We start from the raw sequence: 71,923 nt of genomic DNA on the forward strand, positions 1-71,923 counted from the left end.
CCCACCGGTCTCTCTTCCCCCCTGCTCCTCACAGAGTCACAACGTATAGGTCTGTTGTCTCTGTAAGCAATTTTCACATATCATCCAGGCTCCAGCTGAGCTAAGAATAGCTTTATAAATAGCCTCGCCCATGCATGCACATCTTGTGTATAACGCAGTGTGTGTGTGTGTGTGTGTGTGTGTGTGTGTGTGTGTGTGTGTGTGTGTGTGTGTGTGTGTGTGTGTGTGTGTGTGTGTGTGTGTGTGTGTGTGTGTGTGTGTGTGTGTGTGTGTGTGTGTGTGTGTGTGTGTGTGTGTGTGCGTGCGCGTGCGTGCATGTCAAAAAAAGCTATTTCTATTTGTTTCAGAAAGCTTTACACTTGCCTGCATATATATATATATAGTTATGGCACCGATATAAAACGATTTCTAACAGCACATGAATATTTGTGGTGTTTTTCCACTGCAATGTTATGTGACACAATGCTGTATTCCATTATTCAAATTACATATTGTCCATATTTATTTATTTATTTATGTATGTTTCCTCAATAAAGTGTGTGTGTGTGTGTGTGTGTGTGTGTGTGTGTGTGTGTGTGTGTGTGTGTGTGTGTGTGTGTGTGTGTGTGTGTGTGTGTGTGTGCCAACCAACAAAAATTGGGAAATATAGTATAGATCTACAAATTCACAAGACATGCATGCTATATGTGTCTCTTAAGAACATCTGGTTTGAAGGACCCCCAAAAAAGTACTTATTTTCTACACACCCCATGAAAAAAAAAGAATCTCTCTCATGAATTCAAGGCTTCATGATGTGTGTTGATAGAAAATAAGTATACATTTCCGGGTGAACTACTACTAAACTATACTGAACTACTAAGTGCACATGGTTAAAATGCATTCAGAGTGTGTCAACAAATAACACATTCATGCAGGGCTGTGTGGGTTTGTAGATCGGCTATAAGACAAAGTTATGGGATTTCAGATGCATTCAGAGCAGGTCAACATAGCTGACAGAAATACACATTCTTCTTGCTCTCCGGGTTGGGGACCATGTGACCTGTGACCTTTAAGCCCTTCAAGAAGCAGATGCATCTTCGCAGCTCATAAATAACATGACGTAGTGTTAGATTCTTACCTCATAAATGATGTTGAAAAGAAAAATGTAATGTTTTGAAATCATTTTTTTCAGTGTTGTTGCTATATCCATGGGCTGGTCCTATTTATTGGGCTATATACCCAATCAAAAGTGTGGCATCGGCCTGGGCCATGGCTCAGTGCGGTCCAGGCACCTTCAGGGGCTGTATTTTGCATGTCTAAAGTACCAGGTCTTATTACTTGGAGGCGTGGTCAATGCTCTTTGGCCACTCAGAATAGCCAAATGGCATTGATCACGCCTCCAGGTCTTAAGTTAAGTAATAAGACCTGGTACTTAAGACACGCAAAATACAGCCCCTTGGCTGGTAATCCAGTCTGGCAGTACATGTGTGGTTCGACTCCCGATCCCGACAGCCATTACTGCATGTCACCCCCCCATCTCTCTCCCCATTTCCTGTCAGCCTACCATCTATCTCTCTATAAAAAAATATAAAATAAAGGCGAAATAAAAAAAAAGAAGAAAAAGAAAAGTGTAAACTATAATAATTAAAGTCTATATTAAATCAGGTTACTACATGGTGCATGACATGCAGGAAAATAAGATTCGATCCACTCTGAATTAAATTTGGGAAAACCAATTAGAAAATATTATATATATTAGATAGCACTTTTTAGACTTAGATAGCATTTGAAACAGACTTATAGCATGTCAAATTGCATTGTATATAGTCATAGCACTTCACAGTACATATGTATAGCATAGTATATTAAATATGTATAGTTTATATGTATAGTGTCATTATGTAGATATGTTCTAGTTCTAGTTCTTAGCTCACGCATGTTTCATGATAAATGCATTTTATATTATGTGATGTATTCCCATGCTTTTGTTCTTGCCTAAATGCTAAATGCCTAAATTGTAAATTGACCCCTGACCCCCCCCCCCCCCCCCCCATCCACCCCCCCTCCCCAATCATGTGGGGACCCCATGAAGGTCCCGACCCACAGGTTGAGACTCACTGCCCTAAAGCATATAGAGAGAGTCAGCTTTGATGTCACCAGAGATGGCCTTTGTGTCTGACCCATGCACGGACATTGTATGAGATACCCAAGCGATGCTTTTCTGGGTATATATGTTTCCTGCTTTGGAAGTTGGAACCATTAGTTCAGTGGAGTGTAAAAAGACTCACACACAAACATTTAGACAAACCCACCCCTCCATCAATGTTCTCCATTGATGACCAACGGAGCAACTCCACCGCATGCACCGTGCGTGTCATCAAAGACTGTTTATCTGCGTATAGTAATATGAAACGTACTAATACTCAAAGTTTTTACTCAATACTACAAGAACTACTCCATTACAAGTAAAAGTCCAGAATTCAAAATTTACTGAAAGTAAAGGTATACGGCTATACTCATTATGCAGAATGTGCCATTTCAAGTTTTCAAATGTATAAGCATATTTTGAAAATAGCAGACACATTGTGAGCTTGCATGTAGATCGGCTATTTTCAAATGCCCAATATGTATATATTGCTGAAATCTACAAAGTAGCCTAACTATAGCCGGCTAACTAAAGTTTTCAAATATATATAAAAAAAGTACAATATTTGGACCTTAAAGGACCACTTCAACACTTTTCAACTTATCTTTATATAATTATAGTCCTCATGTTCATGATAAAATACCACAATTTTTTTCTACTCAGTCTGTGTCTCATAGGAGGGCTGTGGGCAGTTCAGAAACCCGTCCACCAGTGACATCATCGTTAGCGAGATATTTTTTTAAACAAAATTAAAAAATTATATATATATATATATATATGCATTATCATAAGAACGATGGCTTCCATTATCGTATGTTGCAACTTTTCAGGAACAGAAAGCCTGCAGTTTCTATTAGCTTGGATTCCCCATCAATGATGTCACTGGTGGATGGGTGTCTGAACTGCCCACAGCCCTCCTATGAGACACAGACCGAACCGAGTAGAAAATAATTGTGGCATTTTATCATGAACATTAGTGAGGACCAATTATATGAAGGCAGGTTGAAAGTGGTGAAGTGGTCCTTTAAGAAGTAAAAGTATTTTTTTTAAATTAAGTAGGCATACACATGCATGAGTACTTAAGTAAATCTACTTATTACTTTACAACACTGCGTATAGGCTATACACATTAATTTGAAAAACGTGTATTTGATTAATTAACTTACATCGTGTGTTTCTATTCATTCAAACACATCATAAAGAGGTAGCATTTGTCAGATTGTGACACCAGCAGCCAACATGAACTGGACAGCTCCGAAGTCTCCAAACACAACAATGACCTTGAGTGGTGTTGAGCTGTGACCTCTACTGGGCACCGCAGATTCTGCAGTGTTCCGTTTCTCTTGTTATTATTAACTTTATTACAGTGTATAGTAGGCATAGGCCTATTCAATGCTTAATCATATTTAGGTGATATATGTTATGTTTTTGAAAAGTGTTATAGAACTTTGAAGAACTTTGCCAATTCACCAGTCCTTTCATCTCGTTTTTTATTTTATTTTAAATTATGTTTCCTTCCCATTTCTCCTATTTCTTCTCTTTTCGAAAACTGTGATGGAATGAATGTGGGTATGTGGCTATGTATATTATTTTATCAATGAATGAATTAGCTATATGTATAGCTATCAAATAGCCTATACATACAACATAGGCTATACGCTGTATAATGCATTTAACATATCATTAGCCTGCCGCCTAATGATGTTTATCACTTTTTAAAACGTAGCCTTAATTTACTCGCCTTTAAAGTTGGGAATGGGCTAATTCTCTCCCGGAGGTTTGTTGACGCAAATAAGCACGAGGAGGGGGCCAAAATAAATCAATAAAAATAAAAACTGTCCAAGAACATAGCCTAAGCATTTTGGCCTGCAGTGCGGATATATTAAAGTGAAAAGTTGCGTTTTATAGTTTATGATTATTCTGTCTCACTCTCATTTGATCTCTTGTAGCCTATATATACTGCCAATCTGCCATACAAACTATATGCAAAAAATTATTTAAAACGTTTCAATTCATCAGCCAAATAGTGTATATCAGTGATATGCATAATTGCGCATGCTTGTTGTATATTCTTGACATGTTTCCCCCCCAAATCATGACCTTTGAGACAATTAAGTTCAGTGTGAAACGTACGGTTACTGAACTTTGGCTTATAGCTAGCGCCTATTGGGCTGCGGGCAGGCTAAACATGCAGACAACTGAAAATGGTATAAGGAGTTATTTTTGCTTTAACCAATTGTTGGTTTATTAAATATGCTATGTTGACACTTCGCAATTGCGCATGCGTTGGATATAGTTCTTTGCGGCCATAAGAATATGATTAAGGGCAGGTCGCTAACCCGGGGGCCCATCTCCTAAAAACAGCTGAACAAAATATGTAAGCTTATAAGCTATGACTCATTATAGCCTATAGCCATATGCATATGATTGCAGCCTAGCTAGCCTAAAAGTTAAATATATGACAGCCTTATACAGGATAAGGAAAGCAACCATCAAACAGAATATACTGATATGGCATGCAGGGAATTACTATTTTGCAAAGACGGTGTTGTCTGTCTGTCTTTCTTTCTTCTACATGGTTTGTTGATGTTATGTTTAAGACTCTCCAGTTCCTCTGTTTTTGTTCAAGGATTCAAGATTTCAAGCTGTCGTGAAACACATTTGTATAAGCAAAGCTTTATGGAAAGAAAACGAATAAAAAGACAATAGTTCACCAGCGGAGGAACTAGCAGAGATTTAGCCCACAAGTTGAAAACTATAGGCTTAACAAAGAGACGAAAAACATTTGGGCTATAAATGAGATCGCCATATAGTGTGTGTGTGTCTCTATCTCTCTCTCCTCTCTCTCTCTCTCTCTCTCTCTCTCTCTCTCTCTCTCTCTCTCTCTCTCTCTCTCTCTCTCTCCTCTCTCTCTCTCTCTCTCTCTCTCTCTCTCTCTCTCTCTCTCTCTCTCTCTCTCTCTCCGTATCGCCGTCTCAAACAGTATAGCTATAATTTGATGTGATTGGATATTATTTCTAATGTAGCCATACCTACTTTTTGAGCATATGCACTCAATTGTCAAAGGTCACATGCAGCAGCTTCTTAAAGGGAATGTCACAGCTTGTTCTATGGCGTACAGGCTATCGTCTGCAATGCTCTGCATAATATCAAATATTATATATATATTTGATGATACATTTTTGACAAAATAATGTCAATAATAATAGCGTTTTGAGTCGACTGCGATAATTGATTAATTACTGAGTGTAGCCTACAAACCACGCCGAATCACGATACAAAATTACCTTTGATGTTGCTTGAAGTTGCAAGTTTAAAGGTTTCTGAACTTTTTTGCGTATTTTAAACAATTCATTGAAAAGAAAAAAGAAAAGATCAGCAGTTAATTATATGGACCATCGTAGGTTAGATGAGATAGTGGTTCTCAACTAGTGGTCCGGTGACATCCAGTGGTCCTTGAGGAGGTTCCAGGTGGTCCCCAGCTAAATGATGGAGAGTTGGTATTACCAAATGGACCTTTAGATCTTGAACTCTCAAGAGTTAAATTATTGTTAAACGTTGAGCATTACTTAATTTCCAAGAAGTCTAGAGAATAGAAGAATTGTCAACGTTTGCCTGTTATCTCTCCTATATGCATGGGTACCACATCACCATACTACAGCCTAGGATGGAAGACAAATATTCTTTCGTTTTGGGTCTGAGAGGCTGAATCCCATCACTTGGTGCATGTGCCGCATGGTCCGTGGCTCAAATGCAAAATAAATGATAGTCTAATAGGCTAATTACTTAGCTTATGAAAAGGTTTGAAAACCACTGAGTTAGTCCCATAAACGTGCATTATAGCCTATAAGCCTATACACTATACAAGGTTTCTTTATTGTTACATTTTGTTTGCCATACATGCTAGTAGCCTATTTATTTTGTCCTTGACTGCCCGGGATGCCAATATAAACACTGTCAGGAAGCTATACTTTATATTTTTTCCATTGGTGATATGATGTGGTCTAAACCCTTTCAAAGAACCTCCCCACAGCAAATATGGAGATTGATACAATTGTAGGCTATACTGTGTATATATAGGCATCAACAGGCTATTAACAAATCCGTTTTATTTTCCTATTATTTTTTATGTTTTTTTTAGCAAACGTGCAGCAAACATGATCAGAATATCATTAAAGGTGTCAGCCACTCACTCATTTATTATTATTATTTATTTGTTTTATTTTTCACTCAACCTTATAGAAGGCTATATATACGATCGACCTTTGCATATTTTGCAACCAATATAATAATTGAGATTAAGATTTGACTTTATGCAGGTCATATCACAAAGGTGTACTGTTTCAGAAGTAGGTGAAATTATTTTGTCGTATAGAGTTTATTATGTAGGCTCTTTTGATCTTTTGTCGTGAATCAATGCATGTCACTTCCTTGCATGAGCCTTAATTGTTGTCAAGAATATATTACTTTTTTGGGGGTCACAATTAACGCCAATGTAAAATGACTGTGACGTCAGACCATCGTAACCTGTGTGACTAATCATTAAGAAAATCGTTGAGGTCTATTCTGTCAAAACTGATGCCGCTATAGCCTAATTGATTTATAGTGGTTTCGTGGAGGTTCCTTGGATCAAAGTTCATTCAAATCAGCTGTATAGTCAACACGTTTCTATACTATAGGACAGACAGCCTCTTTTACCGTGCTGTAACTGAAGTTCACGTTTTCGGATGAATGACTATACCAATAACTAATGATTCAATATTTTCTCACCCTAGACTTTAAATGTGGACTCAATTTCTGAACACACTTGTAATAATGTAGTGTTAGTGTTATTTTTCGTTCATGATCTTAATTGCCACGTGTTTCACTCTCATTATTAATAATTTAATATCTCACTCAACATATAGGCTACCTCGATCTTGTGCTCTAGTCTGCAGCCTTTGGTATACATGGCTGGCAACACATCAGCGCTTTCAAAATGACAACATGCTGCCTGCCCATCCTTTGTCCAATGTCCTCTCTCTCTCTCTCTCTCTCTCTCTCTCTCTCTCTCTCTCTCTCTCTCTCTCTCTCTCTCTCTCCATCCCTCCCATCACTCTGATCCCGCGTTGACCATTCATCAATCTGAACTCACACATTTATCTCAATTTCCACCCCTCCCCAACGTACCAGACTCAATTATCGAATCTGCATAAATCTGCATCATAAGCAGAAAATCCTGACGCCCGAATCGATTCACAGCGACCATAGCCTTTATGCACATGCAGACGATATCCCATTCACAGATGTTGTGTATATAGAAAGATTTTCATGTCAAGGACAGTCATCCAATATATATTGTATTTGGTCGCGGACTGCGGACCCCTGTAGTGTAGAGTTTGTGCCTGCAGGGTTTGTGCCGCGGGACCACGTATACTATTCAAGATTGCATGTGTTTAATGTATCAAAAATATTCCAAATTAAAGCAGATCTATACAAGCTTCACAAGGAATCACATCATGACAAGTCGTGAAGCTTAATTGTAGATCAGCAATTTTCAAATAAGCTATAGGGTTACCGCGGTAACTATAATTTTGCGGGGACCACCGTCACCACCTCAAAGGGCGTCCCCGACCCCACTTTGAGAAACACAGGTCTAGCAGCCTACTACGTCACTCCCGTCACACCCAGACCTATTTTTGGAGGGGCTAGACCCTCCTATACACAGGTAGGTTTGATGTTTGTCTTTAGTTCAATGTTTGTTTTGTAAACGCCATTGACAATGAAGGGCCATTTTTGTCATAATGTGCCTCATTACGTCATATTGTCTCTTTATTGTTAATGGCGTTTAATGTTTGTGTTGGCACGGTTTGTTTTACATCACCATTAGGCTACAATGTAGCCTAATGGTGATGTAAAACAAACGGTGTAGCCGATGTAGCCGCTACATCACCTAATCAACATGCATTAGACTTTGATATATCAGCGCCCCTCACTTCACACGGGTGTGATTTTCTCCTTCAAGATCCCTTCAATTAAGTGACATAGCCTATATATTTCGTGCCACTCATGGTCATGCATGGCGCAATTCATTCATGAAACGCACCGTAGGCTATAGCCTATATTATGCAAAGGAGCTCAAATCAAAGCATGACTTGATCTTGTCATCTTGATCAAGATATTGCACTATATATCATTCGTAATTTAATGACCAAATGACTATTGCATAATATTTTCCCCTATCCCTACTGTCTGCAGCAATGTAATTATAAACTTTAGTTCAATTTGAAACGCCACATTCTCAGTCAGATGAGTTGAATTATAGGTCGGATGTTGTGCTTGTGCTGCAGTTTTCATGGAAGAAGTATAGCATAGGCTACACAAGTAACTTAAGTAAAAGTCTACCACACAATTTAGAAATACTCAGTTGCAAGTAAAAGTCCGGCACAAAATAATAAGTATGCCTACTTAAAGTAGGCATATAAATAATGTCCCATTTCACAAGTTCAATACAAATATTTAGAAAATAGCTGAATAGCATTATAGGCTATAATGCATGTTTTTAATCAAAATCTTCAAAGTAAGTTTTCAAATAATTGTAGTGGGAGTAAAAGTGTAGGCTATCCTACAGTATTTTCCTCTGAGATATATAGGCTAGTCAACCTGGGTGAGATCGGGCTGGGCTTATATATAAGTGTAAATATTGAAAACTGGAAATACTTCAAAAAACACCACCAAATTGTACTTAAGTACACTTTACTTTACATTCCCTCCACTGGTTGGCTGTTATTTGGTCTGAATGCAGTGAGGTGGAGTGCGCAGAACATGCATGTGTTATGGCATGCTATATGCTATTGCTTTGGAAACATCAGTTTGAATCCTCATAATATGTGGATTTTCTTCATATCGACCAATCCCGCTGAGAGCCTTCTATGAGCAGCTGGTTTTCAAAGTGGGGTCCGGGGACCCCCGGAGGTCCTTGATGGGCAAGGGTTCCAGGGAATGGGGTCCCCCGTTTTTGTTTAAATTGTCGACATACAAGCTCTCATGACGCGTTGAGAGCGTGTAGTATAAGTAGCCTACATCTATAGGTTAAGCCATGGTAGTCGAATGTAGCCTACCTAGTCCTACACTAGGCTACAATAATTCAGATCAGGTTTGGTTTCTCTCTTCAAATTCTATAGCCTTGATGCAAGGCTAATTCCCAATGCAGGCTATATAATTATATACTATTACTAAATCTAATCTAATAACCAGGTCCCTGGCACCAAATTGTTTTAAATCGAGGGTCAGCGGACGCGGATTAATACGTGTGGTTTTAACGTGGGAATATTTGAGAAACACAGTTCCAGACTCCAGAGAGAGTAGCTTTATTTTATTTTATTTTTTGCCTTCTTCTTTCAAACAGCTCCATGCGCGTCAGCTGATCCATCACGTGATCCTGTGTGTCGTGTGGGTCACTTTTCTCTCTTCCCTCTTGTGCAAAATGGAGTTGTGCGCGTCGGTGCAGAGAGGACTGTGCATGTCGTCGGACCCGGCCGTGTTCGACCTGCCAACCTTCGCCGCGCTGCTAGACGCCGCGTACCGTAGCCTGCTCTCCGCCCACTCCGATCGCTCTGTTCTAGGTAAAAGATAAATAAAAAATAAAGCTTCAATCCGCGATGTCTTGTCTCCCGACCGTGTCTTTTGTCTAAAAGGCTGCTTGCTTGCTTCCCACAGCTTCCGGTGTTCTTCTTTCTCTCGGTTTCTCTCGCTCATCTCTCTCTCAAAGGAGAGCAGCTATGTCTAGTCTAGCTGTTTGCGGTTTGGACAGAAAGGCGGATGACGACCGCTGTTTGCAGAAAGCCTCTCGCAGGAATCTCTCAACCCTAAACGCATCCTGTTCTTTTCACTAGCCTAGGCTAGCTCTAGATGCGTTTTACAGACAGCAGCGTATGCTAACCTTCTAAAGGTATATCTTCGTTATAAGCTGCTAAATGTAATTGGTTGGCTATGCGAGCGTCGGTTAACTACGAGATCGCAAATCATCGTAGTTAACAGTATTCAGTATTGAACAGTATTCAGTATTGTACTGTATTTTGGTGCATAGTTAATGACCATTAGTTAAAAAAAAGTACAATGGGGTGCCTGGCTGATCAATGTGTAAATTGGGCAGTTGATGTGTTGTTTAGAAGTCACTAATGACCAGTTGATTACTGATGCTCGTGATAGTCCAAATGAGTCAGCATTTGCATAATAGCCTTATTTATGCTAATTTCAAATGGCTGCTTTAACAGACCTGAGGCTTTTTGTCCAAAGCAAGCATGCAAGACATGTCTTCACTGTGGCTGCATTTAACAAAACATTTTACTGAAATATTGGTGATCATGAATAGACCCACATTCTGTATACTTAAATACAAAAAGGGGGTTGGGAGGAGCTATTGCTTTTAAAAGGTGCCATTCACATGCTAATTATTGATTTTCATTGTGTGTGTAGGCCTATGCCTATCTGGAAGACACACTTTATAATGCTGACATTATAAACTGAATGTATAATTAGAATGTTGTCAAATAAAACCACCGCCAACTAACATTATGAACATATGCATATCTTGTGTGTGGGGGTGCATTATAAGTGCTTGCTTAGAATAAAACAAGGAGTTGTTACTGTTTCAAGCATCAACACACGCACACCCACACCCCAATATACATACACAATTGGAGCATCACTTAAGTTTAGTTTAATGGGAAGGTTGACTGCACTTGGAACAAAGCACCTTTTGTTACAAGTCATGCATGGTTTGTTCGCACATCATTCTCACATATTTCCCTCTTATTATTATAGCTCAGCCTGAGTTGAAGCATGTGGACCAGATTCTCCTGAAACAGTGTCACACAGCAGTCACCACTTTCATACTGGAGGGGGTCAAACAAAATGCAGACAGATCAACAATAAGGTAACCTAAACTATACTATGCAAAACAAGCCCGCAAAAAAGATTGATTGATCAGTGATATTGTATTGTTCTGTAGAGGTTCTGAAATCTGTGTCTTGCAACAAGGAGTACCTAGACCAGGGGTGTGCCCAAAAGGTAGATTGTGATCTATCAGTAGATCACAAGGGCTGTGCATGTAGATCACATGTGACATGCCCCTTAAAAAAATATATAAAAAACATTTTTGGCATCTGCCACTTGAATTAATGTGACTTGACATCAAAAAGGGCCTGTCAGCTCAAACCCACAATGCAATATTGTTTTCAAGAGTGTTGCTGTGCACAAACATCAGTAGCATTACAGATTAAATACAAAAAACGACCTACCGATTCCATTTCTGCATTTGTCTTGTATGTAACACCAGCTATTCCATATTTAAACTATTTTCAGCAATGGTATACCGTAATATATTTTTTCGGTAGGTAGATCTTGTTGAGCCAGTCATTTTGAAAGTAGCTCTCAAGTCAAAAAAGTGTCGGCACCCCTGATAGACCTTTACTGATCTCACAGGAAGAAGAAGCAAAAGTCGTTATGGCAGTGCCACAGTTATTTGCAAAGAGAATAATTGCACATGGACTTCATTTGGGTGCACGATGGACAGTGACAGATGCAGGTGCACGATGGACAGGGACAAATGCAGCAATTCATGAACAAAAATCCCTGCTCCTGCTCAGCAGATATCCGCTTTTATTCAAACTGACATGATGTTTCTGTCCCTCTGGACCAGGGGTGCCCAAAAGGTAGATCACATAGGCTGTGCAGGTAGAACACATGCGGACATGCCCATAAAAATTATGTAATATATATATATTATAAATATAAAAGATAATATCTTTGGCATCTGCCACATTCATTAAAGTGACTTGATTGATATCCTGTCAGCTCAAATCCACAATGCGATATGCCTATATACTTTATTTTCAAGAATGTTACACACAAACGTCAAGCATTCCAAAGTTATATGCAAAACAAACCCTACCATTTCCATTTTCCCCACTAATCTTTTTCTCATTCCAAGTGCATTTGTCTCATAACGCCAGCGCCGCTATTCTAAAGACCCCTAGATTTTTTAAACTATTTCCAGCATTGGGATAATATATTTTTTTGGTGGGTAGATCTTGTTGAGCTGGGCATTTTGAAAGTATAGCTCTCATGTCAAAAACGTGTGGGTACCCCTGCTCTGGACCCCCAAGAGTGTATTGCACCACAGTTACTGTATGAAACACAGCAGAGATACAGACAAAGAGATGCAACTATTATTGGTTGTCAGAGGGAGTGTAGTGCCAATGGATTACACTATACTATAGACAATTGAAAAAAAAAAAAAAAACTTTCCAGACAAGATACATTTAACTTAACACTCAAATTTGATCTGGATGTAAGCTCCATATTTGATTTTAGGATCCGCCTATTTTGGTTATAATGATTAAACAGTTAAAAATGCCCTCCAAAGCAAGCCAGAGTTATCTCCTATATATTTATAGTATTAAGACTGTGAGAATGCACATGGCGCTGTGCAACAGTTCTGTTTTTAGATCATGACCTTTAAGGTCTTTCTTAATCAGAATGGGTTTTTACATTATCTATGCACTAATAAAAGGTTTGCACGGCACGCAAGGAGCTTATAGACAGTCTTGTTCAATTTGTACTTCATGTGTTCTTTCTTTGTCATGTTCATATTGCCATATATGCCTGCACAGCAAGATCCTGAGCGTTGTTTTGACTTTGAGAGAGCATCAAAATGGACTTCAAGGTGTATAGATTATGGACTATAATATGTGACATATATACCTCTTTTAAAATGGACTCTGCAGGCTTATGTAAAACCGCAATATGTCGGTTCCAAATCCATGCGACAAAGAGTTTAAGAACATTGGTTTGACTATATACACGGAAGCTTCCATAATGCTGTGGTATTCTCATGGACAAAGTCATCTGTAATTTATATGAGGTTAAATACTGGTTATATGACATTCCACATATGCACTAATAGCAAGCTAAGCTCCCTTTTAGAGTCAACCCCTGTCTCTATCTTAAATGACTTATACAATGTTTGGTATAACAAACTATAACTAACTTATGACAGATGTTTAAAAACATGAAAGATTATATTGGATTGTAGAGACCATAAACAAACAAAACAAATTGTTTCAATTTTCATATAGCCTTGATGTGTCATCACCCTATTTTTATAGGGTCAACAGTCTGTTGACGGGATTAAACTATTTGTTCTTAATCCGATCTATGGGGCTAATATGATGATGAACAGAGTTTATTAATATAACTTATACACAAAAAAGAGTTGATGATCTTGTTGTGACAAGAGAATGTTTCAGCGTTCCATGCTGTCTTAATCATGACTTCCTCAAAGTCATCTGAGGCTAAGGGCTCCATTTTTGTCACCGCTAAACCCCTTATCCCTAAACTTCTTTGCCTGTTTTTACTATTTTGCTAAACATTTTTGAATAGTTAAAATAGCCAGTCTACAAGCTCACAACGTGTCAATGTAGATTGGCTAGTTGAACTATTCAAAAATGTTTTTCAAAATAGTAAAAAAGGCAAAGAAGTTTAGGGATAAGGGGTTTAGCGGTGACGAAAATGTGTGTCGCAGAAATCATATAGAATCATGCTGGACAGTAACTAAGTACATTTACTCAAGGGCAGTATATAAGTAAAATTCTGAGGTATATGATTTTACTTGAGTATTTCCATTTTTGTATACATTATTCTTCTACTCCACAGTACATCTCAGAAGCAATTGCACTTTTTACTCCACTATTTATTACAAAACATTATAGCTTTGGCTATTTGAAAATATCCAATGTGATGCTTTGTGAGCTCAGATCTTATTCTTATGAACATTTTAGAAAAGTTTGAGCACTTTTGGTACATTTGGTACTTCTTTGTGGTTTACTTATATGTAAAAACACCTCATGAGTATACTTTTTCCACCACTGAATTTAAAGTAAAATATATTGTGTCCAATATTGGATAAACTCTATACTAAAGGATTGTGTGTACCGCTATGTGTATATGTACAGTACATATGTGTGTGTATATATGTATATTATATATACAAATTTTATTTATTTTTCTGCAAAACGAGAGATTGTTTACCTTTGCATATAGGCTATACATTTTGCATATTCTGGCATTAAATGCTTCCCCATTTTTATGGTCCTTGCAGCTCATGTCTTGAAGATCTCTCATTTGATCCGGAGAGAACTGAAATATTGTATGACTCGTTACAGGTGATGGTTCATATGATCATGTATTCCAATTCTATATATAGCTTATATCCAATCTGTCCATTTCTTGTCTCAATCATTTTTTCTTTTATAGAAACATAAAGATCAACTAGAGGTTCTTTTGACAAGGTAAGTAAAATACACATGCTGGTTGAGTCGCACCTCAGTCCTTAATGACCACAACAGTGGAATTTACTTTTAGTAAACCCAGACCAACATTTGCACAAAGCACAACCTTTGTATTTGTTCACTGAATGTTTTACCTCCTTTAAGGGGCATTCCACTCATTTTCAACATTTTACTATGTCATTAATATATACATTAGAGCTGTTGTGTGTGGAGAAAAAAAAGAAAAAAATCATTAACATGGTGAAACACATGATCTTTTTATACTTTTTATACTAGGAAACTAGACTTTTTTATTTATTATTTCCACAGCTCTAAGGTATATTAATGACAGTAAAATATTGAAAATGAGTGGAATGCCCCTTTAACTCTTCTTTAATTAGCATATTGTTTTGGTTATAGTCTATTTGTTGCGTTGCGATTTCTATATATAAATCTGTTCTGTGATTTAGATTTAATATAGGTCGTTTAACTGTTTGATTATAGCCTACTAAACGTCATTTTGGGAGAGAGTCAAGACCGCGTAATATACGACGAGCGTGCATGTGTTTTTGACGCGCTATAAAGGGCAGCTTCAACTACATGTGATACTGAATCATTGCTGATCCTTCCCTTAAATCCTTTGTCATCGTGTTGGCTCGCATGGTTGAGAAAAACAATCTCTGTTTTCACACCGACCGGACTGAAGCGGCCGGCGTGACACGAGTTATGCGTAAGGTCATGACATTTCACTGCTTGTGTGTGCGCCCCCAAAACAAAAAACTAAAACATTTTTTTTAATAGGATATACTTCAGGCTGTTTTAGGATTTAGTCGTGTGCAGTTGTGTTCACGAGTTGTTAATGTTGCTGATTGCATAATCGCCGCTGTCGGGTGCTATTGTATATTATTATTAGGCCGATATTAAAATATTCAAAAAAGTTTGTGAGCTATTTTCACTACCCGTGTGCGACATATATGACCTATATGTAGGTCCATGAAAGAAGAGAAAAAGTTGATCTGGAGATAGGCTAAGGTTTCTGCATGCTTGAGCATTTTCTCTGATTAATTGAAAATGGAGGACCCTTATGACTATGTAAACAAGTCTGTGCTTTTTCTGGTTCTATCCTCAAGTAACCGTTTTTGTATTGATAGGCTACTTTCGTTTGAAATGTACCCATTCGGCATATACTGTGAAATTAAAATTTCTCTCAATCAATCAGCTTTTTCTGACTTGTACCCTTCTTTACGTTATAGCATAGGGAGATGTCCACCGCACATTAACGATGTTTCATGGCGTCTGCAATACCACATGAAGGTAAATAATAGGCTCTATACTCTCAGGTTATTTAACACGAATACAAAATCCCTTAAGATTCCATTTTTGTTACACTTGATTTAGCAGTTTTCGTGTGCCTCCCGCATGTATATGCAACCAACAAGTAATTTTATTTATTCCCATCACAGAATGGACACATGCAGAAGGTCAACGAACCTTTCTACCTCCTTTCATTGAACGTCGAGGTAAGATATAGGCTGTGCAATGTCTCCCGTTTGATTAAACAATCATGTTTCTGTCTACACATAAACGTAACTTACTTTTGACAGAATGCTGGCATGATGGGAGCCACTGAGGATATCAACTTCAGCTGCTCAGTGGAACAGCTACAGGTGGAGCATTATAACTTCTGGGAAGTGCTAATTAGCACATGCACGTGGCCATTTTAGTGATAGATTTATCATTTTACTTTTATTCTAATCCCTTTCCTTCACGAGGAAGTTATATTCACTACTGTTTATTAGCTCTCTAAACATAATTATTTAATTTATGAATATAGTCTTCATGCAGCCAAACAAATAGGCTAAATAAAACAGGAAACTATAGTTAACTTTTTGCTGCATAGCTTAGAGTAGACGGATACCAAATCCAATGATGTAGGCCTATACAGGTTAGTCTATATAGTTTGTATGTGTTGGCTATTTTCTTCATTTGCAGTTGTGTTTTAAGGGGTGATTGAATGCCAATAATATAGACTCCGCTATAGGTCATATATGTCAGACACAAACCAGCAATTTAATTTGAGAGTGTGGTTCTTCAGACTAGAACTTTGATGTCTTCAATATTGCATTGTTTTCAGGATCTGGTGGGGAAATTGAAGGACGCGGCCAAGAGTTTGGAGAAAGCCACTCAAATGTGATGAGATGTTTGCCGGAATGGAATCACCTGGTCGATGTCTTGTGACCTGGAGTCCAGTTTCACACGGCTCTGCACCGCAAGCACTGAAGTTCAACCGTTTCAAGCTGCACTGTTTATTTTGTAATATATTTTTAAATGAATGTAACCGTCGAACTGCATCCCCTGTTTTTATCTGAGAGTATAATAGGTATAGCCAAATAGACATGTATGGGTCCATTTGGTTATTTGTATTACTCCCAGAGTAAAAACAAAAGTGATAAATTGCACTTCACCTGCTTAGAAAAATCTGACATTCCAACTTTGTTGCCATTAAAATGTATTATTAAAAAATGTATCTTGCGTTCTCCCGATAAGCTAAGTTTTGTTATTTCTTGCACATTTTAGCCTAGCCTATAAACACCAGGCTATTTCAGGTACGTATAGTTTACCATAGCCTATATATATATATATGAGTCATAACGTCAAGAGAGGAGACAGGTTTTGCTAAAGGTTTGGGCGTCAGATAGCTGCATGACAGGCCAAACATTTAATCAAAATCAATAGACGTTAAATGTTTTTGCCATGTAGCCTATATAGTTGCATAAGGGCATAGCTCGTGTTTCCGCAAACGTGCTGTTATGGGGCAGTGAAAGTGAGGGAGAGGAGAGACTATCTACTTCGGTTCAGAGCTGCTGAACCAACGCACTTCGATGGCTCCAATTCCATAAACATCCGAGACCTCTTATTTCAGTCCCGGCTAAAGCCAATGAATGCAACACGCCGGGCAACGTTTCAAAGCCCCGCTATTAGTCTACAGACCGCAGCCACTATAGAAGTCACATTTGTCACAAAGGTTTATTATTTGGCAAGTGCGTGGTTTTTAAAATAGTGCAAGACTCAAAGAGCACAGCCTCAACTCCGGAGCAGAGAGCAGTAAACCCTAGGAAATAGGACCTAACAGACGGATGCTTTGGCTATAATAAGTTAATGTCTGCGACGATATAAACGGATCACATCTTTCTGAGTCGATGTATGGTTAACACGACACCACCAGACATATATATATATATATTTATATATACTTTGTCATTTCATCGCCGTGCACGTTTCAACAGAGACCAGGAATACACCGACATTAATTTCTAGGCACCCTTAAGGAATGAGACCACGTGACCATCGCGGGGCGGTCGAACTACAAGCCATTTTGGGGACGGCGGTGTCGGTTACCACAGAACAGCAACACACACACACACACACACACACACACACACACACACACTGCTGCAGTCTCTGCTCCCTCTGTGGGGACACAAACTTATCATCTGGTACCCGAACTGTGAGCCTTTTTTGCACCGCTGTGGTGTGGGTCGGAACACCGATCATCCGGACCGACCGGCGACAGAAGAACCGTGCCTCGGAGACGGGAAGGAATATAAAGGGATTTTTTTTAACGCGCATGTTTCACGCGCTCCCACCGGTTTCGCCGTGCGCGCCCCGCGTCTCCTCTGCGCTACTGACAGCGTCTGCAGCTCGTTACAAGATGGCGGCTCGGATCGTATGCGTTTGCTGCTGATCGCCGTAACCACAACTTTCATTGTCTAATTCCGGCTCCAGCCCCGCAGTCCGGCGGTCCAGCTTCGTGGGTACGTAATGTTCGATAGCGGCTCTCGGCGAGCCGCCGAGGCGCCGTGTTTCTGGGGCCGCCGATCGCTCCCTTCCGACGGAGTAAATGTAGACGATCCAGCGGTGGATGTGTTGGGGTTTGCTTGCTTTGGATGGTATATGGCTGCAGCCTCTCATACCGACGTGGAGAGAGCTGCCTGTGTGTCTGTCTCACGGCGGAAAAAAAGCTCCGGTCTCTCGCACGCACGTCGATGAAACCGCACAAACACGCACATAGCAAGCTTTATTCTTCATAGATTGTGGCGTTTTGAGTTCGCCCCGGTGCGGGGGTCGTTTTGTGCGGTTTGGATTTGTTCGAAGCGGGCGATCTCGAGCCAAGCAGGCGGGGATGGTGAGATGTTTACGGCGTCGGAGTCTTCCAAGTCCCGCTGTTCTGGATATATGTTTATGTTATGTCTCCATTTTATAGAGTTGTGATCTTTGGGCTATAGCGGACTGGGCTGCGTGTTGACTTTGGCCACACATGGCCAAATGCTGGTTTTATTAACTTAAGTTCCCGCGGTGTGGGTGACGGGTCCCATGGAACGTGACAAGTCTTGTAAATTATTCACAAAAATATGTGATCACGGTCACTTGTTCAATGCTGGATCGAAGCTGAACATGCGCTGACAATGGGACAATTCTGGTGCACATATAGCCCCATGGTCCACAGAGGTTTTGGCAATTTTAATAGAACATTTTAAACCGAGCGATAACTTGTCCATGCACCATGGGCAAAAGCCATGGTGATAGAGTCGTTATAGCCTGCTATACCAAGCAGAAAACATAATGCCTGTTGGAATAACTTATACGGTTTACCGCAAAAGGGATATATCATTTGCGTTTTGTTTAGGCATTTTAAAGATTTGTTGTCTGGGGTGCCCTTATAAAACGCAGGTTGTTGGAACGGCCGGATCAAAGCTTTTTTGTTCGTGCAGTTCGTCTTTGGTTGACAGTCTGTCATTGTAAATTGCAAGGCTTTCTTTAAATAAGTGTGTGTGTGTGTGTGTGTGTGTGTGTGTGTGTGTGTGTGTGTGTGTGTGTTCGGTCACCGGTCAGTTGGGAAAATTGTTGATTCACTCATGACTCATCTTATTCGTCAAATATTTGAACACTTCACGATGACGGTGCCACATCTCGCCAAAAAAGACTGCAATTTATGATTCTCATTGCGAGACCTTAGAAGGCTGCAGCATGCATGCTTTGTAGGCTAACAAAAGCCTAAATCCACGGTTTTGACACTGACTGTTCATTCTAAACAGGTTGCGTGTAGACATGCTGTTCAGTTTTGCACTGCATGCATGCCATTTGAGTTTATTTTTTTAATAAATAAACGAGTGACAGTGGCTCGTTTGAGGTCAATGGGGTCTTTCTTTCCTGATCATTGTCAGTGCGGTTTATTGGGGGTTTTCCATGTTGCTATATGATAAAAATCTGCTTGTAACGGAAACCAGAGACAGGTGAAACGGTAGACCATAGAACCTGAAATCTGAATCATGTTAGTTATAGAACATAATATCATTCATGCCTATACGGGAACGTGTAACCCTGAATGTTATGTCAGCGTCCTGCGTGCAAGCGTATATATATTATGTGTGCTTAATGAGGTGTTCAGCTCGTACGTTTCCACTTTGGGTCATTGGAAAAACTGAATACAATGGTATGTTTTTAATGTGTGTGTGTGTGTGTGTACAGGGGGGTGGCTCTATTGGGGTGTCAGCATAATCTATAACATTGATTAGGCTATATATAATCTGGGCTACTAAAGACATCCATGCAGGCAGCGATGTCTGGTAATTTAGAGAATTAAAAGCTAAATGGACCTTTACGTGTAGAGTAGGTGTGTGTGTGTGTGTGTGTGTGTGTGTGTGTGTGTGTGTGTGTGTGTGTGTGTGTGTGTGTGTGTGTGTGTGTGTGTGTGTGTGTGTGTGTGTGTGTGTGTGTGTGTGTGTGTGTGTGTGTGTGTGTGTGTGTGTGTGTGTGTGGTTGGTTGGTGAGAGAGACATTCCGTGCGTTGCTTCAATGAAGTCGCCTGTATAATCAAGCTCTCATATACGGACAGAGAGGGAACAGTTGCGCAAACAGCAACTAATCGATTAATGACACGCTGTTTATAACCGCTCAACCCTTCTCCCCTCATGTCCATGCACTATACCAAATGTGCTTGCTTATAGGCTATATCAGTATATTATCAAAGCCCACCGTGTCCAAAACGGTACATATGGGTATGGTTATATGCCATATGGGTCTTATGGTGTTGGTATTAATTTATAAACGTCAGTTTCAATCAAGAAGAATGCGTGATCTCAGATATAGTTCAACCCCCTTGAGAAGAACTCTGGCTGCATGGCTCCGATCCAACGTGTTGACAATATTATGCTTTATTATTTAGGCTATATGGTGTGTGTTCATATAGGCTATTATTCACAGGTTTAAAGGCTCTGTAGCACTATAGTATAGGCTCAAAGCAGCCAATTATACAGCATATATGTGTAATAACTATTTTGATGACGCGTTATCCTACGCGTTATTCTCAGACACACAGACATGTAGGCCTACCTATAGACCCTGAACGGATCAGAACGGGATACTTTTTTGGGGGTTGGGGGGTCAGGAGGGGGGGCACTTAATACATATAGTTGGATGTCGATACGGCGGTTTCCCCCACTTTACCACTGGTTTATCTGGGTTTTTTTAAAGTGCATGCAACATGGGGATTGGGGAAACGGCAAAAACAAACCACAGATAGGCTAACCTATACACGTCTCCCTCTCCGTGCAGGCAGGGGGGGGGGGGGGCGACGACGCCGAATAAAGAAGCACTCGTGATCATCCGACGTGTTTCAAGTTCAGTTCAGGCACACACAGGCTGCATGCAGGGTCCGTGGTGCATGTGTCCATGTTGTTATTGCACCGTGTGTGCGTGCGTGCATGTGCCCGTGTATATATGTATAGCAAGCCTGCACAGAGATAACTTGGTGCTTGCTTGCTGCCTGCCTGCTGCACAAGCGTGCGTGCATGTGTGAAAATATTAAATAGAAAACATGCACCCCGAACTGTTTATTATTATTATTATTCCTCCTAATAAACCTGCTTTTCAAACCGTTCCGGTGAGAATTGCAGAGAGAGGAACCCAAACAGAGCGCGTTATAATATTGCATCTATAGGCTGGATCCTCCTGGATGTGGATCGTAGTAGATCGGGATCTTGAAGAGGGAGAGAGGGGAGGAAAAAAAGCCCCAGTCCGCTGCCTTTACAGTTCGCTCCAACCAGCAGCAGCAGCGGCGGACGGGGGTTTCTTTCACAAAATGGCAGCCGTGTGTGTGCTTTGCCTATATCGGCAACACGGCGAAAATCTATGTGCGGCGCTGCCTTGTGCCTGCTGCTATCCTTTATAACAGTGACGGACAGACAGGGCTGAGCCAAAATCATGTAGGCTATAATATAGGTTCGGCGGCTACACTTCGTCACTCAGCGTCGCTCGCCGACACGAGCTTGCAGATCGGAAAGCGACGCCTTCGTATACTAGGCTATACTGACTGTGTAGCCTTTAGCAATGATCAGGCTTTTGTATATAGAATTCTTAATTTGCCACATTTTATTCCCGAAGCGCCCACACGTGATTGCCACATGGGATTGCCTATCAAGCCCGTTTGGCAAAAAAAACACCGTCTTGTAGTTATTTGTCTCTGCTGGCAAGATGCCAGGTGGTCGAACGGAACGCCAAGGAAGTTGCCATAGAAACGCTTAAGATATTCCATATGTGGCACACCTGATACGGAGTGAATATGGACGGACGACGTGTTCATATCTTTAAAAAAAGAAAACCCTCGGTCTTTTTGGGTCCAACAATCCGAACTACAACAGAACGGAACACATGTTGGCCCCGTTGTCGGGAAAACGAGAGACCCGCTCGGTCAATGCTCCGGTTCTGCACAGTCATATATGCACACATAAGAAACTTTTAACCTTCGGGCTATGTTTGTGCTCATCGCCTGTTGTGCGTGCGTGCGTGCGTGTGTGTGTGTGTGTGTGTGTGTGTGTGTGTGTGTGACAGTGATAATGTAAGCTGTAAGCACAGCGAGGATGATGCTATATGAGCGTGTGTTTTTCCACACGTTGTGGAGCAGGCGATTGACGATTGATCACCCTGTGATTGATTTATGATCGCTCATTGACCCCTCCTCGCCCAGGTCATTCGGTAGGCAGGCATGACAGCACGGAACATGTTGCCTCCCTGCACCCAGCCCTAGGTTATTATAGACTATTAGCATAAAGTATATGCCTGCTTCATTGACACAGTTAAATAAACAATATATGCAGGCTATAAACTATATCCTCCAAATGGCCTAAATCATGGCCCAATGCAGGTCAAACTGCAGTATAAACCCGGTTGTGTTCTGTATTTTATTTATTTAGTTGTTTTTGTTCAACATGAAGACTTTTTCATGGATTAAATTTCGACTGATTTCAGTCTTTGCATCCACATGCAGCAAAGTCTTCTGTAGAAGCATCTCCTCTTGTACTGAAAATAGACGATCTACAAGCTCACAGCTTGTAGATCGTCTATTTTCAGTTATGTTGTTTCAAGATTAAAGGGTATTTGAAGTGGCTAAACTAGAAAAGTTGTTCAGAAGTATATATATCTTCCATAAACTTGATCTAGAAAAATAAAATGATATCATCACAGTCATAATATTAGTTCATTGTTTAGTTATCATGCAGATTCGGACTGACAAAAATCCTAATCATGGTTTCAGTCGTGAGATTCTATTTAGCTTTGTGTTCCATGCTTTTTCTTCTTTTTAAATATAGTAAACATGTTTATTTTTTCCCATCTGTCTCTCCAGGGCAGTCCATTTTTCGATTGAACCATGCATCGAACGACCAGGATAAAGATCACTGAGTTGAACCCTCATCTCATGTGTGTCCTCTGTGGGGGATATTTTATAGACGCAACCACCATCATTGAATGTCTACATTCATGTAAGTTAAGCTATATGTATGTATGCTTCACACAAAGTTGAAAAAGTGTTGAGTTGATGCTTCTAATGTATAACGCTATGGCCTTTTGACAGGCTTCAAGCGATTGATTTGTTTTGTTAAAATACATCTTAAATGACTATATTCCCTATAGATTGCTTAAGACTGTTAAAATAGAAATAAATACATAAATTGCTATAGACTGCTCAGTAAGCGTGTTTGTTCAGTATAGGTTATTATAGGGGGCTCTGCAGGTCTTTGGTGAACAGAAAAATAAGGTTACCGGTACATTTTATTGTGGGTTACCAATTTCATCCAATCAGCAGAGAGAACGCCACAAAGGTCATTTATTAGCATAGAAACCCCCACAAAGTCCACAACTTCAAGTGTTCCAATTTTGTCTTAAAACATTGTTCCAAATTCACTTGTTTTATCATGCAGCCTGATGTATGTTCTCTGACCCGATTGGATAAAATTGGCATCCCGACCTGAACATTTATTTTCTGTTTATAAGAGCCAGTGAGATGGTATAGACCCCTGTTACAGAGCAAACACTCTATATAAGCAATGAATATATCAGAATTTAAAGTTATTAACGACTTTTAGTTTTAACCAATAAAACTAAAAAAAGAATATTTAAATACATTAGAAAAAAACAAACAAACATGCAACTTCACTAGCAGGCAAATCTTATTTATCATGGTTTACTACTGCTCAATTGTGGGATTCTCTTATCCATGGCAACAAATTAGACACATTTGATAGTTCAAGCTTCCTTTTGTGTCGAGTGCAATTGACTGAGTAACTAATGATGTTGTTCGTACTATTGTTGTGTGTTTCTGTGTGTGTGTTCCAGTCTGCAAGATGTGCATTGTGCGCTACCTGGAGACCAGCAAATACTGTCCCATCTGTGACGTGCAAGTCCACAAAACTAAACCTCTTCTCAACATTAGGTGAGCTTTGTGATTGTCTGTCTGTCTGTCTGTCTGTCTGTCTGTCTGTATACGTACTCTTATTTAATATGCCTTTATGTCTATTTTGTGGTTTGAAGTAGTTGTCTGTGCATACCCTATTTATGGCTTAAGCTGGTGGTTTTCAGTGGGGCCCGTGGACCCCCAGGGGATCCCCAGCAAAATGTAGTTAATATAGCGTCACAATCATTTTAACCACTAACTATATGTTATGCTTTGGTTATGCGCTATGCTCGTATAATTGCTATTTTTGAAAAATCTTAAAACATTGTGCAAACAGTGTTGCCTCCTTGGTTTACGAATGCCCCCTCTGGGCATGGAATGATTTACTGTAGTATTTTCATTTCAATTTGTGGTGTATAACTTTCCTGAGGGTGAAAGTATAACGTGTATGTCTTGTATGACTTGGTGAGAACTTTCCTCACTTCAAGAGTCACAAACAGGTCCTTCAGTGTTTGGATTCTAAACTTGATGTCTGTCAGTTTATTCTAACCTGTTTTTCTTGTTTTAGTCACAAAGTCCATATCCAGACATTAAAGTGATTAAACCCATCATGTTATGTGTGCATTTGGACTTATGTAAATGTTTTGAGTATCTGTATACTTCACTTATTATTATATTTGCATTTTGCGATATTTATGACTTTCACGCCACTACATTTAAAAAAAACAAATACGGTTTCAAGGAAGGGAAAAAGTAGGCTACTTAAAAAGCTTTTCTTAAACAGCAACTAGGCTACTTTAACTCGGGTACCCATTTTGAATGTGCAACTTTCACTTGTAGTTGAGTAACATTTGACTGATGTTGAGCACTTTGTCCACCACTGTAAATGAGATGTTGGGTTTGATAATCTAAAACAGTGGTTCTCAAATTGGGGTCCGTTGACATCCAGCGGCCCTTGAGGGCGTCCCCAGCAAAATTAGTAAATATTGTTGCTGTCGGTCAGAAACCTTGTTATTTGAATCCTGAAAAGTTTACAGTTTAGCACATTATGAGGTGCACCCGACAGAGACAATGTGTTTGTAACAGTACAGTATCCATGACTCTCCAGCTTTTTATTAAAAAAGAAAATGCATTTTCAGGTCTGATACCAATTTTATCCAATCAGGAATCAGGATAGAGAACACAGTCAGGATACAGATGAAACATGTGGAATTGTAAATGATGACATAAATAAATGAGCATGACATAATTGGAACTGGAGCACAAAATAAGCTGATAAATGGCTATACTTTCTACTGATTGGCTGAAATGTTGTCACTATACCTGAAAATGTATTTTCTGTTTATTAAAGAGCTGCAGAGCTAAGGAAACGCCTGTTACTGAACAAACACTCTATAGCAATGATTACCGTCAGAATATAGTGATTTAACTTTTTAACAAAAAATATCACTTACCCTATGTAGCTATTTTGATCCCTATATAGCCTGCAGTAGCCTAAAAAAAAAAATCGTAATTTTTTTTTAAACGACAGTACGCAAATCACCCTGTAGACGGTGAGTTGTTCAAACACATTATTTTTTCTTCAGATGCAGCGGTTACTGGTTAGCGGCCAAATAAATATCAATCAAAAGTTTGATAACCACTGGTCTAAAATCATACAATGTCCTTTTATCTTTCTCTTTGAAGGTCTGACAAAACTCTACAGGACATTGTGTACAAGCTGGTCCCTGGGCTCTTCAAAAGTAAGCACAGAGAGAGAATGCAGTAAAACTGTGCAGTATGAATTAAAATTATTAATTAATTGTAAATTATACAGCAGCACAACAGACTTGAAAATGTGCTATGCCTAAAAGATGCTTTCAACAGTCTAAAATTAAGTTGCAAATGTATGCGTACATTAATAATTAATTAGTGTGTGTGTGTGTGTGTGTGTGTGTGTGTGTGTGTGTGTGTGTGTGTGTGACAGTGACAAAGGATGGATTCATTTGGTTCCATTTGTACTCTCTTCAGAGTCAAATTAAGACTTGAGGATTTTGCTGTGACGTCACAATAGAACAGCGCAGATGCCTTTGCTAATTACCATATTGTGTATGGATTCATTCACGTGGCAAGAGCTCACCGATCAGAATATCACCATTTACTTAAATATCAATATACAAAACATAAATGTGCATATTGTATAGTAACCCCACTCCCTAAATAATTATAATACATAAATACAAGTCCTGCTCAGTGTTTGTTCTCATTTAAAACATATTGGCGTGCCTGGGCCATGGCTCAGCGGTCCAGGCACCTTGGCTGGTAATCCACTCTGGCAGTGTGCCGCGGGTTCGACTCCCGATCCCGACGGCCTTTGCTGCGTGTCTTCCCCCCATTTCCTGTCAGCCTACTGTCTGTCCCTCCATAAAATAATATAAAATAAAAAGGTGAAAGACAAAAAAGAAAAAAACATATTGGCGTTAAAAACGCAAAGGTAAAGTCACTAAAGCTGACACTACAACACGTACAACAGGAGGAGTGCGGAGACTTAAGCGACTTTAATTAGCAGCATGGCTCAGAATGACAACATAAACATGACTGACGTTGAGGGTGAACTGGCTTATGATAAATTCCTGTGCTTTGCAGATGAAATGAAGAGGAGGAGAGATTTCTATGCGGAACACCCTGTAGACGGTGAGTTGTTCAATCCATGCACAAATGCATTGATTGCAATGGGATTGTGTTTTATTGTGATTTGTATGGTTCCAATTAATAAATGATGGCTGTGTGAACTGATTTTAGTTTTTACGCTTTGATATTGGTGTAAAAGTGTTGTTTTTGGTTGATTATCTTCTCCCTTGTTAATAATGAAACTGTCAGGATGTAATAGACATTTTTAGAATCTGATCTCAGGTCAGAATGGGTTAATGACTTGTTTTCAATGTATTTGGTGACAGCGTCCAACGGATCGAACGAGGACCGGGGGGAGGTTGCAGACGAGGACAAGAGAATCATAACAGACGATGAGATCATTAGCCTGTCCATCGAGTTCTTTGACCACAACAGGTAGACGTTTAAACACACTTATAGAATCCTTACATCTCCATATTTCAACATTAGTAATCAGGATAGAGAACACAGTCAGGATACAGATGAAACAAGTGGAATTGTAAATGATGACACAAATAAATGAGCAGACAGTTTTTTCTTTTTTATTTGTGATCAAGTTTTTATTTTTTATTTGTTGTTAAAAAAAGGGGTTTCCTTCACCCCACCCTCAGGTTGAACAGCGAAACAGATAAAAAATTACAATGCATCAAAAAAAATATTAAAGCAAGACAGGTACTTTACCATTGGAAAAAAAAAAAAAAAAGAAGAAAAGAAAATAACAGTCAGATGTTGGCATGATTTAAGTTTTTCTAATGCTGTGGATAAGATGCCAAGTGTGTTTTCTTGTGCCCCATTGGATGGAGCTATAGAGAGTTCCAGAGAGATCATGTCCATTAATGAGAGGATCCATTGTGAGACCTCAAGTTTGTGGGGAGGTTTCCATCTTAGGACGAGCAGTTTTTTTTGCAGCTGTCAGCCCTGACAGCAGGAGTCTTCTACGGCAATCGTTGAATCATCCTTCAACAAAAAAATATTAGGCAAGAGGGGAATTCTAGTTCCCATTACCTCAGATAGTACTTCTGAAACTCTATACACCAAAAACGATTGACATGGACACTCCCACATCATGTGCATGTATGTCCCAGTTTGTTATTGTTGCATAGGGTGCAACTGGGTGTCGTACAGAGCAGGAGTTGAAGACGTTTCCTTGGAGTCAAATAGAATTTCTGGATACATTTGAAATTCAACATTTGATAGTTATAATTTCGTGATGAGAGAGAAATATCTTCCCAAATTATTTTCCAATTGGTCGGCCGCTGCCAACTCTTTAAATGGACATTCCAGACTGAGACAACCATCGGCGGACATGTAGATTCTCTCAACTTCTTATACAAATAAGATACAAAGCCTTCAGATTTGGGAATCTTAGTTATGTAATCAAAAAGTGGGTGAACAGGTAGAGCATTTCTCCACGGCATGTGCTCGAAGAACACAAAGCAATCCTTTACTTTAGTCTTACAGTAAATTATTGTGTTCATTTATCCATTTAACTCAAAATGACATCGGATTAAGCCAAGGACAACTGGCTTGCATAATGAACGTGTCTGACCTAAATTGAAAATAGTTTTTTTCCAGTCAGTCACTCTAGTAGTCTGCATGAATCAACTACTAATACGTCTTATGACTTTATATTGTCTTATCATAAACACTCACTCACAAAGGGTTGACATTTTCATATATCTACAGACACACATACTTTCTTGTCATATTGCAAGAGTATTGTTTCCTTGAAACCAGGCCACTGAGACGAGACATTATTGTATTTCCTATAGCATTGCCACTGAATTGCATTTAGTTAGAAACTGGAAACTAAATTATGTTAATGTATGTAAAGTGGTGCTCATATATTTTGATTATCAATGATCACTTTTCTATTATTTATGTGATCTATAGAATTAAACTGGGCAGTGGGCCAGAAGAAAGCAGGCATTCTAAAGAACAGGTAAGAAAATGTCTACTTGTTCACTTGACTAATCATTGTGAAAACAAATATGTGATACTGCTTTTCCTTTTTTCTACAAAAATAAGTTGTTCATCTTCCTTTTTTAAGGTGGACCGACCTTCTGTAACATTTAAACATGCTGACATTTATATACATATTTCTTATTATTATGCATTTTTTAAGTAGGGGTGCCCACAATTTCTGACTTGAGAACTAATTTTAAAATGACCAGCTCAACAAAATCTACCCACCAAAAAGATTATATACCATTGCTGAAAATAATAAAAAGTTTACCTTTGGGAAACAGAGGGGGGAGGGGAATGGAATTGGCAGGGATTTTTATATATAAAAGTTTGAGCTGACAGGCCCTTTTATGTCAATGTCAATCAATTAAATCATCTTAATATACAAGTGACAGATGCCAAAAGGATTTATTTTTAAATAATATATATATTATTTAAATTATATATATTTGATGTCATCTGGTCTACCTGCACAGCCTTTATGATCTTCTGGTAGATCGCGTATACTTTTGGGCACCCCTATTGTATATTGTGCAATATGCATTATAGCCTTTAATATTGTTGTATTTTGTAAATGTTGTATTTTGTTGGATTATATGGTGCATTTCATTAGTAAATCTTATATTTTGTTATATCATGATGCATTTTAAATGTTGTATTTTATAGGAGTGTGATGCATTGTAATTGTTATATTTTGTTGTATTATGATGCATTTTAAATGTCGTATTTTATAGGAGTATGATGCATTGTAATTGTTATATTTTGCTGTATTATAATGATGCATTGTAAAATACATGTTGTATTTTCAGGTGGCTAACAAGAGATATCTCCAGTGTCCGGCCGCCATGACAGTCATGCACCTGAGGAAGTTCCTCCGCAGTAAAATGGACATCCCCGGTACCTACCAGGTACGCATGATTTAAAAACATTCACTTTGAAATAATATATATTCAAAGATTTGCGCCACATTTTTACGATTTTTCAAAAATAGCAGACCTACAAGCTCGTAGCGCGCCACTCGGTGGCACGTTATGAGCTTGTAGGTCTGCTTTTTTTGAAAAGATTGGCAAAAATTTGGCAAAAGTTGGCAAACAATATGAAGTTGGCAAACAAAATGGCACAGAGTCATTCTTTTTAACACTGGATAGTGTTTTATCATTTTTGTTTCTCTCCAATTGAAAAATAATGTTTTTTTTAAACCCATATTTTAACCACATTTTAGGTTGAAGTTATGTATGAAGAAGAGCCACTGAAAGATTACTACACGTTAATGGACATAGCATATATTTACACTTGGAGGAGGGTAAGAGAACACTTTGAAAATGTTTATTTGTGTTTTTAATATAATATATGTATTTATAAGTAAGGTCAGTGTATACTTGACTATTCATATAATATTCTTTTAATCCCAAATATTGTTGATCTTTTAAGCATGAAATTAGACCAACTCACTGGTGAATTGGTGACTATATATATAGTGTTTTTCACCACAGTGTAGGAATATGTTTAACCATATCATTGTTGATATTATACTTTTCCTAAATGGAGTGCTGATGAAAATCAGCTGATCAACTTGGCAAGTTGGCAGCATTTACAGTTGTTTAATGTACTCTTTTCAAATAAATAAATTACAAATACATAAAATAAATAATACATCTTTAAGTAGGAAAAAAGAGATTGCGCATGTGTTTTCTCAGTGAAGTACTAGACGCAAGATCCAGTATACATGTCATCAAAAGTATAGCAATTGAAAAGAAAATCCTTAAAAGTTATAGCACATCCGGTGGCGCCCGCTGGCCAAGTGGTCCAGGGGTGCATGCCACATGCACACGCTTTGGCCTGACAGCACGTCACGTGTTCGAGTCTAACTGTTGATGACGACCTTTGTGTGTGTGTGTGTGTGTGTGGCAATACATATGTGGAAATGTGAGGACTTTGTCCTCCATAATAAATACGAGTTGAACAAAGTTTACCGGTAGGCTATATACTCGAGACATTTGGCTTTGGGGAAATTAAACCGTTTTAAATTCCATCCGTCCTCCCAGAACGGCCCGTTGCCGCTGAAGTACCGGGTGCGACCCAACTGTAAGAAGCTGAAGACGGCCCACAAGCAGCAGCAGCAGGAGGGCCAGAACAGCACCGGGGCGAGGTCCGGTCCGGAGAGCGACTCGGCCAGCGACAAAGCCAGCAGTCCGGCCAGGGGGGGGGGCGTGCCATCCACGTCGTCGTCGCTGCCCAGCCCCGGCACCCCGCACGTCCCCCAGTCCCCCCACCGTCTGCACCCCCCTCCGCACCCCCCGCCACCGCAGTGCCAGCCCACCGCCCACAACGTCGCCACACCCGCCGCCAACGGCGCTTCCACCTCCACCCCTGCACCGCCGCCCCGCCCCTTCCCCTTCAGCGGCAGCAAAACCCCCCGGAAGGCGTCGGCGCTCAACGGCTCGACCGGATGATGACTCGAGTGGACGGACGGACGGACGGACGGACGCGAGCGACTCGGACGTCGGGCGGCCAATTAACGCCAGAACCCCGTCGGCTATAAAACTAACCACTTTAAAGCCCTATTTTCGAATCAAATCGTCCGAAACGTTCAAAATGTTTGGATTGTTTTTCGAAAATGTTTTGTCACGGCACGCCCCAAAAATAGGGACAAAGTGGTAAAAGGAGTATAGTTCAGCCAAAAAACTACTTATTTTCTATCAATTTAATGAATTTACGTAAACACCCCTTGAAGCTTTGAATTCCTACGTCGATGATGACCGGCGGAATCTCTGGTATACGAGACCCGGTCGAAATTTCGAATTATCGGCTTTGACAAAAAGAAAAAAATCTCCCATCAATTCAAGGCGTCATGGAGTGTGTGTAATTGATAGAAAATAAGTCATTTTTGGGGTTGAACTATATTCTTTTAAGCTCAATTTAAACTCCATTGTGCGACGGTATATATCGCTTGCCTTGCTGACACAAACTGCTCTACATATAGATGCTATACGAGTTCTTGTTTTTGTTTATAGATCACTTCCTGTTGGCAAGCGCCACTGTCGTATATGGGGAATAAATTAGGCTGTTTCCATGCCAATTGTAGTTCCATTGTCGTAGAGGTTCTCTCGCTCTCGCTCTCGCTCTCTCTCTCGCTCTCGCTCTCTCTCTCTCTCTCTCTCTCTCTCTCTCTCTCTGTTTTTTATTACCATTGTTATAAATATTATGGAATATGTAAGTTTAACTGTTAGTGGGAAGTGAAACATTTCAACAACAAAAAGAAAATGAAAAAAAAGAGAAGGAACTGGGTGGGGATTTTTATAACTTTTTTTTTTTGAGGAAAAGGTGGCATTCATTCACAGTTTTGCATTGTATACAGAGTTTACAGGAGAAACAACGCTGGTAAACATTTATTCCCCATAAAGCTACACTTTCAGTTTTTTATTTTACAGATGACTGAAGATGGTCTTTTATATTCCTGGTTTCACTGATTCTATATATTTTGTTTTCTTTCCTTCCAAATCGAATGTGTTCATATGTGTTTTAAATTGTTAGAAAAATGTCAGCTAGGCCTAAAGCATGCTCATAAGACACACTTTTTTTTTTCTTTTAAGAAAAAAAAGAGTTCATGGACGGTCTGCCTAAAACTTTAGTTATTATTGTATATTTTTATTATTTGTATTTGAGAGAGGTGTTGTTAAAGTCAACAGTGCACCTGCAGAAGGAACTTGTAAAGGTGGCTCTGGAGAAATTGGAAATTAAGGAATTAGGTTAATATTGAAAATAAATATGAATCTTAATTGAGAAGGAGATATTCAAATATCTCCATAAATTAATTCCAACAGTGCTCTACTTTTTTTACCCCCATCCCCTGTAATGGAAATGTCCTTTTATTCGTTGTTATAGCTGCAGTGGCATCCAAATATTCTTCACATCATGCATCTTTTAAAACTCGAAAAACATTTTTTTAGAAAACCCACATGTAAATAGACACCAAGAAAAAGCATATTTAATCAGCGATGACATTAATCTGTTCCCATTTTACCCCGAGAAGAAGGCCGGGCATATTACAACACACAAGCATCTCATTCTCAGCGCCATTTCATGCTCAAAGACAAATGTTTTGATGTCTCCTGTGTTTCCGTATTTGTATCGCTCGATTGTATGAACAACTATTGTATTGTTACTGTTGCACAGTATAAAGACGTCTAAATAAAACATTTTACACTTATAAAAACACGTGATTTTCCGTCGTTTATCTTTCTTGTTTTAGACCGCAGACAGAGACTGTTCAAGCTGGAGGACATTATAGCATGAAATGAAATGACAGCGTCAGACAATGCAGGGCAGTGACCACAGTGAATGAATGCAACACCACGGACAGATGTCTCCTGTTGAACCAGCACTTATTTAAGTTAATTTAATTTAAGAAAGGACGGCAACTTGAGAAAAAAGACGTGTCAAATCATTTGGATTAACTAGCCTATAAACTTGAATGTTTTCAAGAACAAGAAGCCGAAAACTGCAATGCGTGCGAGAAACATCTATAGTAGGCTAATTAAGATATTGTGTTCTATTTTTTTCTGTTTTCCTACATTGATTGAACGTGTTATAGGCTGAACTTGTGTTGTGGGGACAGGAGTGCTCTGACTTTGGACAGCAGGCTGCATCAAGGCGGCATCTATATGGGATGTATACATTTGATTGCGAGAGCGATCATAATGTATACATTTCAAGTTAATAATTAAGTGGTTAATTAATTGAGCTTGCATTGAACATTACATATAACATTAGAACAAAAATAATTTTCTGTTGGCCTTCTTTGACGCTTTGTAAGCAAAAACTAGACCGATATCATGACAATTCAATTAACTATATAGACGCATATTGCTGAAATATGCAACGAAACGACTTGCAGTTTGGCTATACCTCTAGTCTATAGACTAATGAAATCAATAAAAAACATATTCTTCTACACGTAATATAGCCTATAGTTAACACAAATAACGAAATTGTCGGATCTGCAAGCTCACGATTTTTTCAAAACGGGAATGTTTCAATAATAATCCTCGTCATCGTCATCATCGTCATCATCATCATCATCATCCTCATCATACTAGGCCATCATTTGCCATAAATTCCCAAAATAAACGCGCCAGGATAAAAACCGTGCATGTAAATGTGCACAATTCTGTTCCAGCTGTTTTCATTAAGATGAATGGAAGGGAATTTGGAACCGTTTTGTTATCATACGATTATTTATAGGCTGTCACGCTGCAATGTGTCCAAAGTCCAAACCCTGCGTCGGGGGCCACGTCTGGATCACCACAGACCCATTTGTAGGCTGCCTATATTGGTCACGAGTCGAGCAAATATATATGTTTTTATTTTTCGTTTATTGGAATTTTTTTATGATTATTTCAAAAAGATTTTCAAAAAGTAAAAACATTATGATAGCCTTGATAGGCCTATTAACAATACATTATTATAATAATTGCAAAAACAATCACCTTTATTTTTTTAAAGGGATATTTCACCTTGACCAAAAACATTTGGTCATTTTATCGTCTACTGCTGCCCCGCCCCTTCTTATACAAACCCATTGTAACTTCAAACTTCATTTGAACCATGATAGATTCATCGAAAACACCCGACTTGTTTTTCAGTTGACTGATATTGCCCTCTAATACGTGAGGGGCCATGTTTTTTTTAATTTACTGTTTTCATTTATTTATTTGGGTGTTTTTCTGGAACAATGCGTTGATGATTTACCCCGAATATACTTATAGCCCGTGGCCGTGACCCAAACGAGAAATGTGATGACTCACTTATAGACCCAAGCAGATCAAGCTCACAACGCGTCGCTTTGCGCCACGTTGTCAGCTAAAATATGTCTATTTTCACTAGACATAGCCTGCTACTAAATCATTGAATTTCTTTTTCATTCATGAACAATGTATAGCTTTTTTTATTGTTACGGTTTAAAAAAGAAAGTTTTGATATATAATGATGATAATAAAGCAAAATGTAGGAAACAAAAATATAAAGGGACTCGTGCAGTGCTGTGATGACGGTGCATTGATTGTGCAATCATGTGCATTATAGCCTATACATTCATACACCGATGGCGGAGGAAACCTGCATGCACATCAGCCGGGAGCAGGGGTTCAGAAGACGTCTGCTCTGGGGAGGCGGCGGTGGTCGAGGGCCCGGATGGAAACCGCAAGGTTTTCAGTTGATCGAACCAGTCTGGGGGAGCCAGAGTTAGTGTTGAAGTGTCCTTGAGCAAGACACTGAACCCATTGCTCCCGATGTGCAGTTTGGTGCCTTCACTGCCTTGCATGGTTTCCTCCGGGCTCTGGCATCGGTGTGTGAAAGGGTGAATGTATAATGCACAATCTATATGACATGTAAAGCGCTTTGGATAAAGGGGCTATATAAATTCACCATTTTGCTCAAGGACACTTCGACACTAGCCGGGGATCGAACTGCAGTTCTATACCGGACCCGCCCGTTCATATAGGGCCTATATGACTGGGCGGGCCCGGTAGAACTACAGCCTATAGGCTATATACACCTGAGCCATTGCTCCCTAGTCCCTGATAGGGCAACAGAGACGATTACATTTAAGTTGCGTACAGGCAGCATGCACTGGAAATCCCCCATCCCATCTGTCACTTATTAGACAGACAGTTCCTCACCACTGCAGATGTAAGCTGTTACAGTATACCGTAGGCATATAGCCTTCACAGTTCACACGTGAGTCGTGACACACACACACACACACACACACACACACACACACACACACACACACACACACACACACACACACACACACACACACACACACACACACACACACACACACACACACACACACACACACACACACACACACACACACACACACACACACACACACACACACACACACACACAAACACACACACACACACACACACACACACACACACACACACACACACACACACACACACACACACACACACACACACACACACAGGAACATTGTTGAGGGTCAACAGGGTCAAACTCAGGACGGTGGACTGTATAGGATGCTAGGACTTGCAGGTGGTTTTTTTTGATTGATTGAAATATTTATTAACAGTTTGTAGAATTTACAGTACATTTTAAGCACAAACTCAATACAAAGACTGTCAACTGTGAGTGGACGACCCAATTAAGCATTACACTTGTTTACAACAGGGTCCACATTGTTCAATTCATCATGGTATAGATGTGGTTTATGACAGCTTAAAGCTGTTGTCATGCCAATCTCTATATATCTTTTGTACATATATATACTTTTTTTTAGACATGATTTATTTTCATGTGATTGTCTCGGTTGAAATTTAAAAAAATAGCAAAATAACACATTTTGACTTTTTGAGTAATATTTCTTCATACCTTTCAGTAGATACTGCCACCTCGTGGTAGATGGCAAAAAGTGCATTGGGCTACCGAATACTGCCACAGTTTATTTTATGGAATCGAAGGATTGTAATTTGAATGCACATGACCAGAGAGGACAGGTTGTACAATGAATTAGAACAGGATTATAAGAGTGACAAATAGTCATTAACACGCCTGCACCTGGTATGATAGGCTACTATATGTCGGCTGTACTTTTTTTGCACATATTTATGTCCCAGCTGCTTTCCTCAAAAAATCAATTTCATAAGTGGTATAAGACAATATATTATAATTAGATAATAATGATCACTAAACATACAATTCAGATTCGGAATTATTTATTTTTGCCAAGTAGGCCTATAGGCTATATTTGCAGATGTAATAAAATAAAAAAATAAAATAAATACGTGAGTTGGTGGTAATAAATAGTTTTAACAGTGTTGCCATGTCTGCTTATAATAAGTGACTTTGGGCTTGTTTTCATAGTTGCTTATTGCGGTTTGCTTCCTTATATTGTTTAGTCAAGTCGTTCCGACATTTCTTTCTGTATTTTTGTCTGCGGACCACATCTTAAAATACTGTGCCAGGCAGAGACCCACATTGGTGTTGTTAAAAAAGTACCTTTTCCCAAAATAGCAGATCTCTTCTTCTTTTTTTTCCTTTTTATAATGTTTTATTGGGTTTGTTTCCATTTTAAAATACAATACATAGCCTACAATTAAGGAACACACACAAAACAACAAAAAACAACAACTAGGCCTATGAGGGGAGAATATATAGACTGGTAGAAAAAAAAATCTAAAATGATAAACAAGACTTACAAAAAATGATTAAGAAAGAAACTTGTATAGGCAAGAAATGACTATATAAAAGAATGGAAAGAAAAGAAAGGGAAATTAATTTGCAGTTAATTAATTATTATATGAAAGAAAAGGGTCCCATGCAGGTTGTAGAGAAATTATTCAATGAGCCTCTAGATGAGAATTGTATTTTTCTAGGTGGATAAAGGATGACAGCCAGGTCTTTTAGCCAGGTGGCAGGGCAGGGGGGGCTAGGACTTTTCCAGTGAAGCAAAATGCTTCTGGCACCTATACTGAATCTGCCAGAATCTGCCCACAACAGGAGACACACCGAAAATAGCAACTACAGGGGACACAGAGGCACGGGAAAGCCAAAACCACTTAAGAGAGTATATATATATATATATATATATATATATATATATATATATATATATATATATATATATATATATATATATATATATATAAGCAGATCTACAAGCTCACAATAGCCATAGTTTGCTTATTTTGTTGAAAAATCTGGCAACACACTGATTATCTGCATTACACCTGTCCGCAGGAGATTCAGGAGTGTTGACTTGACAGCCCTGCCTGTAGCCTGCTAATGTTGCGTTTACACCATAGACTGTAAAGGTTTACACGGGGCAGATTTTGCAGTCTACCATTCATTGTCAAAGGAAGCCGCTTTGGTATGACGCTGCAAAGGCGCAACGATGCAGTAGGTGCTCCAAATCAACTCACAACGCGTCTTTTCATCGTTTCAACTGCCCGTGTGAGTGTGAATGCATGCACCATGGAGGAAGTGAAGAGGTTGATATGAATGACGCAGGCAGAAGCAGAAAAGGGCTGATTGATTGGAGAAGGGCCAAGATTAAGGTGAATATAGCTTTCTCTGCTCCTGTAAAATGTAAAGCTATTTTAAAATATATTCCTGTAAACGGAAATGCCAGCTTCCTCGGATTTTGGGAGGTGTGACAGAGGGGTCAGACTTCCATAGCCAAATACTTTTGCTTATAGTGGCAGAGTGGCACTATGTAAGTTCTTTTAATGAATAAACATGTACATTATTTTATTATTTAATCTGTAATTCTGTAAAATGTTGCTCTAGTCACTAGAGCAACATTTTGCCATCTGCCAGAAGGTGGCAGTATCTGCTCAAAATATTTTGACAAAGAAACATTACTCAATGTGTAATTCATTTTTCTCAATGGAAATAGTCACACAACAAAAATCAGTGGTAGAAAAAAAATCACTGTACACAAAAAGGTGTGCGTGCGTGCGCAGGAGTAATGGTACTCTCCCTTATTTCCTGGTCATTTTTCCTCAAGCTCTGACAGGTTAAAGGGATATTTCACTTTAAAACATTTCATCATCTACTCAGGCTACTCTATAGAATTGCAAATTGTGGCTATAATTGATATTAAGTTTTGCTGCCCCACCCCCTTCCTATACAAACCCATTATAACTTCTAAAACTTCCCTTTTAACCATGATGGATTCATCAAACACATGAGACTGAATAGATGATGAAATGACAACGTTTTTTTTTAAGTGAAATATTCCTTTCACCATTTATGCCCTCTGGTCTTACTAGAACGGACCTAGGTCCATTTATGGTATATGATCCTGTGGGAGCGGATGCTATCGTTATGTCATGTTGTAGTATTGTTTTGTAGTCGACAGCAAGAACAACGGGCGGCAACTTCCTTTTCCCTCAAACCGATTTTTCTCAATAAAAGCTACAGGCTACCAGAGCTTTTATTGAGAAAAATCCATTTGAGGGAAAAGGAAGTTTCCTGCCTGTCGACTACAAAACAATACTACAACATGACGTAACGATATCGTCCGCTCCCGACCGGATCATACAGACTTTTGAAACGGAGACCAGGCTTTCCTCCGAGGTGGTGGAAAGCCTGGTGAGGCGATGTTAGAACGGACCTGAGTTGTAGGCTACTTGGATGGTGCTCTCTTTCATCTCTCTCTCTCTCTACACATCATGTCTTTAACAGCCAAAGAACATTGCAGATCAAAATATTTTGAATTCAGGTCCTTTACTTTTTTTTATTTACATCACTTCGTGGTATTGATATTATTTTACACTGAGGCCACGGAGGAAGAGATGAAGATCTTTAAGCTAGAAGGGAGTTCCAACCACGCCTCCTATAGCCTAATGGCAGGCCAGTCTGGTGCATCTCAGAAGCAGGACAGGTTACATGCGAACAAGAAGGCCCTGGAGCAGCTCAGACAATTCAGGCAATTCATCTTCGTCGTAACATCGAAACGTTGTCACTTTTATTTGCACCCTGTTAATAAATTAAGGGCCTGAATTTTCTGAGCTACTCCAGTGCCTTCTTTTTCGCTTTTTGAAGATCTTTAAGCGTCAGAACACTCAGCTGTAACAACAAATGGAAACAAAAACAAGGGGTCATTAGTTGGCAATCTATTTTATTTTATCCCACAATCCCACAGCAGTCCAAGCTGCTACTTTTCACCTGACAGGGGGGAGTTTCCCCGGTTGGACATAGACGTATTTATTTAGACATTTAGCAGACGCTCTAACCAGAGGGACTTGCAATAAACAAGGTAAACGATAAACATACATCAAAGACAGAGACAGAGTAGCCTGATTATCAGACTGTAGCTTTCTTGAAGCAGTCCACTCAGATCTTTGGGCTGGATCCAGGCTAGAGACAGAGACAGTGCACAGTAAACTAGTAAGAACATGAGTATATAGGCCTTGTGAGGGCAGATGTCCAGAAATTGACCGTGAGAGGCCCATAAAAATGGTTGATTCATTGATTTATACTTTAGTTACTTGCGCAAGCAGAGCGCGCAAGTAATAATTTCGCCCGGTCTGTGTGCACCGTGCCAGCCGACCCGCCACTTGATGCGTATGTGAATAAAACAGCAAATTTGTGCCTGGTTTGCTGGGACCAGATTACATAAATGACCATATGTCTTACGTCATCATTTAGAGCTAGTCATACGTATACTATATACATAATCAGTAAAATAAAATAGCAAATTGTGCCTGATTTGCTGGGACCAGAGTACATGGTGTGTATATGTATAACTAGCTCTAAATGATGACGTAAGATACTACATAGTACATACTACATATATACAAGCTCAAAATGTGATCAGCTATTTTCCAGTGTGTGACACCAGCATGCAATTATCCATTTAAACCCCATTTAAACCCGTGTCTTTTCTGTTAAACCCTCTAAGACCCGAATTAATTTCTACTTGCAAAAAAGAGATTTTAACCTTACTACTACTTTGTACTACTAGGAATTAGGTTATTTAAAAAAAGTGTAAAAAAAAAAGGAAAAAAATGTTTGATGAAGATTTTATGCACATTATATAATATAATAAATTAATAATTTACATTTGGGGGATATCTTTCACAATAATGAATAAAACATGTTCTAGACATTCTAATGATCACAAAAAAACATATATTACAATTATCTTACTTACTTTTATTAGGGTTAAAGGTCAAAAGTCATAGGTTAAAAATTGTAAAAAATTGTCCAGACATTTTTAATTTGTGTGAATTTCAGCCTCTGGGGGGGGGGGGGGGGGGATTTATATGCAAATATCATGACTAATGGCATTGCAATGGCATTGCAATGAACATCACTGATGACGTTTAGGTGAAAAAAGAACAGAAAAAAATTATAATAATTAAGTAATTAATTAAAATAAAATTGTTGCTATAAAGCAACGCTGGGTCTTAGAGGGTTAAAGCCGTTCGACAAGCTGAGTCCTAATTTATAAAACGACTGTTCTAAAACAGGTTCCAAAACAGTGGGTCGGGACCCATTTGTGGGTCGCGGACAACATTTTTATGGGTGTTCACCCATAAATTAATTAATTCAAAAATATTTCCAAAAAAGCAAGCATGAATTAAAGTACTGGTAAGTAATTTCTTGAAGAAAAAAATAACAATTTAGATTAAAACAGACGATCCACAAGCACACACCGCGGTTCGATGCGACGTATTGTAAGATACCCATAGATACGATATTTTCACTAGTTTGGGTTCCAGGGAGACGTTTGGGAACCACTGTCCTAAAATGTTGACGTCCTCCTCATGTATATTAATATTAATATTAAAAACATGACCCACCGCTCTTCGGCAGCATCAGGATGTTTTCGCGGAGAACCCCGGTGTCCAGCGCGAACTGCACAAACTTCTCCTGCATGTCGGCGCTCACCTCCTGGGACCGACCTGCAAGCATAAACAACATGCCTCCGTTTTCAAAGTCAAGTATTTGTCTTTGAAATGTAGTGGAGTGAGTCATGAGAACCTCAAAAAATACAAACACTCAAGTAAAGTACAGGTACTCCAAAAACTAAGTAGTAAAACAAAAAAGTACACTTTGTAATGGTCCATCTAGTGGTTTCTACAGGCCCATGATACTCACTGTAGAGCTTGTTCATAACCTCAGGCACGTCGCCAACGGTCTTGATGGTGTGGATTATGGCGTAGCTGTCATAAACAGCATCCACCACACGCATGTCATTCTCATTGTTCCAAGCTGTGGAGCAGAGACAGATGGAGTGGGTGTGTGTGTGTGTGTGTGTGTGTGTGTGTCTGTGTCTGCGCCAGGCTACTGACACGAGGTTACTCCGTGGTGGGAAATAAATATTGCTCAGTGTTGGCATTACCTTCGGGGGGGGGGGGGGGGGGGTAATAATTTACTGTCCATATCGGGATGCAAGTCGAACAGGTGTGCTTCGCAACGTTCGACATGGCAACCTGCACTCTTTAGTGCACTCGGTGGTGTCGCTCGTGGCTCAAGTTCGCTAGAGACAGCACCCCTCCGTCTATAAAAATAAATAAAACTAGTCCACAGTTGTTGTAAAAATAGTCACGGTGTTAAAGAATATAACATATATAGGGGTGTATATTCTTTTGACCTTGTGTCCTAGTGTAATCATATTTACCCTGTGTGATATTGTACACTATATGATATTGTATGCCAACTTTGTACTACCAATATACTTGTACCAGAATTGTTTTGTCCAATTGTTTTGTTATGTTTGTTTTCGTGGGTTATGTGTGTTCTCACTTGTGGTACCAAGTGAAATCATCTAGTCTCATAAGCCAGGTCACAGCGAACTAATCTGGCACATCCAGAATGTTTTGGGATGACCTGACAACTCTTGAGTTATGTGTTTTTGTGGATAAGTTCTGGCGCAGGCCTTGGAACATTTGGAATCCGAGGGCTGAGTGTTGTGCTCGGGAACCACGTACTTGCACAGCTATCCTTTCTTGTACAGTATGTATTTTCAATAAACTACCTTTAATAGACTTAGCCGTTTCTGCCTCTCTATGCCTCTCTGTCTATTGATGAACATATTGTCAACCGACGATAACGGCAGCGGGATTCAAAGGTGTGGATCTGTAGTCTAATGATTAGACCATTAAGCTAGCGAGTTGGCTGGCAGAATTGTTTTCCAGACCATATTAGAAGAACAGAATGCTCCGCCCCGATCAGAGGCAGGCGGGGGCACGTCTTTACAGGACCCGGCCGTGGTCTAGGGGTATAGGCAGAGCAGTCAGTTCGATCCCAGGCGCCACCATAGTTAAATTGGTTTAGTTCCGCCATCGGTGTATGAATGTGTGTGTGAATTGGTGAATAATATAATACACAATCATAAAGCCAGAAAAATTTACCATGAAGTCTTGAATTCATGGCGTTGTTTTGTTAGTTTTTTGTCATATTCCAGAGCCAATTATCTTATGGCCGGCAAAATCTACAGAGCCCAGTCCTCGAAGTATTGGCTTAGGAATAGGAATGCGACAAAAACAATTCAAGGCTTCATGGGGTGTGCAATTCATAGAAAATAAGCCATTTACGCCTTAAGCTCAGTCACTGACTGCTTCTGTTCTCCTATTTTAGAGCCGAATAAAAGTCGGTTCGGCGCTGTAGAGCCTACAATGTGACGTCATTTGAGGTTCGGGGGGGCGGGTACCGTCCTAAAGTCGGCTCTTCGGTGCTACTGAAAATATCTGACGAGCCAAAATCATTTCGGCACTACAGCGCCGAAACAGCGGTAAAATAGGAGTATGAATTGGCCCTTAGCTAAATCACTCCATGTGGTTCATCCTTTTACTCACACTTTTCTATTTTCTAATAAGCATTTTTGTATTTTGATTTGCTTATAGCAGGATACTGTAGTGGATTATTTAGAACTCAGTGGTCCGGACCAAATCCAGGCAGACTGCACGAATGCAAGCCTCTCTCTCTCTTATACACAATGACAGAGCAAAGAATTCATTGGAGGTGTGTTCAGTGGACATGGAGGTGTGGTCAGTAGACATGGTCCAAACAAGGGTCTATGTGAGAATGGGTCATCTGACAGACGACCAACAGGTGATCTGTGATGACTCATGTGAATGCAGTCAAGACAGTTGGTGTTCTCATCTTCAAAATCCATTACAATACAGTTTTCCATATCAGCTCGTGTGCCTGCCTGCCTGCCTGCCTGTGTGAGTGAGCTCTACTCACTGTGGCTGCGGAAGCTGAAGCGTCCGGGGGTGTCTGTCTTTTTAGCGAGGTGAGTCATTCTCCAGCAGGTACCAGCAGGACTAGCACAGAGAGACGGAGAGGTGGAACTTCAAATAGAGCTCGTGCTTTTCACTCATGATACATTTGTTGAATGTTTGCTGTGGTTTTAACGGCTCACGTGAGGTTGGCATAAGAGACATCGAGGTCTCCTCCAGGAGTTGGTGCCAGCACGGTAGTACCAATCCTCATCGTTTCCTTGTTTGTCAGAAACCACTGAGCATTGGTGGCCAGTCCGACCATGTACCACTTACCAGCCATCTGAGAGAGAGAGAGAGAGAGAGAGAGAGAGAGAAATGAATGCCCTGCTTGATCATACTACAATGTCAAGTATCAAAAATAGCAGACTTCTGAATTCTGAATAGTAACAGTTTTGGACATGTCTCCCAACAGAGACGATATGGAACAAACTCCCAGAAAACAAAGTAAAATATGTTTGCTGAAAAATATCTTCTTCACTGTAATTTTAATGTTTTGCATAAAACAGTTTGTATGTAGATAATCTGTGTGTTTTCTTTGATCTCCCCCCTCTTCCCATTATGTTTTCGGAAATAACATATGAAAACTGATTTCACCCACTTTGTTTTTTAATGCTGAGGCAACAATATTTTCAGTGCAATATACCCAAAAATATTATGTCTGAACAATGAAACATCTTTTCTCTCTCTCTCACCTTCTCCAGGTCGAAGTCAGCAGGAGGCATGACATTGATGCAAGTAGCCAGCGTGCACAGCAGAGCTGAGAGCATCAGCAAAGGTGTGGTCTTCATGGCTGCAGCTTGGCGTTGTGTGTCTTCTCGTGTGTTTCTGTGCGTATCCGTAGCAGGTAAGGACAGAGAGGAGCTCAACCAAACTCCTTATATCTCCTAAATTCTGACCATTCGGGCTCCTCCCCCGAAGCACATACACACACAGACACATAGAACTCCCTATATGTCCCTCCCACTGCACTATAAAATATATATTTGGCTTGCCGTTACTTTTCACAACTGGCACGCACGTGAGGATGGAGACAGAAGTGTTACAGAAGGAATGAGTGATAGCAGAACTAAGGGAATAAACAGAGAGGAGGCAGTGGTGTAAAATGACTAAGTACATGACATATAGTCAAGTCCTGAGGTGTTTTGAAGTTTCAAGAGGAATAAAAAATCATTCTCAGTTTGTAAAACGTGGCTAATACTCTGTCAACTCAAAATGGTGGCATATTTGCGTCCATATAATGCACACGAGAACCTGAGCCCTTTGTAAACTGAAGAAAAGAAGCATCTGTTTGTGACTGTGTGTGTGTGTGTATAAGAATACAGGGTCTACTTCCATGGGGGAACTCTTTCAGAGCAGTCCCGCCCCCTCGAGAGACCCGGAAAATAAATCACCGTTCATTTTCCTCATATACTTTTCAGAAAGTATTATTTAAAGACGTTTACGCCGCAGACAAAGCCAACCCTTGTCGTGACAAATCATGACAACAAACACAATTATTCGGGCTGAACAAATAATTAGAAGGAAGAAGAAAACGGCAGGTTACAACACTCTTTGTAATTATTTGTTTGGTCCAAAATATTGTGTTTGTTGTCATGATTTGTCACGACAAGAGTTGGCTTTGTACGACGCTTATAAGGTCTTTAAATAAATACGTTTTGAAATGTCTAAGGGAAAAATGCATTGGAAACTATTTCCTGGGCCTGGCGTCGTCATGAAAGGGGACGGGACTGCGATGCTCTATTGATTATCAGAGCTCCCTTTGTTATAGGAGTCGGACACAAGACAGGCACTGACTTGCAAGCAGCTGGTTAACATAACTCGTGCTCACACATGCACGCACGCACACACACACACACACACACACACACACACACACACACACACGTGAAGACAATTGGTCGGGGCTAGGGTTTTGTAAACCTCAATTTAGTAACCTAGTTTTGTAATCCAACTCCCTAACCCCTTGTGGACCCAACATCTGGTCGTTATTATCCTCCAACGGCGAGCCTCTCACACACACATTGAGTGAGAGAGAAAATGCACGTGCATACAAACCTCAAACCATATGCGCGCACACACACACACACACACACACACACACACACACGCAGACACTATAAGTGTGGCAGCCGGGGCAGTGTCTTGAATGTACAGGGTTTGATGAGGGCCCAGGTAGGGCCGGGCCTTAATTTTCTGGCCTGTTGAGAACTCTAGTTTTCGCCGGCTTCCAGGCGCGGCTGCACAAATAGCTTTGGGGCAGGCCCGTCTAGAATTTAAATGGACAGGTATCCAAAAGGGAGACATGGATGGGGAAGAGGAAGGATGGATGGGGAAGGATCACATTCCTGTATATGGGCTTATAGGCGCACTATATGGGGGCTTTCCCCATGTATGGGGATGATGATGTCATAGTGATGTCACAAGACCTGGGCACAATATGGGGGCTTTCCCCATGTATGGGGATTTTAATATCATCCCTGATGATGTCATAGTGATGTCACGAGACCTGGGCAGAATATTGTGAGTAACGAGTGACATGACGTGAGACGTGTGACAAAAATGCAAGATTTCACAGTTATCTGCGACCTTCGGTTGCAATAAGAGGTCTTTATTCAAAAGTTAAACCACCTCGTTTTATTCTAACAACTTTTATTATGTCTAAACTCTCTTTAAATGATCTTTTAGGTAAGTTAAATCATAGAATAATCAAATGTTAGGCACATCGTTGTATAGATATGTCCTGCAGATAGATATACACGTATTCAGCATGGGGTGCGTAGACAATCTGAGAGGGAAAGAAAGAAGAACATCACACAGGAAATTATGGAGGATTGTTGTCAGGTGACAATTTACAGGCATTTATCAGACGCTCTTAATCCATTTAGGCCTGACCTCGAAATTAAAAAAGAATCTTCTGAATCCTCCAGTTTTCTAAAATAAATATTTTCACGATTAAAAAAAAATATCAGACCCTACAAGCTCGTAACACGTCACTCAGTGGAGCTTGTAGATCTGCTATTTTTCAATAGCTAAAGCATAACATAATGCTAACACCAAAAGGGTTTCCCGCCCAAAATGGGTTGATCCAGAGTGATTTACAGTAAGCAAATACACAAGGTAATACATTACAATACAATGCATCGAAATTGTCATCTAGGATCATACTGTAGGTATGTATACCAAAGAACCTACCATCAGTCTCAACTATATAAAGCCTGCCGGTAAATCAACTAAAAGAGCCTACCATCAATCTAAAATTTAGATTGATGGTTTAGATTCTAAACGATATGTAGCCCACCATAAATGAAGACAAGCCTAATGTACTTACCGATGACGTGGTCCTCATCCACAGAATCACAGTAACCTAACAGACGAAGAAACCCTGTGTTATTGAAGAACTAAATCTGTTTTCTTTGATTTTTACTCATGAAGATACAAGAACCACATTAACCCTGCATGGTGTTCATTCTGATGTAAACAAGTTTTCTGGTTATATCCAAGTAGCAGTTTTTGTATTGACCTGTACTTTCGTTTGAACTGTACCCATTCTACAAACTGTGAATACAAAATTTAAATCAACCAATCAATCCCTGTTGCACATTTTCCACATTACATTAGTTGTGAATGCATCCAATTTTCACTATACTTTTGTGCGATGTTCTTGTATAATGTATGGTATGGTAGTTTACTAATTTATGGAAAATTAAAACAAAAAGTAAAGATACATGGTTTCTGCATGCATGAGAGCAAGTGCATTTCCTCCCTTTTTCTTCCTGTTAAATGAACACTTCATACTACAGCGTCACACAAAAGTTTTGATGTTTTTTTATTTGAATCCTGAAAGGTAGCCGCTTCGGACATTTAATTGGCATGAAGTGGAAAAGGAGGCTGAAAAAACAGGCAAAAGACATGCACATCTAAAAGCTATTAGGCTGGGTGCCCGTCTGCCCGATCAAAAACAGTGATAATTCAAGCAGTGTTGTTTTTGGCATCACATTTTGATTTTAGTTTTAGTCATAGTCTCTTCAATAGTTTTCATTTAGTTTCAGTCACATTCTAGTCACCTGGAATGTTTTCGTGTTAGTCTAGTTTTAGTCGACTAAATATCATAAGATTTTAGTCGACTAAATCTACAGTTGATTTTAGTATGATGTGTTGTGTTCATGTACTGTACAGTATATGACATTAAACATGCTCTATGATGTGTTGTGTTCATATCTGTATGTACAGTATATGTCATACATACTATATGTTGGAAAGGTGACGAGCCAGTTGAGATTCATTCCTTTCTTCTCAGCAGCCATCTCAAACTTCTCCAGGATGGGTTCTGGTGGCGTGTTCTTTGATCTCTCTGCATACAGGGAACCAAACGGAACCAAACGGTACTGTTATGATAAACGGTACTACCGGTATATTCAACAACAGTAATTTATAGCATTGTTCACCAAACAGGTGAACAATGCTATAATGCTATGAACAACGGACCATTTTTTGTGGGGGTCCTTGACATGAAAAAGTTTGAGAACCACTGCTTTACAGAATTACAGTTACGCATACATCTCTCATGTTACCCTCCCGGCCACGTCAAACCAAAGAACGGACGGATATGAGGACCTACGGTAGAACTTGACGGTGACCTTGCCCCGTCTCTGATAGTAGATAATAGCATAGGAGTTGTAGTCCGTGTCTCCAATCACTACATCAGTGTCCATCTCTGATCGCCGGCCTGGAGGTTAAGCACAACATTCAATTAAAATCACACGTGTGAAGTGAGGGGCGCCATGTGACGTCACGAAAAATGTGACGTCCGCTAAAACTAGCAGCTCTTTTTATATGTGCAGTAGGTCTATGTCAGAGGTCCACTTAGCAGGAAACATGGGGTGCTTGTATGGTCGTTGTGTTTGCGCGTGTGCATGCGTGAGTGTCTGAATGCGTGCACCAGGAGACTGACCTTTAATTCGTAGGCGACCTTTTGTTTTGGTTTGACTGTAGGCTTGTCGTATCTCCCAACATTGGTGATTACTGGAGGAGAGGAGAAGAGAGGAGGGGGTATAGTTTGTTTTTTCTCCTACTGCATGAGGGGAGTAGGAGAAGATCGGATTAAAAATATACTACTGCCAAATATTAATATGAATGTTCGAATCTAATCCATAAGCGAAAACACGCTCTCTCTCACTCTCTCACTCTCTCTCACATGTGGTCATATACAGAAGAACCAGAGCAGAGAAACGGGCCGCCATGTTTTTGCACACTGTGGTTGTGGTTACATATAGAAATGCCAATCTGGGAAGTGGGAACCCGTCGGTAAAAAAGAAAAAACTGCGCTCTCTGCCTTTGAATTTACCTCTGGGGGCGTATGTTGGCCCGCTTGGCCGCGCTCAGACCTCCTTTTCCCTGTGGGGCGCCTATGTTTTCAAATACTCACTGGCGTGTTCTGGTGCTGACGGTCATGGGCTGGGTGGGTGGAGTGGAATACTCACTGGCGTGTTCTGGTGCTGACGGTCATGGGCTGGGTGGAGAGGAATACTCACTGGCGTGTTCTGGTGTTGACTGTCATGGGCTGGGTGGAGAGGAATACTCACTGGCGTGTTCTGGTGTTGACTGTCATGGGCTGGGTGGAGAGGAATACTCACTGGCGTGTTCTGGTGTTGATGTTCATAGGCTGGGTGGGTGGAGTGGAATACTCACTGGCGTGTTCTGGTGTTGATGTTCATAGGCTGGGTGGGTGGAGTGGAATACTCACTGGCGTGTTCTGGTGTTGATGTTCATAGGCTGGGTGGGTGGAGTGGAATACTCACTGGCGTGTTCTGGTGTTGACGGTCATGGGCTGGGTGGAGAGTGGAATACTCACTGGCGTGTTCTGGTGTTGACGGTCATGGGCTGGGTGGGTGGAGTGGAATACTCACTGGCGTGTTCTGGTGCTGACGTTCATGGGCTGGGTTTTGTCGGAGGGAGGGCTGATGTCGATGAGCGTCGGCTCCATCCTGGAGGCGTGTTGTATCAGGCGTTGACATTTGGAGGCTGCGATGTGCAGGTACCACGTCCCTGCCATCTACAGCACATGAGGGAGGGGTGGCCATTATACGAGAGAGACTGCACTTTGGATAATACAAAATTTATGATATGTTGCCAAATAAAGTTTATTTGGCAAGGTATAATTATTTTTTAATTTTGTATTATCCCACGATTAAAACAAATCAAATGTAATCCCAGGCGCTACACTCCCTCTGCCAACCTGGGGAGATCAATGGACTGACTTCATTCTTCCTTCAATGCATGAGGAGTTAAAAAAAGACATAAATGTTTGTTTTAATAATAAGTCATTGGCAAAAAAAGGAGGAAGAGGATGTACAGTAGGACACACAAAGCAATGTTTAAGGAAAGAATACAATGTACATATTTGTGCTCTGCTCGCTTATAGTTTTTACTTTTGTTTTCAATTTGAGTTTAGTTTTAATTAGTTTGTGAAGTGGATTTGCTAGTTTATGTTTTGAAAAGGCTTATAGTTTCAGTTTAGTTTTTTATTATTTTAGTGTTAAAGTGTAAAGCCTTGTTTTAGTTTTTATTTCAGTTATCTGAAATGTTTTGTCAATTCTACTTTTTGTTATTTGTTAGTTTTAATTAACTATAATAACCTTGGCACTTTACTCACTCATCAGTATTAAGTATCATGATCGGGAATAAGACTAAACTAGATAAAGTGCCAATCGGCACAGGTCTCCACCAGGGCAGGTCAGGTTGTGGCCTCATGGTGGCGCTATAACAGGCTGTTGAGGAAGATTTGGGCCGGAGGTTCGTGTTGGAGGGATGCAAGTACAATGTTTTTCCATGTGTGCATACATAAGTTGTATACAGATCGATGCAGTTATAGCTAAAAACAGGAATTGGCCTGTTATAGCGCCACCGTGAGGCTGATTTTGAGGAAAAAATTGTGGCATGTCGTCCTCGGCCTAGTGAAAATGTGCGTGTATAATTTAACGGAAATTGCACACTGTGTTTGTGATTTGTGGCCTTTTTTCGAAATGGACGAATCGTGTGAGCTTTGGAAGCCAATCTTAGGCAATCAGGATGGAAGATGGGAAATGGTGCCGCTCCGTGTTGATCACATGACTATGGAGATAGTGTATACCGATTTGCGTGAAATTTGGATAAAATCTGAAGGAGTAATAATAGAAAATGTGTTTTACATATGTGGGCCTCCTGGTGGCGCTATAAAGAGCAGATGTGAAAAATTCCAGGCAAAGGTTTTTCCTTGGCCTCTAGGGAGTTGGCATACAAAGTTATCCACAGATCCGTGCAGTTAGAGGTAAAAACACTTTTGGGCCAGTTATAGCGCCACCTTGAGTCTGAGTTGTAATTGTTCATGTGGCATTTTGTCCTCGGCCTAGTGGGAATGTGCGTGCACAATTTCACGGAAATCACGCGACGTGTTCATGATTTGCAGCATTTTGTTTGAAACTGAGCACTCCTGTGAATTTTGGAAGCCAATCTTAACCAATCAGGATGGAGTCTGAGAAATCTGAAAGACCGGTTTTGTTGAATGGCTCTAGAGAAACTGTGTACCAATTTGCGTGATGTTTGGACAAAATCTGTAGGTGTACTGTGCAAAAACTTGTTTTGCACAACAGGCCGTTGTGGAAAGTTTGGGGCAGAGGTTCATCGTTGGCATCCAGGGAGTGTGTGTGCAAAATTTGGCATCGATCGGGTTAACGGTGGCCGAGATTAGCTGCTCACGGACGGACGGACGGACGGACGGACACACGGACGGACGGAGTGCAAAACATACTCTCCCCACATGCCTTCGGCCTGGTGGAGACAATCAATAGGTTGTCTAGCTTAACTGGCTTCCAGTAAGGTGCTTGTTGTGGTTGCGTTATCCTGGCAGACGGTAGTCAGACTCAAACGCTGCAGCTGAGCAAAGGTCAAAAAGGTCACAGAGCCCATTTGTCTCACTGTTGCAATCATGTTGTTCTAATACTGAAGCTGCGTCTAGTTGCCTGAAATATGTTCTTTCCTTGTATATGCTTTGTTTTTAGTTTTTTAGCCACTTTTAAACTGGCATCTCTATATTGGGCATGTCATTCAAGATAATCACTATATGCTCCAGTGTTATTCCTACAATTTTCCAATCAACTATAGTACAAGCTCTGTTGAAAAACAAATAGAGTAAAAAAAAATCAAACCTTGATATATCAATTTTAGACCAATTTCAAAATGACCCTTTCTTTCAAAAGCCGTATATTCACAACGTTTAACTTTTATGAATGACAACTCCCTTTTTGAGATGTTTCAGTCTGGTTGAGACTGGACTTCTGAATGTTCTAAGCTCTTTGTTGTACTGTCGGTGTTGCTTGACATTTCGATTGCATTTGACACAATCAACCCCGATATTTGATTGGATCAACTTGAAAACCAGGTCGGTGTGACTGGGACTGCACTTGATTGGATTAGGTCCTAGCTGAGTGACGGTCAATCCTTGGTCCGTTATTTTCTTTGTATTTATTTTCTTCCTCTTTGGTCAAATTATTTGCAATTTTAAAAATATCTTCCATTTTTATGCTGACAACTGGTCAGCTTCCACAAAGCATTTATAATCTTAATGCATTGTGAATCATCTAAATTTGAGATGATCCCTGTAGTCGAGTAGGACCACTGCTGGTTGATAAGAGGTATTGCCTGGAAGTCAAATGGAAACAACTTGCCTTTCCAAACACGTTCTCTGTCGTAGCTCAACAGTAGGCTCATACATTCTCATGTCTCACCTGTCGTAGGTCTACATCAAATGCAGGTTGTACATCATCGAGTGGCTCCGGTGGTGTCTTTTTTGTAGGTTTGGGGGGCCTAGGTTGACTTTTGGCCCCCCTAGACTCTGTGTACCCCCAGAGACAAACGCACATCATCAACACCATCAACAAGAGACCCCGTACTCCAGCCATGCTAGACCTAGGCCAAAACCGCAATGTTCAGTCTCGTTGTCTTGGTGAATGGAGACAACCGTTTTGCTGTACTTCACTTTATACTCCCTTTTTGTGTAGTGGTGTCTATCACTCTGTTTGAAACATGCCCACTCAGTTTCTGACGTTTCCATAAATAAATACGCACAGGCAAACATAGCTATGCAAACACAGAAACGAGACAGAGATACAGATGAAAGTCACGTGATGGAGAATGGGAGTAAACATTGAGTTATTTATTATAGGATCAGCTCACCTATTTTTCATTGGCCTTCACTAATGCTCGTTATGACATGGTACCCTTTTTGTCTACGCCATCTGTGTCTCTTAGGAGGGCTTTGGACAGTTCAGAAACCAGCCTGCCAGTGACGTAACCAACAGGGAATCCAAGCTAATAGAAACCGCAGGCTTTCTATTCCTGGAAAGTTAGCGTGCTATAATGGAAGCCATTGTTCCCACGATAATACAAAACTAAATAAAAAATGTGAAATCTTGTTCATGGGTAGAAAAAAGTGTCCACAGACCAAGTAGATTTATTTTTATTTTTCTTATCATGATTAGTGAGGGCCAATTATGGGCATGCTGTAGTTTTGAGCTTAATTATTTGACATACCAGCAGAGCAAACTAAGATCCATAGAGTAAAATATATTTATTGACTAAATGTTCCGTTATTGATATGTAATGTAATGATACAATGTGACGCATTCATATGTAATGATACAATGTGACATAAAGAGGATGTTCTGTTATTGAAACATTCATAATATAAAGACATAAAGAGTAGTCACAAACAGAATTCATAAAACACCTGTAGCCTACCCAATAGCCAATACAAAATGTCTTCATAAGTTGCTATACTTGTGACTCTAAATGAAGAGACAAACATGATTGAGATTAACATTAGCAAATTCCACAAAACATCAACAGTCAAAACGTAACCACTTTCAACATGGCATCCCTATTTTGTGCATGGGGTGAACACAAACTCCCCAAATGTCAAAAAAACACTTTGGTTACATTTGTACACTCCCCTCTAACACCCGCATTAATTTCTACTTGCAAAAAATAGATTTCAACCTTACTACTACTTTGTACTACTAGGACTGACACTAAAACATATGTTAAAAATAAATAAAAATAAAAGTTTGATGGAAAATTTATAATAATTATATAATAATTATATAATAATATAATAAATTAATAATTTACATTTGGGGGATATCTTTCACAATAATGAATAAAACATGTTCTAGACATTCTAATGATCACAGAAAAACATATATTACAATTATTGTACCTACTTTTATTAGGGTAAAGGTCAAAAGTCTTAGGTTAAAAAAATGTTCAAAATCGCACAGAGTCCAGACATTTTTAATTTGTGTGAATTTCAGCCTCTGTGGGGGGTATTTATATGCAAATATCATGACCAATGGCATTGAAATGGCATTGCAATGAACATCACTGATGACGTTTAGGTGAAAACAGAACAGAAAAAAAAAAAAAAAATTAGTAATTAAATAAAATAAAATTGTTGCTAAAAAGCAACGCTGGGTGTTAGAGGGTTAACCCTCTACGGGGGGTTAACACCCGTACGGGGCCATTTGGAACCCACTCAAGGACACGTTGAGACCCACTGGTGTAGCAGAATCTTTCCAGCAAGCCAACATGCACAATAGCAGCACTCTGACTCTGTTTGACCAGAATGGAACAGAGCCTTCATTTGTATCATCGGTGAAGGAATTCAGGGAAGTGGTCCAAGTTCTTTCCAACATGACATGTGTGCATAGAGCCCATTGCAGATTGTAAGTTCTTCTGGTAGGATGTGGAGAATGGGGGTGTTTGCGGACGTTCTTCTCATGGACATATGGATATATTTGTGTGAAGTTCTACTCGTCTTTACTCTTTGTCTGGTTTCTTGTCCTCTCTGGTTTGGAAGTCGAGAGCGACACTGTTGATGACGAACCGCTGGCCCGTGGGGTCTGGTCCGTCGTCAAACACATGGCCCAGATGTGCGTCACACTACACACACACACACACACACACACACACACATGAACGCACATGCGCACAAAGACATGCACATACTCGTTAAAAAAGCTATTTTGTAAAACAAAGTTTTCTGTTTAAAAGTTAAAGCTCTATATTCACTTGTGGACCAATTTTTATGGGTCGAGAGTCGTGACTAATTTTTCCTACATTTTGGTTTTAATTATTATTTCAAAAGATTATAAAAAAATACCCCAAATTTCATACGTTTTTTATTTATTTTTTATAATAATTATATGAAAACAAAATCCAATAATTAGAGACATCAAATTTCTCTTTTGGGTCTTGAGTTAAAAAGTTTGGGAACCGCTGCTATCCAGCGTCGCAGTCCCGCCCCCTTTCATGACGACGCCAGGCCCACGAAATGAATCCCAATGCATTTTTCCCATAGACATTTCAAGTATTTATTTAAAGACCTTTTAAGCGTCGTACGAAGCCAACTCTTGTCGTGACAAATCATGACAATAATAATAACACACACAATAATTTGGACCAAACAAATAATTACAAAGAAGAAAAACAACAAAAAAAGTGTTGTAACCTGCCAACAATTTGTTTGTTGTCATGATTTGTCACAACAAGAGTTGGCTTTGTCCACGGCATAAACGTCTTTAAATAAATACTTTCTGAAAAGTCTATGAGGAAAATGAACAGGGATTTATTTTCCGGGTCTCTGGAGGGGGCGGGACGCTCTATAGTGTTTGTTCAGTAACAAAGTAAAAAAGGACGGCAATTTTATCCAGTTATAGGAGAGAACCCAAAAGATCAGCTTCAATTTGATTGTGTTCCAGTAACAATTTCGTCGGGTCATTTTTGTTATAGTTTCATAACTTCTAATTGCGCCTGTATAGCCTCTATGCGTTTTCCCTCCTGGTTGAATAAAATTGGGATCCCAACCCGAACATGTCTTTTCTGGTTACTAATGAGCTGGAGAGACATGGGGCTGTATTTTGCCTGTCTTAAGTACCAGATCTTATTACTTAACTTAAGACCTGGAGGCGTGATCAATGCCATTTGGCAAAGAGCATTGACCACGCCTCCAGGTCTTAAGTTAAGTAATAAGACCTGGTACTTAAGACACGCAAAATACAGCCCTGGGAGTCCAGTGGTTCTCAAAGTGGTGTCCAGGGTCTCTCGGGGTTCCCTGAGGGGGTTCCAAATGGAACCCTGTGACTCACGGGAGTCCTTGAAATGAATAGGTTTGAGAGCCACTGAGTCGGTCAGACCTTTCGCTCTGAGAAAACAACTCACGTTTTTGCACAGGACTTCTGTCCCGGTACTGCCCAGGCTGTTGTCTGGTCGACGGATGACGGAGGCGTGGCTCTCGTCGCGCCCCCATGTCCCATGAGCCTCTTTAAACGACGGCCAGCCCGTCCCCGAGTCATACTTAGCCTCTGAACTATCCCCGGAGATAGAGAGATAGAGGGAGAGAAAAGAGAATACTAAGAGATAACAGGTAAAAGGTTGGGGGGGAGTTAGTGGTTTGTTTTTCTAGGACGGGATGGGGTCTGTAAGTAGAGTAGAGCAGAGTGCATGTGTATATCGGCCATTTACAGGTCACGCCCCTACACATAGGCTACGATACGGCTACCATTAGACTGTTGAACAAGCCCCGTCACCTGGCTGGCCATGGACTTTACTTTTCCACTGCATCGATAGGGCTATAGCCTACTCTTTTTGTCAAATGTCACGCTGCTTACCGACTTGTCACGAATACTGGACTACTCGCCTCGGTGCTTGCCCGTTTTTACTCCCGGAATTTTCCCCAGTGGGGGATAACTTTGTAATATGCTATTGGCTGTTTGTATTCTTTTTGGAAAAATATAAAAAGATACTCCTGTGGAAAGGCTATATTATTTGACTTATATTGAACCTATAAACAATTTAGTATTATTTAGTATAAATTATGTAAGGTTTTGCCCCCTCAAATGGTACCTCGTCAGATAATCCCCAAATATCCTACAACAACTTCTGTGAACAGACTTCACTGTAGTAGCTTTTCATAAATTATATTTGTACTTAGGCTGTTCTGCTGTCATGAAAGTGTATAGTTAGAGAAATTCAAAGTCCAGCCGTCTGCTGTCCAGCCTCTCCCCCACCCCTCACTGGGGAAAATTCTGGGAGGAAAACAGAAACGGGGCGAGTAGTCTTGTTACCCTTGTCACTACCTCGCACCTTATATTTAACCTCATGTACATACTGTACCTGCTTATGCTACGTGTACTGTACAGCCTATGTAGCTATCTTTGATTGCTTTCTTTACGTGTCGTTCTTTACTGTTAGATTTGTTATCCTTGCTCTCCCTGCCACCTCTTCTTTTCTTTTCTTTCTGAAAAAAGAAAAAAAAAACTAATTTCACCCCTTCTCTTGTAGTGGTCGTCGTAAAGGATACAGAGCCACCTCCCCGACAATATGTTTATTTATTTTTGGACCACAATGCTTATATGAGACGATTTTAAGATGACCCAATGTTATTCTCCATAGAGAAATTACTCCTGCAAACCAGGACGTCAGGACTTCGGTATTCTATATAACTTGCTGAAGAAATGTATTAGCACAGGGCTATGAATGAGCCTAAAGGCTCATACATAGTCTGGATTTTCGGTGGTGAGGTGACCACCGAACGTCACTGAGCCGCGGTGAAGAGCAAACCACCGCCACCACCCCAGCCCTTCTCTCTGTTTTTACTCCCCACCGCTCAATGTTTATTTCAGCTCCGGTGGTCAGCTCACCACCCGAGCGGTAGTCACCCCACCACCGAAAATCCAGACTATGAATGAGCCTTTAATCCGTTACTTTAGATGTTTTGAGCAGAGTGTTACCTGAACAGTGGGACATTACAGCAGACACAGTGGTACATCCCCACCTCACTGTGGTTCAGATAGACGCCACTGAAGGGCTGGGAACAAGCACGCACACACACACACACACACACACACACGTACGCACGCACGCGCGCACACACCACAATGCACACAAATTCAGTATAGGATATATATATAGCTGCATGTGAGCCAAACTAGTATCAGAATGTTTTGGAATCGTGCATCTCCCATCAGTCAGTGTGTCGGGCACCATATATGGTGCCCAGGTCTCGTGACATCATGTGACATCATCAGGGATGGAAATGTGGAGACCCTGATGTCATAGACAATGCGACCTGCTGTCGCAGTTAAGCCCATATATGGAGATCCCTGATGTCGTCACTATTGGCCAGCAACTCTACACATCTGACCTCAAACCCTTAGATAGAGTATGGATATATTTCTTGTACATCTGCTTTTGAATAGCCAACGCTATATATATATATATATATATATATATATATTATCCTTGCACAGAACTGGACTTTGTCATTGCCTTACAATCATCTGCAGTGGACAGTAAGTATTACATTTACAAAAAATGCCAGTAATTTCTGATTCTATTCATAATTATTATTTCCAATGCCAAAAACACAATTAAATCGTTAATCGCAATTATTTGTGACAATTAATCGTCATCTTAAATGTGTAATCGTGACAGCCGTAGTGTTACAGGTTGTCACCCAAGGTTGTTTTTTATTATTATTATTATTACAGGTTGTCACCATAAGGCCATAATTATAAGCTGGTCATTGTATAGTTCAAAATGCCCACGTGGCACGTGCCTTGTAAAAAAATTAAACTTCTCTCAAAGTCCAACTGTGCCAATCCCAATGGCCCTGCGTGTTGAAAGCTTTATGGTGAGGTTGAAATCTCTGTGGAGTTTTTATTTTTTTTTACTGTTTTTTGCAGTCCATGTGAATTCTTAACATTATTTGTGCTTAGAGAGAGAGAGAGAGAGAGACTCACCTCTTCGGTCCCCTTTTCTCTGGTGACCACATACTGTTCTGGGGTCAGTTTCTTATGCCAGTCTGTAGTTTTGTTATATCTAGTGAGAGACTTCAAGCCTGAGCAAATGAAGGCACAAATGAACACCCAAGTCAATTGCAGGATATTCAGTAAAATGCATTCTCTTCCCAGCAAAACAGGCCTAATATGCTATACTGTTTTATTCATAGTTGGATTTGGCTGGTGACAGCTATGGCTGTTTGGCACCTTCAACCGTTTTCCCCCCAAATAATCTGCTATTACATGAGAGAGAGAGAGAGAATAGAGTACAATTTTGCCTGTTTATCATCAAAGCTATAGGCTAAACTGTGCATTTAATCACTCAATTACTGCAACTGCAATTACTAAAGAATTCCCCCGAGGTAACACAAGCGGCACAATAGCCTATACTGCCCTACTCTTTACAGATGAGTTGACTTTGACTTGCACTTGCAGCCTGAGGCGAATGGTGTCCACTCACAGACACCGCTCAGAAAATATACCATTCCATTTACCTTGACTTGTGGAGACAGGGCAGATGCACACTACTGGAATTCTCTTTGGTAATAATAGCACAGACTTGGCTGTGGCTCGCTGAGAAATAACGCGGGAAACACGGGCGATGAAACGAGACATGTTGTCTTTTCCTTCTGCTGCTGCGGTTCCACTGCGTTAAAAAGAAAGTCAAGTGTTGCTGGCAGAGTGAGTGAGTGAGTGAGTGGACCCACTGATCTGAGACAATCTCAGCCTTTATGGTGGCCGGCTGCTCCGGTCTTTTCTTATCTGTTCTGGACTGCAGTGTGTGTGTGTGTGTGTGTGTGTGTATGTGTGCGTGAGTGACAGTGTGTGTGTGTGTGTGTGTGTGTGTGTGTGCGCGCGTGAGTGACAGCGTGTGTGTGGGTGCGTGCGTGCAGCAGTGGTATGATTGATAATCATACCATCCATGACCATTATGTAGGTCACGCCTGTTGATAAGAAGACTAGATAGCGGCCTGTGTTGGTTGAGCGGATGTTTATTGAATGAAGGCTACTAGCCTACTACTACTAGTGCACATGTATTACTGACCGGGGGTGGGGGGGGGGGGATTTACAGTAAGCAATAACAAAAACATGGCAATACATCAAATATATTGATAGATGTGTGTATTCTCTGTGTTCATGTCAATGTACGAGTTTGTCCATGTGTTCAAATATAATGTATGTATTTGCTACTAGTACAGAGAATCTCTGTGTTTACTTATTTATATTCATAATAATAAATGTTTCCCTTAAAAGAAACTGCACTATTGCCATGAATGAACCAATAGTGTCCATGTATCGTATCGTCAACCATGTAAGATTGGTGATACATATCATGCCGTTACACCCCCATAACATTTCCAGCCTTTGTAAACGGCATGTTTTGAGGGCTAAACGGCACATAATATGTAACCTGCTCTGACTTGCATGCAGACTTTGGCTCTGCCTTCCACATTACTGTTTGCCCTGCATGGCCTGACCTATAGCCTGCTGTCGGCAATTACAACGTGGAGCAGCATAGCTGCAATGTTTCATTAACCCTTAAGACCTGAGGCCGATTCTACAAATGCCTTCGTTCTAAATCAGTGTCTTTCAAACTATTTTGTGGCAAGGCAAGGAGGACCCCCACAGTGATAAATTTGAACGATCACAAAATCATGATGTAGTGATTATCTTGAACAAACATTAGCCGCTTGGCTGGGCACAGATGCATCGTTTTTGACTCTTGAACAATGAACAAACGTCAACCGCCGTCGTTGGGTGATGTTCCCATTCATTGTGTTAAACAGGAACTAACAGCATAGTTTTGTTAAATGCATAAATGTGACGATAAAAACCATATGATCTCTCCCAGAGTCCCCATGCCATCCATCAACCAGCTTGTTGCACCTGTGTCCCTTATCTTATCTCATTTACCTGCGGCACCCCCCCTCCCTCCCACACGGTCAGCCCGCCCACAACTGGCCAAAGGCACATACATAATACTTTAGGTGGAATGGGCTCTATGCATAGTATACACACAGGCTACCGATGATACTAATGAAGGCTCTGTTCCATTCTGGTCAAACAGAGTCAGTGTTAATGATACTAATGAAGGCTCTGTTCCATTCTGGTCAAACAGAGTCCGTGTTAATGATACTAATGAAGGCTCTGTTCCATTCTGGTCAAACAGAGTCAGGGTGCTGATATTGTGCATGTTGGCTCACTGGAAAGTGGAAACATTCTGCTGTACCAATGGGTCTCATAGTGGCTCTAAAATGTCTGTAACTCTTAGAGTGTACAAATGGACCTTGAAAGTTTGAGAACCGTGCACTGTGAATTTGTATCGTCGATAACACCTGTGAAGGAAGTAAGGAATTGGCCCTGAAGTAGGACAAGTTATTCTGTGTGCATGGAATGCATTCATGCATTCATTTAGACCTGACGTCTTCTAAATTCTGACAGTTTTCTGAAATACCTCATGTTTCTGTATCAGTGGTGCTCCATATTTCATGTCAAGGACCCGAAAAATGTAATGTAATTGGCCGCCAACCCCCATTTGAAAATATGTTATTCCAGGCAGGAACCCGTCAGAAGCAAAGATTTGAGTTAAAAACGTTCGCTCTGAAAGAATATATATTCAAAGATTTGCACTATATTTTTCAAAAATAGCAGACCTACAAGCTCTGAGCTTGTAGATATGCTATTTTTTAATAGCTAAAGTATAACATAAGGAAACACCAAAATGGGTTAATAGTATTTAGCCATCCACATTGTGACATTATTCCAGATCTATATAGTCTGGTACTGTGTGGCAGCTGGCGTGTTGGACTTCAGTAGTCTCCCAGGCTGGTGCATGAGGTCCACTATGTAGGCAGTGAGCAGCGGGCTGCGGCGCCCACGGATGTGGAGGGTCCCCTCATCAGGGAGTAGAACCTCGTTCCAAGCCCGGTTGTACTCGCCTCGGACCAAAGTACAGCTCAGTCCAACACGGTCAGACAGACACTGAGAGATACCAGATAGAGAGAGAGAGAGAGAGACGGAAGACTGTAGTGAGGAACTCAGATCATGGAAGGAACGCTGTGGAGCCTTATTGAGCTAATCGCTCCAGACTGCTTGCTCAGGGGATACATTGAATCTTGACCCATCAGGTCAAAACTTGTCAGATCCTGTGTCTATAGGTGAGACATGACCTTTGACACGATCTAAACGGAACAGTCTCAATAGAAGAGCAGGGAGACATCTTTATGTTAAGGCCTTTTTTTTAGTGGTTCTGCTTTTGTTCTAAGGTTTTTAATTGTTTCTTCTCTGTTATTTCTTGTTACCCATTGATTTTATGTGTTGATTCATGTATGCTGTTTTAACCTGTACTGTTATTTCCTGCTCCTGCATGTAAAGCACTTTGTAACGTTGTTGGAAAAGTGCTATATGAATACATTCATTATCATGAACATACTCTACCATACAGATTGGACACATTGCAGTGTGTAGTACCTTGTAGAGCAGAGCCCTGTGCAGTGTGTAGTACCTTGTAGAGCAGAGCCCTGTGCAGTGTGTAGTACCTTGTAGAGCAGAGCCCTGTGCAGTGTGTGTACCTTGTAGAGCAGAGCCCTGTGCAGTGTGTGTACCTTGTAGAGCAGAGCCCTGTGCAGTGTGTAGTACCTTGTAGAGCAGAGCCCTGTGCAGTGTGTACCTTGTAGAGCAGAGCCCTGTGCAGTGTGTGTACCTTGTAGAGCAGAGCCCTGTGCAGTGTGTGTACCTTGTAGAGCAGAGCCCTGTGCAGTGTGTAGTACCTTGTAGAGCAGAGCCCTGTGCAGTGTGTAGTACCTTGTAGAGCAGAGCCCTGTGCAGTGTGTAGTACCTTGTAGAGCAGAGCCCTGTGCAGTGTGTAGTACCTTGTAGAGCAGAGCCCTGTGCAGTGTGTAGTACCTTGTAGAGCAGAGCCCTGTGCAGTGTGTGTACCTTGTAGAGCAGAGCCCTGTGCAGTGTGTGTACCTTGTAGAGCAGAGCCCTGTGCAGTGTGTGTACCTTGTAGAGCAGAGCCCTGTGCAGTGTGTGTACCTTGTAGAGCAGAGCCCTGTGCAGTGTGTGTACCTTGTAGAGCAGAGCCCTGTGCAGTGTGTGTACCTTGTAGAGCAGAGCCCTGTGCAGTGTGTGTACCTTGTAGAGCAGAGCCCTGTGCAGTGTGTAGTACCTTGTAGAGCAGAGCCCTGTGCAGTGTGTAGTACCTTGTAGAGCAGAGCCCTGTGCAGTGTGTGTACCTTGTAGAGCAGAGCCCTGTGGCAGTAGATGCCTCTGCAGACGCGGCCCACGGGGATGGCGTTGGAGCGCAGCTCGACCTTCAGCTGGCTGAGGTGGAGCTCCCAGGGGAACTGGTGCCACCTCTCCGCCTCCACTGCCCCGCCCATGGCCTCGCTCACCAGCCTGTGTCGACCAATCACACGCGAGATATAGCTGACTGACAGTCACAGAGGTGGTATAGGTCGGGACAGGTAACATTTAGATCAATTTACTTGTTTGAATCGCTGAAAATGGCACCTGGATGGAGGGGAAAGGAACTGGTCGGAATAACGTTCCGTCCACTTCAATGTTAACTGAAAACTTTACACCCTTTTTATCTTGGATTATTTTCCAAGATTTACTTTTTTGATCAAACAAGCTTTATTCACGTCTCATTATCAGTTACAGTGTCACTGCATGGTCAAACTGAACACTGACTGGTGGTCATTCATGCCATGCGTGTCACCTGGCTAAGGCAGCGCACGCGTCACCCTGGTCACCCAGCGGGAGGATGGACGAGCTGGCCTGGGCGCAGAGTGCCTGGAACGAGGGGTCAAAGGGCACGCTCCATGGCTTCTCCGTGGAGGCCGCCTCCTCCTGCTGCTGCTGCTTGATGTCGCTCTCATCCTTACGCTTGTCCTCGTCCCGACGTCCTCTGCTCTTCCCTCGGCTGCAGAGAGAGAGAGAGTCTTTTGACATATTCTTTTATATTTATTGATTACGTTTCATAACGCTGTGCTGTATGTGTCTGTATTACTCTGGTTGCCGTGCGACGGAAGCATAGGCTAAACAGGACAAAAATGGAAGTGAAAAGTATGCTGGCTTGATGTCTCATGTTTTGGGTGAATTAAATAACATTCACGGGACACATTACATATCGATTTTATTTTACACTTCCTTTTTTTCGTTTTCCGAGTGAAACGGCTTTTTTCCGTTGATATGAATGTTGGCAGTGCTCGAGTATAAACTCAGCCCCTTGATGGCGGCGAATGAGTGTTGGCACAACAAAAATGTTTGAGTAGCACTGTGCTACTCCCTTCTGGCTCCAAAACTGTGGAATGCACTTCCCATTGCAGTCAGAACTGCAGCATCACTCCCAATCTTCCGCCGTAGCCTGAAAACCCACCTTTTCAGACTCCATCATGGCCCTTAGCACTTACCCTAAACCCTTAGATAGCATTTCTGTTGGATTATATAGCATTTGATACAGACTTATAGCATGTTATGTAGACAGCACTGTAATTGTATTGTATGTAGTCATAGCACGCCATAGTACACATATATAGCATAGTAGTAAAGATGTATAGTTTATATGTATAGTGTATGTATAGTTTCACTATATAAATATTCCACTGTTACTTTCTTAGCTTACGCATGTTTCATGATAAATGCTTTTTATGTGATGTATTCCCATGCTTTGTTCTTGCTTAAATGTAAGTCGCTCTGGATTAAGAGCGTCTGCTAAATGCCTAAATTGTAAATTGTAAATTGCTAGGGTCCATGTGGCTAACTCCCACCAAGCCTCACACATCCACACACACACCTTGGGGTCTTGGAGCGCGTGCTGGGGGGGCTGTCCGGCCTGGCCTCTGAAGGGTCCACGACGTGCACCCTGGAGGAACGCAACAGTCACATGCGTTAATTGGCTTTATGAAACACAAAACAACATGCATGTATATTATGTTGCGTGTGCGTGTGCGGAGAGAGAGGGAGAGAATTGTCCTTTAATTCCCCCACAGCATTTCCCCAGAAGAGCTGTTTGACATGCAGCAAAAGTAGCAAACACACAAACATAAGTATGCACCACGCACGCACAAGAACATCTTTTGTGTGTGTGTGTGTGTGTGTGTGTGTGTGTGTGTGTGTGTGTGTGTGTGTGTGTGTGTGTGTGTGTGTGTGTGTGTGTGTGTGTGTGTGTGTGTGTGTGTGTGTGTGTGTGTGTGTGTGTGTGTGTGTGTGTGTGTGTGTGTGTGTGTGTGTGTGTGTGTGTGTGTGTGTGTGTGTGTGTGTGTGTGTGTGTGTGTGTGTGTGTGTGTGTGTGTACTGTGTAGTACAACAAAATTAGGCATGAATGAGGCTCCCCTCAGGGGACACACTTGTCTCTTTGGTGGGTGAACATAATTCATCTAAATGCTAAAAGCTTGGACAGGAACACAAGCGATCGTGCATGGCTCTCTGTGCACTGCATAAATATGTGTGTGTGTGTGTGTGTGTGTGTGTGTGTGTGTCTTTTATGAGTGTGTGTGCGTGTGAAAGTAACACAAAGGCTCTGTAGCTGTGGGTCCGTCCCGTCCCTGGCTTGGAGGAATGGGCTCGCTTGTGGGGCCTGGGGGGGGGGGGGGGTGAAAATGGCTGATCTACAAGCTCACAACGCCTCGGGGTGCGAGCACTGGCGTAGGGTGGCATAGGATGGGCACAATGTCGGGATCGGGTTCAAATTGACCCTTATAGATCTTTAACTCTTGAGAGTGTAAAATGAAACCAAATGGACCCGTAAGGGTACATTTGGTTTAATTTACATACATACGTACATTATTGTACTTAATCTTTCAAGAAGTCTACACAAGTGTACCCGTTATCTCTCCTAATGGTACCACATCAATACAGCATGGAATTGTGGACAAAATCGTATTCCAACGAAACAACAAAATATTCTACGTTTTGGGTCTGAGAGAGCCTGACACTTCATTATTAATGAGCGTGGCTATAGCGATTCAGGGCTGCATGGAGCCCTGAGGCAAGGTCTGACATCAAATGGTGGATCCGTGGCCCGAATGCCAAGTAAATAATGGACCTTGATATGAAAAGGGTTGAAGCTGACTTAACCCATTCTGGGCAGGAATACCTTTTGGTGTTTTAAACATTATGTTATAATTTAGCTATTGAAAAATAGAAGATCTACAAGCTCATTAGCGCGCCAAAATATAAAACTAAATATTTCCTTCTGGGGGGGTCCCTGGAACTACATATTTTGAGATGGGGGTCCGTGGTCCAATAGAGATAATTCTGGGGGTCCTTGACATGAAAAAGGTTGAGCACCACTGACATAGAAACATAGATTTTTCAGAAAAATTTTAGGATTTAGAAGCCTTTTTTTATCAGTCCAAAAGGGGTTCAATGATGAAATGCAACAACGTGTCATCCTGACATTCACTGATGTGTGCAAGGCGCTCGTACTCTGCTGCTGCGTTGACGAAAATGACGGGCCGCCACTGGTTGACCGGCTGACTGGACAGCTCCTCTAGCGAGAGAACCTTCTGACCCGCATGGACCTGACGACAGGCAGGCAGGCAGGCAGGCAGGCAGACAGGCAGACAGGCAGACAGGCAGACAGGCAGACAGACAGACAGACAGACAGACAGACAGACAGACAATGTTGCCTTTCTGTGGTTCATTCACATCAGTAATGTTTATTATCCCAACCAATGGTGAAATATCTTTGGTGTCACTCTGTTTGCGATAGTATAAGTAAGGGCAACAAACTGTAATCCCATTGGGAACAAATTAAGACAATAAGTCATAATAACCATAATAAACCAAACCATAATGACATTTCATTATATTGACTTGCTGTAATATTTAGTGTTAGGTGATTCTGTTGTGGAAACTCTCTCTCTGGTGCTCTCTCTCTCACTCTCTCTCTCTCACACAACACACACACACACACACACACACACACACACACACACACACACACACACACACACACACACACACACACACACACGCATACGCACACGCACATCCCTCACACACACACACACACACCTGTCCAGCGTCGTAGAAGCCGTCGGAGGTGATGTCGGTGGAGGCCAGTCGGCCGGTCAGGCTATATTTGACGGACAGGTTGGAGTCCAGTAACCGTAGCAACGCAGTCTCGCTGAACCGGCTCCTGCGATTCAGCGACTGGTTGATCTCCTGCAGCCGTTCCAAGGCTCTGACGTCATGTGACGCACAAAACAAAACAAACCAGGGGTGGAAAAAAAAAAGACTCACAAGTCAGAGGTTTTCAAAGTGGTCATTGAGGGGGTTCCAGGTGGTCCCGCCCAGCTAAACGATGGAGAGTTGATAACCAAATGGACCCTTAATAGATGTTTAACTCTCAAGAGTTAAATTGTTAAACATCTGCATTACTTAATTTACTCTACTAGACAATTGGAGGATTTAGGCCTAGAAGAATTGTTATTTTGTTATCTCTCCTAATAATACAGCAAGTTTTGGGTTTGAGGGGCTAAATCTCATCACATGGTTCGTGGCTCAAGTTAAAAGTCTAGAATTCAAAACTTGCTTACTAAAAGCACTAACGTATTGGCATCAAAATGTACTTAAAGTACCAAAAGTAATGTGGAATGTCCCATTTCGAGTTTTCAAGATGTATATAAATCTGTATATAATATATATTTTCACTAGTTTGGTTCCTGGGGAGACATCACATTTCTCTTTAGGGTCAGGGGTAAGGTTTGGGAATGGCTGCTGTAGAATGTCTACAAAGAGGTACACTCAATACTGTATTCTACCGCCATCTACTGGCTGCTCAGCAAACCGCACTGCTGCCAAAAGAAATGCACTGTTGCTGGGCAGTGGGCACTCAATCTAGTATTCTAGAGTCTCATGACCTTTAGTTTAGACTTGAGGTGGTTCCAGGGGGGGTCTCCAACTAAATGTACAATACAGCATCACAATAATGTTAACCCCTCCCATCCATATAGAGCAGCTATTCAAAAACAACAGATATACAAACTCACAGCGTGGCACTTTGTAGCGGCTATTTTCTCAAGGTTTTTAATCCATTTGAAAATTTCACTCCACGTTTCGAGATTGTGGATCTGCTACTTTTGATGCTTTTGTGTGACACTCTGGTAAAGCAGGGCCTTAATTTACGAAATGACATTATTCTCTCACCCATGTCTCCACATCTCCACTGCAGTGAGCTCGTCGTTGGCACAGACACTGACGGCCCAGCAGGCATTGCAACGCACCTCCGCGTGACTGGAGCGGAGCAGATTGACCAATGGAGGGATGGCGCCGGCACTTCTCAGCTTAACACGCCAACAAAAGATGAGACAGTTAAAATCTGAAATTATTAAATTATCTGATTCCACTGATGCCATAGATAGACACATCTGTGTATGGACATATTGATTGATTTCCACATGCGCGCGCACACACACACACACACACACACACACACACACACCTGTGCCCTGGCCTCTGCGTTGCTTGCCAGTACGGCCAGGCACTGCGTCACTGGGACCAGTACGTCGGTGTTCCCGGAACGCAGCGGCTCCACCAGGGCCCGGACGGCTCCGCCGTGTGACAGGATGTGACCTCGCAGGGCTTCCTGTTCGGCCATGTTGGCGAGGGCGGCGGCGGCGTGGACCACCGACCCGGGGGAGGAGCCTCCGCCACTGAGCAGCCGCACGAGAGGCTTGACCCCGTCTGCCTCGTGCACTGCGCTGGAAAACCACAGACACGCACACCCACACCCACAATGGAGACACGTTAATGTGTGTAACGGACCTTGCACAAAGGACCTCCAAATTGTGTGTGTGTGTGTGTGTGTGTGTGTGTGTGTGTGTGTGTGTGTGTGTGTGTGTGTGTGTGTGTGTGTGTGTGTGTGTGTGTGTGTGTGTGTGTGTGTGTGTGTGTGTGTGTGTGTGTGTGTGTGTGTGTGTGTGTGTGTGTGTGTGTGTTATTCAAATTATTCAAAATCCTCCAAACATTTCCCGATATTCTTTCTGTATCATGCCTTCCGCACTTCCGCCCTCATGTCGATACACTTCGGCCAATGAGGCTTCTATATATTTTTTTATATCTATGGTTCTTAACTACAAGTTACTATAGTCCTTTCCGGGTCTTTACACAACCGGATCGGAGCTGTGAATGACGCTGGAGAGACGGCCTGTCTGTCTACCTGTATTGTAGGCACTAGGCCGAGGTATAAACTAAGTATGTACTCAAGTACTGTACTTGAGTACAATTTTGAGGATTACATTTTTTACTTTACTGGAGTATTTTCAATGTTCTGTACTTTTACTTCTACTCCACTACTCAATGGGGAAAATATTATATACTTTTACTCCACCTCAAATATTTGAAAACTTTATACCAGTTACTTAGTTGGTTTATTATTATTACAAGACATACATTATCCACTTCAGCCCTATATGCATTTCGAGCCATTTGAAGATCTACAAGCTCACAATGCGACACATGGTGACGCATTGTGAGCTTGTAGATCGGATATTTTTAAAAGGGACGTTCTTGCACAACTTTTGATATTTTAAGTAGGCCTATATTTTGAGACCAATACCTTTGTACTTTTAGTTTTACTCATGTACTCATGTTTTACTCCGGACTTTTACTTGTACCAGAGTATTTCCACATTGCAGTACTCATCCTTTTGCTTAACCCATGTTGGGAACCCCTTTTGGTGTTATAATTTAGCTATTGAAAAATAGCAGATCTACAAGCTCATAGCACGCCACCGAGTGGCGCGCTACGAGCTTGTAGGTCTGCTATTTTTGAAAAAACATGAAAATGTGGCGCAAATCCTGACAGAGAACTGTCAGGATTTAGAAGACATTTTGTAAATTTCGACGTCAGGCCTAAATGGGTTAAGTAAGAAATTTGAGTACTTGTTTAGGATTCATGCTTCATTACCAGTCTGTAATGACGCATGAATGACGCATGAATCCTAAAGCATCTACTCGAAAACAATCAATGTTTAGAGATTGTAGACCGGTCACAAATGGCTCTACAGCTGTGGCTGTACAGTATAAACAAGGACCGTCGCTAAGGCTAATTTCACACTTGTTTCTAAACGCAGACGACCGTGCATGTTTATTTTTGTCGTCTTTAGCACGGAGGGCATCATCATGCACTTCATGTTTTCTGATCGACAGAATAAAAAAGGGACATTGCACAGTAATTCCCTGTCAGCACAGGGAGAGAGCGTTCTGAATACGGGTGGGCAAAATAATCGATTCAGGGATATATCCCGAATTTTAATGCCACGATATTAAGCCATTTTGACCTGAGATCAGATTCTAAAAATGTCTTCTACATCCTGACAGCTTTCTGAAAAAGCTATGTTTCTATGTCAGTCGTCCTTCGATTTTTCAAAAATAGCAGACCTACAAGCTCGTAGCACGTCACTCGGTGGCGCGCTATGAGCTTGTAGATCTGCTATTTTTCAAAAGTTCAGAATCGATTTCTATTTATGTACGGTATTTATTTATACTTTTTCATGTCGGAAAGACTAGTTTTTGACAGAGTCACTCAAAGGTCACTCACAGGGCGTTGGGCTGGTGGTCGTGTGTGAGGTTGGAGAGGGCGTGGCCTGCTGCCTCTCTCACCTCCACACTATCACTGTTGCCTAGCAACCATACCACTGCAGGGATGCAACCTGAAACACACACACACACACACACACACACACACACACACACATGCGCGCACACACATGTACTGATGTGAGCATTGGAGTTGTGTGATTAATTTGTTCCTGTGCACTCATTAGTGCACGTTTATTGCTGTAGTATATGGCCTGCTGTGTGTGTGTGTGTGTGTGTGTGTGTGTGTGTGTGTGTGTGTGTGTTTCTGACCCAGTTCTCTGAAGGTGTCCTTGCTGGACAGATGGAGACTCATGGCGGCCACGGCGCGGCAGGCGGCCATCTTTACGTGGTCCCCCCCGTCAGCAGACAGAAGCTCCACCAGGGCCTCCTCCACGCCCTGCTCATGGAGCAACGTGCGCTTCTCCGCTGCACGCATCACACACGCACGTACACGCACACACACACACACACACACACACACACACACACACACATGATTTGAGAGTACTCTTGAGGGAATGAAACCGGAACGGACCGTCTGTTTCTCATTCGGCTGAGAAATGACAGCAACGAGGAGTTGAAAATATACAACATTTCATGTGTGGGGGTTTTCATGATTCTGTATCCATTGCAAGCATTAGTTTTGCACGAAAAACACTCCTTGGTCTAAAAACGGCCATAGCCAATGGCATGTCAATGTGGTGAGGTCATCACATTTGGGCAAGTAGCTATATGGCCAAATTTAGCCCAAGGATGTTTTTCGTGCAAACTAATGCTTGTTCAGAATCATGAAGGGCAATAAGAGGGTTAAATGGTCCCCCATTAGCAAGTCGGCAAAACCGGCCATGATGCTAATTGGCTCAGTCTTAATCCACGCTATACGCGGCTGCACTGAAGGCGTATTTTTTGTGTGTTTTTGCTTACGGCTCTGTGCGGTGCGGGCGATGCATTTGACAGCGTTGGCGCGGACCTCTGGCGCGGTGGTTGGCGACAGGACGAAGCGCATCAGCGCGCTCACGCCTGCCACCTTGTGGATGAAGCGGAGACTCTCGCTGTCCTCCATGCAGTTGCACACCACCTGCAAGGCTTCCGCATGGAGCTCACTGAAGTCCTGCTGGCACAGAGGCAGTGGTGGGGAAAAGTACTCAAAGGTTTTACCTAAGTAAAGGCTATCAAAAGCAATATAGAAATACTCTGTTACAACTTACTTAAGTAAAAGTCCGGAATTCAAAATGCACTTGAGTAAAAGTACAAAGGTAAATGTAGTTAAAGTATACCAAAAAGTACTCATTTTAAGTTTTCAAATGTAATTCTAAGAGGGAAATATTGTACTTTTATGAAAACACACTAACCACTTCAACTCTCTCTGATCTACAAGCTCCCAATTGTGAGCTTGTCGGTATTATTTGTGAAAAGGGACATTATACACAATGAGTACTTTGACTTTAGGTACTTGATGCCTATACTTTTTTAACTTTTACTCAAGTAGTTTACATTTTGAATATTTGCATGTATACATTGCAGTATCAAAACAATTACTTGAGTGTTTACTTTTAGGTAAAACATGTGCGATTGTGCGTATACTGTAGTATTAGTAGTACAGTACTTCTTCCATCACTGCACTGGTTCTGACTAATAAAGTATTCAATCAATCAATCAATCAATCAATCAAAAAACAATAACCTTGTTATTGAGGAACTCCATGAGTTTCTCGAAGCCCCGCTGGTCTCTGAAGACGGTGCGCGCGTCTCTCTCAGCAGCGGTCAGGGCGTCCAGGGTGTTCAGGGCCAGTCGCTGGATGTCGGGGTAGTCCGACGTCACCATGTGCAGCAGTGGAGGGACCCCGTCCAGCTCCTGGACCCCCTGGCGACTGGGCTGGTCCTGGACATTGTCATAGAC

At 41.0% G+C, this 71,923-nt stretch overlaps 5 protein-coding genes across 5 annotated transcripts in view; 2 read left to right on the forward strand and 3 right to left on the reverse strand.

Annotated features, from left to right (window-relative positions):
* Positions 1–9,561: 9,561 nt before the first annotated feature.
* On the forward strand, positions 9,562–16,982 carry commd3 (COMM domain containing 3). Its single transcript, XM_083777995.1, has 8 exons — positions 9,562–9,729; positions 10,931–11,042; positions 14,268–14,331; positions 14,423–14,457; positions 15,690–15,750; positions 15,900–15,956; positions 16,041–16,103; positions 16,571–16,982. The coding sequence occupies exons 1-8, from the start codon at positions 9,591–9,593 to the stop codon at positions 16,628–16,630; spliced, it is 591 nt and encodes a 196-aa protein (XP_083634121.1). The 5' UTR covers positions 9,562–9,590; the 3' UTR covers positions 16,631–16,982.
* Positions 16,983–17,884: 902 nt separating this feature from the next.
* bmi1a (bmi1 polycomb ring finger oncogene 1a) lies at positions 17,885–31,354 on the forward strand. The gene is made up of 10 exons (XM_083778677.1): positions 17,885–18,251; positions 23,120–23,255; positions 24,109–24,205; positions 25,853–25,908; positions 26,792–26,839; positions 27,103–27,211; positions 28,709–28,757; positions 29,590–29,688; positions 30,003–30,083; positions 30,826–31,354. Exons 2-10 carry the CDS (start codon positions 23,144–23,146, stop codon positions 31,231–31,233), a joined length of 1,059 nt encoding a protein of 352 aa, XP_083634803.1. The 5' UTR covers positions 17,885–18,251; positions 23,120–23,143; the 3' UTR covers positions 31,234–31,354.
* Positions 31,355–39,439: 8,085 nt separating this feature from the next.
* LOC310867774 (lipocalin-like) lies at positions 39,440–44,383 on the reverse strand. The gene is made up of 6 exons (XM_083777900.1): positions 44,250–44,383; positions 43,698–43,837; positions 43,520–43,599; positions 41,429–41,542; positions 41,131–41,232; positions 39,440–39,682 (listed from the first exon to the last, which is right to left on the reverse strand). Exons 1-6 carry the CDS (start codon positions 44,343–44,345, stop codon positions 39,600–39,602), a joined length of 615 nt encoding a protein of 204 aa, XP_083634026.1. The 5' UTR covers positions 44,346–44,383; the 3' UTR covers positions 39,440–39,599.
* A 10,025-nt stretch (positions 44,384–54,408) lies between these two features.
* msrb2 (methionine sulfoxide reductase B2) lies at positions 54,409–59,045 on the reverse strand (the record flags this gene model as incomplete). The annotated part of the gene is made up of 5 exons (XM_083777663.1): positions 54,409–54,531; positions 55,810–55,957; positions 57,381–57,457; positions 58,392–58,489; positions 58,925–59,045. 5 exons carry the CDS (start codon positions 59,043–59,045, stop codon positions 54,409–54,411), a joined length of 567 nt encoding a protein of 188 aa, XP_083633789.1.
* Positions 59,046–61,199: 2,154 nt separating this feature from the next.
* Positions 61,200–71,923, reverse strand: part of armc3 (armadillo repeat containing 3) — a gene marked incomplete at both ends in the record, with an annotated part of 16,317 nt that continues 5,593 nt past the window's right edge. Inside the window, 12 exons of the mRNA XM_083777664.1 lie at positions 61,200–61,412; positions 62,669–62,831; positions 63,154–63,357; positions 64,231–64,299; positions 65,865–65,959; positions 66,456–66,624; positions 67,590–67,726; positions 67,885–68,095; positions 68,131–68,143; positions 70,295–70,450; positions 70,949–71,135; positions 71,708–71,905. Coding sequence (XP_083633790.1) covers positions 61,200–61,412; positions 62,669–62,831; positions 63,154–63,357; positions 64,231–64,299; positions 65,865–65,959; positions 66,456–66,624; positions 67,590–67,726; positions 67,885–68,095; positions 68,131–68,143; positions 70,295–70,450; positions 70,949–71,135; positions 71,708–71,905 — 1,815 coding nt within the window. The remainder of the gene's footprint in view (positions 61,413–62,668; positions 62,832–63,153; positions 63,358–64,230; positions 64,300–65,864; positions 65,960–66,455; positions 66,625–67,589; positions 67,727–67,884; positions 68,096–68,130; positions 68,144–70,294; positions 70,451–70,948; positions 71,136–71,707; positions 71,906–71,923) is intronic.

This window comes from Protomyctophum parallelum (genome assembly GCF_964188405.1).
Source record: "Protomyctophum parallelum genome assembly, chromosome: 12".
NCBI lineage: Eukaryota > Metazoa > Chordata > Actinopteri > Myctophiformes > Myctophidae > Protomyctophum > Protomyctophum parallelum.

Excerpts from the sequence above, each read along its gene's own strand:
- bmi1a (XM_083778677.1), top strand. The coding sequence starts at position 23,144 with ATGCATCGAACGACCAGGATAAAGATCACTGAGTTGAACCCTCATCTC. Across the intron at positions 25,909-26,791 it reads GGTCCCTGGGCTCTTCAAAA|ATGAAATGAAGAGGAGGAGA; the intron begins GTAAGCACAGAG and ends TGTGCTTTGCAG. Across the intron at positions 27,212-28,708 it reads GAGTTCTTTGACCACAACAG|AATTAAACTGGGCAGTGGGC; the intron begins GTAGACGTTTAA and ends TGTGATCTATAG.
- LOC310867774 (XM_083777900.1), bottom strand. The coding sequence starts at position 44,345 with ATGAAGACCACACCTTTGCTGATGCTCTCAGCTCTGCTGTGCACGCTG. Across the intron at positions 43,838-44,249 it reads CTGACTTCGACCTGGAGAAG|ATGGCTGGTAAGTGGTACAT; the intron begins GTGAGAGAGAGA and ends TCTCTCTCTCAG. Across the intron at positions 39,683-41,130 it reads CCTGATGCTGCCGAAGAGCG|CCTGGATCCAGCCCAAAGAT; the intron begins GTGGGTCATGTT and ends CTCTGTCTCTAG.
- commd3 (XM_083777995.1), top strand. The coding sequence starts at position 9,591 with ATGGAGTTGTGCGCGTCGGTGCAGAGAGGACTGTGCATGTCGTCGGAC. Across the intron at positions 14,332-14,422 it reads TATTGTATGACTCGTTACAG|AAACATAAAGATCAACTAGA; the intron begins GTGATGGTTCAT and ends TTTCTTTTATAG. Across the intron at positions 14,458-15,689 it reads CTAGAGGTTCTTTTGACAAG|CATAGGGAGATGTCCACCGC; the intron begins GTAAGTAAAATA and ends TTTACGTTATAG.